Raw genomic sequence first — 72089 nt, 5'->3', positions numbered from 1 at the left:
TGCATTACTCCTATAAAGGTAAATCCTTCTAATAGTTGTAAACAAGACCCAGCCCCATTTCTGTAAAGTTAATAGCTTTTCTTTCAGCCTTTTTTGGAATATGGCAAAAACATAAATGTTCTAAACATACATTTTTGAAGATAGCTATATAACCTTTTCATGGTCATACATGTACTCTATATACAAGACTACAAATATAGGCCAATATCCTATGAAAATGGTAATACAGTAGAGTCTCGCTTATCCAACACTCGCTTATCCAACGTTCTGGATTATCCAACGCATTTTTGTAGTCAATGTTTTCAATACATCATGATATTTTGGTGCTAAATTCGTAAATACAGTAATTACTACATAGCGTTACTGCATATTGAACTACTTTTTCTGTCAAATTTGTTGTATAACATGATGTTTTGGTGCTTAATTTGTAAAATCATAACCTAATTTGATGTTTAATAGGCTTTTCCTTAATGCCTCCTTATTATCCAACATATTCGCTTATCCAACATTCTGCCGGCCCGTTTATGTTGAATAAGTGAGACTCTACTGTACATGCATCTTTCTCAGAGAGAGAAAAAACATAAATTGTATGATAATTTAGACAACAGGCTAAATTATCAGAAAAATATAGTAGGCAACGTTGGCCTAAATTTTAACATTTTCATAAAAAGTAATAACTGACCTTCATATTTATTTTAATTTTAATTTTGAACTATATGCTAGAAAGCATGTGGCAGGTAAAGAGTTTAATGTCTCTTCATGGGCTTTTTAAGGTGCTTCAATAGAAATGATACATCATATTCTACCATTACTTCCTGGGATAAATTGTATGGTGGGGGTAGCAGTGGGGAACCTTTTTTCCATACAGATTTCCTGAAAAGTATGACCTGAAGATTGCCAAAATGTACAACTACTAGGAAAAGCTTAGTGCATCATATTCTTCCATTCTTTTAAAGTGTTTTTGGCCCATACAACAGGCATCAGATTTTCCTGATGTTCTGTGTGCTTAGCATATCTAGAATAAGGTGTGTTGGTATGTATGTTAAGGTAGCCCTAGGGTATAATTCAGGAGGAGTGTGGATTCTCAAGATGATCATATCCACTGTTTGGGAGCTGTGAATGAGGTTGATTTGTTCTAGAATCAGACCTTTTTAACATTCCAAGCTAAGGCTAAAGAAATACAATATATAAGGGTAGAGTTAGAATAAAATAATACTGTGCACTTTATATAATGTGTTGAGAAGCTCCAGAAAAAAAAAATTGGTGAACCCAACAATCCCGTTGAAATTTTGAATTATAACATTAAAAATATTCTCAACATATATGGAGCACATTGCAGCCCATTGTCCTAGCATCCAAATATGCAACAATATAAAGTGGGAGATGAAAGATAAAAAAATGCAAGTTCCCTACTCCCATCTCAAACATATTCATTGTGACATCTGGACTATGCTTGCTTTGCATTCACATCTGTCTAGACACAAGTGGATTCCAATTAATATTCCTTAGCGCCCTCCCAATTTCTTTTAGCTAAAATTTCTGTTTTTATTGCCAAAAAAGAAAATATGCTCTATTTCTGTGTATGTATTTGAATGACAAGCTGTGAGCACTGGGATTGATATGTGGTTGGTGTTTTATGTCTGGCACATATCAGAAGGGGCCATCCTTTCATCCCCAAGTCTGAACAAAATGACCCAAAACTGGTAACTCTATTGTTATAGGATAAAATAGAAGCATCAAGACAATTTTATAGGGCCAAACATGCTTCTTTGAAGAAGTCATTTCAAAACTTTTCCAATAAACTAGCAAAATATCAAATGTAAACAAATGCAGAAGAAAAGGCTCGCAATCACTTTTTTATGATTGATTTTTATTAAGACAACTTCAAACAAAATCTACATACAAACATACAAGCAACAACAACAACAAAACATTAAAATACTTTTTCTAGAATAATAATACTATGTCATAAGCATGAAAAAACCCAATAACTACAAACTACAATCAATCTATATTCTCTAATCTAAGGACTTTACATTCTGTGACTGGTAGTTATATTCTCACAGTTTTCTACACCCATTTAGTGAAAAAGAATCATTGATACATCCTTTCCCCATATAATAACATACTTCTAGTCCAAAAGATTAGTGATGGAGATTTGGCCCCATCTTTGCTGGAGGAACACAATAAATAGGCCCCAATCTTTCTTAAAGTTAGATATTTCTTCTTAATCAACATAGCAAGTTTATCAATTTCTGCATATTCGCTTATTTTCATAAGCCAATCATCTTGGGACGGAATCATTGAGTCTTTCCATCTTTGAGTGTATGTAATTCTTGCTGCTGTTACCATGTATAGAAATAACCTTCCACATTTTCTATCAAGTTGTTCATCTAACATCCCAAGCAGGTAAGAGTTCAGGTTTCATTTCAAATTTGACTTTAACTATTTCTTTTGAAATCATATTTATTTATTTCCAGGCCTTTTTACATTACTACCACGTGTCGTAAAATGTGCCCACCTTTTCCTCGCAATTCCAATAGTTGCTAGAACTATTTTTATACATCTTAACAATCCTTTCTGGTGTCAGATACCATCTATACATCATTTTATAAAAATATTCTTTCAAGTCATTACCCAGTGTAAATTTCAAACTCTTTGTCCAGATTCTTTCCCATTGTTCCATTTGTATTTGTTTACCAAACTTTTGTGCCCATTTAACTATACAGTCATTCCCCTGTTCCTCCTCCATTTAATATTTTAACAACAATCTATACAACTTAGCAATTAAGTGATCCTCTCCAAACTCCAAAACTGTTTCAAGTTTGGGTTTATCAATAACAGATCCAAATAAGTTTTTATCCATTTAAATCGTTCTACTAACTGTCTGTAGGGAAACCACTGTATTGGGAAGCTTTTAGACAGTAGTTCCTCTCTCGTCTTTATTCTATACTGATCATTATCCAACACCAGCAAATCTTTATAAATCAACCATTTCTCTTCAAGGCAATTTCCCTAATATTTAATAACAATCTCCCTATGTAATGGTTTTAAAATTAGAGTAGGACTTTATTTTATCATACCACAGATAGGCATGAAACCCAAATTTCAGATCTTCAGATCTTCTCTTTCTAACTGTAGGCCTAGGCAATGTTTATTTCTCAAGAATTAGGAAAAATCCAGAGTTCTGCATGGCCCTATCTGTCAAATCAAATGTGAAAATGGAAGTGGCAAGCTATTGCTGTACTTATTCCAATTGTGATAAAACAAGTCCTTGAGTATTAATGGAAGGAAAAGTTTGATTCTAGTAAAGATCATAATACTTAAGTTGTGTACAACAAACAAGGAGAGGCCAGGAGACTCTGGTTATAACCATCAACTTAAAGTAAAACTCCACACACAACAAGGGTCTCATCTAGCCATACTCTCTCAAAGGCAAATGGACCCTTCCTATAGCCCTCCAGAGATAATGTCACTTAAATATTAAATTCAGCTCAAGACATCACAGTGACTTCAAGTTCCACTAGAGATTTTCCTTGGAACTTTTTTATAGTCATAGATAGAGAGGTTATTTTGGATCTCCTGTAACACAATATAAAACTTTTGACAAGATTGTTAGAGAAGCTATTGGCATGCTTTGTGTTAGACAAGGTATTAGATGAAATGTCATTCTACATCAAAGGCAAGGCCATAAATTTAGAAGGCAGAAAGCAGTCAGTCATGTAAAGATGTCACAATATATGATGTTTTGAAGATTATACCCTGCAACCTGGAATAACAGAATGCTTAATTTTAATCCAAGGCGCCACAGACAAACTAATAGTTTAAATTCAACTCACAGTATTATGTTTATCATGGATCCAAAGGAAAAACTGGTAGATTGCCTAATTTAGTACACTTTTTAGAATATAAGATTATCAAGAAAAGGTTTATGTTGTCTTGTGCCATCAGCACCTTCTTTAAAAAAAGTTACCAGCATCTCACTAGTGCCTAATTTATACATTCAAAATACCAGCAGGTGCATGACAACCTACTATAAATAAATTGAAGAAGGAACTTATTGCAAAGAAGGAATTTATTAGACATGTTCATGTTTCTGATGGATTAAATACACCTTTATTACAATGTTGTAGCCAGCAAGGGAAGATTCTAATACAGTGACAAAGTTAGCAAAAGTGCTTTCCTTATATTGAACATACTAGTCATACTCTATTGGGCCAAACTATTGGGTGTAGTCCAACAAAGTGGTTATTGCCAAAAATGACACAAAGCATTAACCAAATAGAATTCATCTGTGCTTTTTTCTGATGTCTGAGGTATACACCTCTGAGAAGAACCCAGAAGAACTATTGGTGTTTGATTTTGTGACTGTTGACACCATGATGTGCCAACAGCAGCATTGCAGCACACTGCAGGAAGAAAAATATAGAATTGTCAATTGGTTAGCCCTTCCAATATTTCAGCATTATACTTCAGTATTTCACTGAAAGTAAAAGTGCATGAATAATGGCTGCCTAGGCAGGGGGAAACTATTCTCTTGGTATTCTGACACTGTTCATTATGACCTGTCCCCTCCCCTCCCCAAACATTAATAAAAACAGGGTGCAACTTCATCACCTGCAACCAAGGCATCAGATGTAGAAGGCTAATTTTTTGGCTCACCCCTTGTTATTGGAACACATGGATTCTTTTCAAAAGCCTTCTGGAAGGTATAATAACTTCAACTTAAGCAATAGGAGTGGTATTTTAGTAACAGAACAGTAGCTTATATGGTTCTTATCTGTCATGTAAAATCCCAAACTGTCTTTGTTCTCTGCAGAGACATTGTAGAATGAGTCTCTTTCAGTATGCAGTCCACTTTAGGCATTAGTTCTCCATATGGTGGGTTAAAGTCAGAAGAATGACCCCATCTCCTGATCTACTCTCCTTGCACATGGCCAACTCTTCTTCCTCTCCTCATGTCAGAGGAAATGAAAGAGTGTATCTGGATGCAGAGTACTTTGATTTCAAAGGGTCCCCTTCACAAATGGGACCTTTACATTATGATGGGACTCTTCCTGGTTTTATGGAGGAGTCTACATGAGCACAGCTTATACCTTTGCCCAATGTGTTTAGGGTAGTAAACTCAGAAAAAATGCCATGCATGAGAGGCAGCAACATAGCCTTGTTATCCATTATTCATGCACTGATTTTTTAAATAGCTAAAATGTTAAAAGGTTTCGCTTTTTATCTGTTAACATAGGTCATTAACTCCAGATTCTTTACATTGAATATGGAAGAAAAAGATACTTGAATTGTGAATTAAAAGGTCAGCCAGCTTTGACACATATGTCTTTGGTTCAGATGCATATTCAGATGCACAGCCAATTTACACAGTCTGTTTCCTCCAGCTTCTTAGTTTGTCAAAAAAAAAAAAGAAGGAAAATGTAATGTATTTTGGATGCAGACATAATTCTCACTGCCTCAGCAAAACAAGTGTTTTAAAATGGGGCATGCTGAGATCAGCACCTGCTAGCATTGCAGGAAATATCTAAATATTGAATGATAGGATCCTATATTAATGTCAGACTCTAGTATGGGCAGCAGTTCACACACACAAGGCTACAAAAACCAACTAAGAGCACAGATGGCAGAATCAAGAGAAACAGATGCTACACAATATTTTGAGAAAAATGCCTATAGGTCTATGATTGTTCTGTGCAAAGTACATTTCAAAATTTGCCATTGTTGTTATGCACCTCCATGTTGACTCTGACTTATGCGAACCCTATTATAGGATTTTCTTGGTGAGACTTATTCAGAGTAACAACCTCATCAGATGGGCCACCAGAAACCCCACACATTGTGGCAAACACAGTGTTGCCCATCAGAGGCTGTGGGGAATCCATCACCCCACGCCCCACATCACCCATGGAATGACCCCCCATTCCAGGGGAGGAAGCGCCAGTACCCGGCTTCCCCCCATTAACTTCTATTCAACATAGGAAGTCTTTCCGTGTTGCTGTGATGGTTGCATGTGCTGGCCCGCCTATACTTTTATGCCAGAGCCCTGCCAGAAGTTACTCTACGTCATGGGATGCGAACCAACAGGCTCCGTCATAGTATAGGCGAAATGGCGCATGCTGCCAAAAAGGACCTCATGTGATGAAGTTATTAGTTTGCTATTGCCTTCCTCAGACTTACAGAGCATGGCTTGCCCAAGGTGACTTAATGTCTAGTCTAGCATTCAAGAACTTACATGAGATTGGTGCTCTCATTTTCAGAATAATTGTCCATAAGTTTCAATTAATCAATAATTCCTAACTTTTGTTCTATTCTTGTTCCTTGTTTCTTGAGTAGTCATTTGCCATTAATATATTCAATAAATATTATTCCTTCTCATTACAGCATTAAAGCAATGGGAAGGTGTCCCTCCATCTACAGTGCAGCTGCTGGTATTAAATATACAAGCAGCATACCTAAATCTGGTAATAGAGAAAATAATTGTGATAAACATACTGCACAGGGCAGCACTAGCTCATCTACTCTCTATGTAGTAGAATTGCTGCAAGACAAAACTATGGTGGTGATGATTTATAGCACTGTTTCCCAAATTTTAGATTTAATTCCTGTTAGCCAAGCTGGCTGGGACTTTTATGAATTGAATTCCAAAATAGTAGGAGGACCAAAATTTGAGAACTACTGGTTTAGGATATGAAAAGGGCATTTTCTTGAGATCAGAGGCCTGCATCTGTCTCCCCAAATCCTCACAAGCTCATATGGCCACCATAATGCCTGCTGCTGCTGCAATTCCCATTGCTGCTATATTTTTTATCAAAGAGCCAAGAACAACTGAGACAACTCTTCATGGTGCTGGAAAGTAGCAGACCACCTTCTACCCCATAGACACCTTCCAGTTTGAAGGTCCAGCAGCATGTCCTTCCTTCCCAGAAGAGAAGGATCAAAGCACTTTTTAATGGTACTACAGGCCAGTATTTTTTTAGCAGCACTGTAACTGCCAGCAGCTATATCAGTCCCACTGGACAAACTGTCTGACTTGGTATGAAGCAGCTTCCCATGAATGGTTGTGGCATATAATAAAGGAGACCAGAGTTAATATCATGGATCCTATTTCCTGTGTATACTTTTTAAGTATATGGCTTTAAATTATAGCAAATGCAAATTTTAACAGTCAGTGCAGAAGAACTTTGTGTCAATTTATCCTGTATTTTACTCATATTTCACTATTACAGCTTCCCTACATTCAAAGCACCTCACAGCTTGTCAGCTTGCTACACATTTAGCTGCAAGGCACAGCAGGCTTGCCTGGATTGTGCTTCCAAATCTAACAAAGTGTTCTTTGCTTTTCATTTCCTCATGAAGATTCTATGACTGAAAAGAAATACATGTTACATAAAAAGTACTCAAGTGGTGTAAGGAATGTATTTTGACAGCAGGTGTCACTTGTTTAAGTGATCTTGAAGTCATTACAAATGGCTTTTTTTCATCAATAGTGATTCCAGGCAATGCACATCTTCCTTCATGAAGTATTATGTGGGGTCCAGACATTATCTTCCGCTTCTGTCCTTCCTGCAATTCCCCGTTGCTTTTTATATCTTCCTTTCTCCCTACAAAAGAGTATAGAAGAAAAGATAGAATAATCCTATAGTCTTGATTGGCAGTACTAGAAGCAATCTGCCTGGAAGCACTTTAATCATATGTATTATTTATTGTTTTGTCTTTGATATAACATGATAAATTATATATTTGAGAGCAACAACTACAAATCTTTAGTGAAAATAATATTTTATCTGTAAAGTACCGGGGAGACTTCTATTTAAATGAAAGCTATAAATGTGCACTTTAAAGTTAAGGGGATACAAATGCTTCCACTGTATTTTTCTGATAAGTGGCTATGTAAATTAATATTCTTTTGGGTTTCACCAAGGAAAAATAATAATAATAATAATAATAATAATAATAATAATAATAATAATGTTAAACTTATCCTTTTCTGTAAAATTATAAATTGTATTTTTACTTCATAATATTTTTAAAAGCTAAAAGCAGTCAGTATTATAATTTATTCCAGTTTAATTTATGAATGCAAAAAATTGACAGTCAGATAGGATTCAAATATATTATTTTACAAAAAGAACTTACACCAGTGGTTCTCAGCCTGTGGGTTCCCAAATGTTTTGGCCTTCAACTCCCAGAAATCCTAACAGCTGGTAAACTGGCTGGAATTTCTGAGAGTTGTAGGCCAAAACACCTGGGGACTCACAGGTTGAGAACCACCTTCTTACACTCATGAATGACCGGGATAGAAGACCTATTGATGGTTGCTTAGCTCTCTAAGATTGCCTTCATATAAATTGTTCATTAATAGAATAAAGGTATAGAATTTTAATCTGCACTACAAAAGTGGATGTCAGTTAGATAAGTGAACTTGCTTTAAACAGGCATAAGGATGTTTTCATATGTTTCTTTTCAAAATAGTTTTGAAAATCTATTTTTTTTTTCAAATCAAATTGTTTAGAAAAGAGAAATGTTGGGAGATGTGTGTGATATTACATGTGGGCGCTTATTTCTTTGCAACAGAAGTGCCTCCAGGCAAAATATATGTCTTCTGGCAGTCTCTAACTTATTACCAATGTGGAAGATTTTTGGAAGTAAATGAGACTGATGTGTTAAAGGCCATGAAATGCTGGCTCATATTATATTCTTGATATGCTTCAATATTATTGCACTTTTTCACTTTCATCTTCATAAAATATGCAAAAGCCATTCCTTGAGTTTGCAATGTCAACATACAGTAGAGGGTATCAAATGGACGAAATGGAATTAATGTCAGCATTCTATGGATATTTAATTGTGAGCTACATAAAAAGAAACTGTGCCATAAGCTTTGAACATGAAGTTTAAACATTATATACAATAGCTTGTGTGATAGTGCGCCAAGCTTCCTTAAAAGGCAACAGCAAAAAAAATGATATAATAGTGTGTTAATTATTTGTCTGTGATTTTTAAACATTTCCTGTGAGTTTTGTCTAGACAACAGCAAATGCCAATTTATGTCTAGAAGTATTTCTTTCCAGTAAATCCAATGAAAAAATGTCATGCATGAGTTTTATTACATTTCTTTTTCTTTCTTGTATTATTTCTCTATTAAGCACTACAGCTAACATGCTCTGGTGACAGGGGTGCTAAGATGTGTGCAGCCTATGGTGTTCATGTAACTAGATATTTTGTTCTAAAAGAAGAATAAATGCGGCCATTTTTCAAGATGTTGCTCAGACGTTGCCACAATTTAGGTGTTAACTATTGACAGTCACACGAATAAAGGCTGATCAACAAACTGGGACCAGTCAAAAGGATGCAACTGACGGTTTTGGGGGGTGGAGGAGATATCTAATAAAGACTCCAGGAATTGATGTTGGTGAACATGTGTCTAGGATATTTGTAGCATGATGCCTTCAGTAACCCAGACCTCACAAATTGAAAGGGATATATAACTGCCATACACTGTCAGTAAAAGACTCAGGACTTCATCACATGAAGGAGACAAACTGGCAGCAATAAAACAGGACCGTCACTATCTGCAGATCCCATTGTCAGTCTGCCTCTTCCCCATAGTAAACCTCACTATTGATGGAAAAACCAGCCTTCCATCCTCTTGCTATTCCTGAGGCTATAATTTATGGAATTAAAGTTTAATTTGACTTTTTTTATTAAACATAATTGGATTTCTAAAATTGCTTCTGAAAAGTACTTAAAATTACAGGGCAGTAGACATGTGGGAGGATGGGGTTATGAATAGGTGCATGAAACCACAGATCAACAAATCAGAACAGTTATGTGACTGCAGAGATACGTGATAACGAGATTGCTCATGATCACACAACTCCTGTTGGATAGTGACTTTGTGTGATAAGGTCCTCAGACTATATTCTTTCCATGGGTATTGGTAAAAACTCATTGCTACACCAATCCACGTCTTCATATAAAGATCAATCTGTGGTGGCAAGAAGCTCCAGGTGACTCACATCTGTTTCTGCAAATGTCCTTGCTATCTTGATATTTCTCATTAATAACACAACACAAACACTTTGGTTCTAAGAACAGTGTGTGCTAAATGAGTATGTTTCCTTTTCTTTCATCTGCAACTACTACACCTTTGGGGAATATTCTAAGCAAAACAAGATTATTCTAGTCCCATCCCCACAAAATCTTTCTCCCATCCTTTTTCAATTTTGGGAGCCCTTCATTCCAAACATTCAAGGCCACATTAAAAGGTACCGCCCAGAGGGACCGATTGTTAAAATTCTGTATATGACAAATTTTGGTACACAGAGTTCTTTGAGCTTCAGGTAATATATTTTTGTTATCATTAGAATGTCAGGGACAACAACTTCTTCAGCAAATCCCCAAACTGCATTTAAACTCTCTGGTTTTAAAGAGCAGTATGACATTTTGTTCTAAGACAAGTGGCCCATATAAAGCCTCAATGAAATTTCCCTGATAGGTAATGCACCAAATTCTCCAAATTCCCCACATGTTCGGGAGCCATGACGCAAAGTAGGAAGTGCTGTTAGGGAAAATACTAAAAATAATATAAGCATGTATTGTGAGGTGAATAATTTGCCCAAAACTGCAAGAGTACATACACATACACTTGTTTAAGCTATTGCCCTTTTGGATGTTATCTAAGTCATCATTCCTAAAATACATTTTGAGCTGCAGGTAAGTTAAAATCAGGAGTCAGAGTTCCTTTTCTTTAGCTGCTGACAAATAAGAATGATTCATCAGCCTTTAGATGTTTGAGTTTTAATCTTCCAAATCCATAGACAACATAATCCATGGTAAGTGATTATGTTAATTATAGTAACATATATTCAAGTTTGCAGCACTATGGCACATTTGGTAGAATAAATGGTCATATGATAGATTAAAAGGAAGTATTTTTATTCTTGATTTATTTAAAAGAATAACTGAATTGACCACATTTCATTTTCTAGACAGAAGAAAAGTGGGATTCCAATGCAAATGTAATCATGTATGGTATATTCCTATCAACTGTGATTACTTGATATGTGTATCCTGAAAGTAAATCATCCTTAGTAGAATTTACTTTATTATATTTATATTACATACCAAGCAAATAATTGATGGATTAATTGAATTTAAGAGAATACAAGAGGACAAGTCAACCCCAGTAGACCTGTAGTCAAAAGCTCAACATGAGATGTAATTTGTGGTCATTTCAATAAGATGTGAAATGACCACAAGAGTATCTGTGCCCTTGAACTATATGGAGGCATGCCAAAAAAAGACAACAGAAAAAGAAAGATAAATTAATATAACAATAAATAATAATAACAACAACAACAACAACAACAACAACAACAACAACAACAACAACTTTATCTTAACCTGCCCTTCCTCCCCTAGGGGAGTCAGGGTGTCTTCCAAAGTAAAGCAATAATGGCAAACATTCATTGCCAACATGAAACATAGTAAACAATTTACAGACAGTTAAATTAATAAAAATCCTATCAATATATACGATAAAATATATCATATCATATAAAACAACATTGCACAGATTAAAATGCTTATTAAAAGATAAAGATATATAACTTCACTGGGATGTAGAATGGGTTTCTAAACTGGAAGGGGAAAAAAGAACAACCTTCAAGCAAATTCCCATCCCCTAATTGAAGATATTCACAGATCAAGCAAACTGAAATGTGCAATTGTTTTCTGATTGTTTCGGATCATCAGCAACTCAGAAAAATAGGTTTTCAGGTAATACATTTATGTGAAGATACTGGACTCATTGCAATCAAAACATGGAAAGAGCAATGCTACTTACCAGATGGATGAGAGCCATTCTGGACTATTGACTAAAAGCAAAGCACCTGATATTTTGTAGGACAGGGGACAAGGAGTTGTGGTTTTCTTCCTGTTTATTGAGCCATCCTTGAGAAAAACATACTTTCCAGTTCAGTTTAAATAAATGGGAGATAATTAGCTACTCCAGTTCCAAGCCCTCAATATGTTTAAGGCATATTATGGCATGCAATTTTATGCATTTGCTACAACCCACCACTTCTGTCCCTATCACTTGCTGATCTCCAAGAATGGGCCTGCTATGACTGTAGAATTTGCTGCCACTGCATCAAGATGGTTTCTACCCAAAGATTCATCTCTTTCTCTAGAGATGTAGCACATCCTACTACTAGGGTTGTGTGCAGTCTGTAGAACCTGTTTCCTTTGCTACCTGTGGCATTTCCAGCACCTCCGGAATCTTTGGGAGCATGAAATGGGAAGCCTACTCCCAGTACAAAAATCAGCTGGACATGAAGGCAAATGGGAGCCAATCCTGGCTCCTCACCTGCTTTTCATGAGCAGCCTCCTTGCCTTGGAAAGAGTGTCTGTGTGGCGTGTAGGCCCAGAAAGCCTATGCCTGCCTGCAACTGAGTACCTCTTCTGGAGTGAATCTGCCTTGGAAAGTGTGTGTGGCATTCAGGCCCAGAAAGCATGTGTGCCTGCCTGCAGCCAAGCACCTCCTCTAGAGTAAGAATGAGAGTGTGTGCATGTGTGGCATGCAGGTCCAGAAAGTGAATATGTCTGCCTGCAACTGAGTCCCTCTCCTCTAGAGTAGAAACAGGTAAGAAGCCTCCTTAAAGCTCCTGCCTACCTGCAGCTGAGCACCTCTCCTCTAGAGTAAAACAGCTTTAATGCCTAAAATGATGGGAAGGGGAGCCTGGGAAGCCCCCCTCCCCCCCATAATGGGCTGATAGAAAACAGACCTTTCGGCACCCCAGCGCGAAAACAGATATCTGCCCTCCCAATTTCTGGAGACTCCCAAAAATGGATGGGGGGCCCCACCAAAAGCTGGGACATAAAAAGGGTCAAGGTTTACCCCAAAAGCACAACCCTATTTACTACTTTCCATCATCTAAAATCTGAAGATGAGCAGGATTGTCCCTCAAGTTACTTTTAGTGTATGTTATAAGAAGACATCAAGGAATTCTGTAGAACTTTAGAGACAATCTGGGGATAAGAAATTTCTGGGATACGCTTACATGGACAGCAAATCACTTCAATGATGCATGGAACACATTAACTAAATCATCTGCTAGAAGTTTCTTCTTCCCAGTTTTTGATGTGTAATTTCATTGATGTTGGTCTTTCCCAACATGTACATACATTATTGAAGTATCTACCAGTTAAGATGTAGACTTTGGGTACATCTACACCAGGCATGGTCAAAATTTGGACCTCCAGGTGTTTTGGATTTCAACTCCCACAATTCCTAACAGCTGTTAAGCTGGGATTTCTGGGAATTGAAGTCCAAAACATCTGGAGAGCCGAAATTTGTCCATGCCTGATCTACACTGTACAAGTAACTTAATTTCACACCACTTGGCTGCCATGGCTCAATGCTATGAATTCCTGGGATCTGTTATTTGGTGAGGTACCAGCATTCTTTGGCAGAAAAAGCTAAAGACCTTGTACAAGTACAACTGTCATGATTATGTACCATTGAGCCATGGCAGTTAAGGTGGTGTCAAACTGCATTGACACCCTACATAATAATTTTGAACATGAATTTGACCTCCACTTGAAGTGATGTTATAATAAACTGCCTTGTCTATTATAAGTGTCTTGATTGTTCTCTAAAATGAATTCCCAGAATATGTCAAAATGAACCTTCACATTATTCCCGCTATGGAACTTTTTTTAAAAAAAATCAGGTGCTGTCCAGATGTTCTCTACTTCAACTCCCAGCAGGTTCCAAAGCTAGAACAAAAGTTGTGGGTGGTGCGGAGGTGGGGTGAAACATTTTTTTTTAGCGAATCATGAAGAGTAGTTCCATAATTCAAAATAATTTAGAAATCAGGCTCCGTCAATAAACTTCAGTAGACACTCAAAACAGATAAACTTCAGTGGACACTCATGGGGATTTGGTTAACCAGTTAAAAATCATGAGTAAACTAGGTTTTTTAAAAAACCTGAAAATTTTTAAAGGGGGGGGGGGTTGAACCCCTGACCCCCCCCCCCCCCCCAACTTGGTTACAGCCCTGACTCCCAGGATCCCTCACCATGTTACCTTAAGCCGATAGAGAGAGGACACAAGTCTGGGGAGGGTGTGCATTTTTGTGGATTGCAGGTTTTCAAGTATTTTTGGACGCTTGGCTTACCTATTAAAGGCTAAATTTCTCAGTACTGTGCCATGTTTTTCTGAGCAGGGCGAAGCATTACCTGCAACTGTCTGTTTTGTAGAGAGTCCACAAGACAGAGGTAAGAGAAAGAAATAGAAAGAGAAATAACTAGTCTGACTTGGTATTAGACAGTTTCTTACATTCCTGCTGTGGGAAGAGGGGAGAATACTTCTGTTATGTCTGCCTCAGGGTATTTGCTCTTTCGCACATTTCTGGCATTGACAAAGGGAAAAAATCTATATGTAATGCTGAACAGTGCTATCTCAGATGAAAGAACATACCACAGTGTTAGATAACTGCTCACATATACTTGTCTCCCACTAGACAGGTAGGAAGGAGGGTGAAGAAGATGTGAGTAGTGAGCTATTGTAGTTTTGCACCATGTTTCCTTAGATGATGAACACAATTTTACTGAGTAATAGCAGTCTTGGCTCTTCCCCATTCTCTTTGTTCTACCAAAACTTAGTAGAGATTGAACACACACTGAGAAGCAAGCACTGTTTCCAAAAATGAAAGCAGCCGCTGTACTAGTGATAAACGTTGGTAAAATGAGAAAGGAAGAAAAAACACAGCAGGTACTGCTCAATAACCCCTAACATCTTGTTTAAAAGCAACATTGGGGGGAAAAATTGTCCAAGTGCACCATTTTGTTTTTATACAACACATTTCCGATTGATATGATCCTAACATTTGAGAAAAAAATCTTTCTTAGTTTCCTAAAATTAGTATGAATAGTAAATTAGTTCTAGTTAAGGTAAAGGTAAAGGTATTCCCCTGACATTACGTCTAGTCTTGTCCGATTCTGGGGATTGGTGCTCATCTCTATTTCAAAGCCAAAGAACCGTCATTGCCCATAGACACCTCCAAGGTCATGTGGCCGGCATGACTTCATGGAGCGCCATTACCTTCCTACGAAAGAAGTATATTTATTTATTTATTTATTTACTACATTTTTATCCTGCTCTTCTCAACCCGAAGGGGACTAAGAGCGGCTTACAAATCAAATGAACATACAATATATTATTAGCATAGCACAATATAGGCATTAAATTACTATATTGTACTATATCATTATATGGTAATATTATTAGTAATATTACATTTATGTAATATATAATTAATATTATTATATTGTATTAGTAGTATAATATTGTATTCCATTATAATATTATTATCAATATTATATGTATATACAATATATTATATATTTATAAATTATTATAAGATATATATATATATATATATATATATATATATATATATATATAAAAATTTGCATAGCATGTTGCAATGGCACAGGAGACAAGATGGAACTATCTTCCTGGCTCTCAGGTTGGTATGATGTCTTCCTGCCCCCCCCCCCGGTTCTTCATTCTGGCCTCAGAGTGGCAGTTATTCCTTGATGGGAGGGGCTCCCAACCGATGACACAGGAGACAGGTTGGTATGATGTCTTCCTGGCCCCCTCCTTCTTCACTCAGAAGTACCTATTGATCTACTCACATTGTCATGTTTTTGAACTGCTAGGTTGGCAGAAGCTGGGGCTAACAGCGGGAGCTTACCCCATTCCCCGGATTTGAACCTCCAACCTTTTAGTCAGCAAGTTCAGCAGCTCAATGGTTTAACTCGCTGCACCACCGCGGGCTCCTAAATTCATTCTAACATATCATTAATAACAAAAAGGATATTAATCGACAATTTAGCAAAGAATCCATCTTTCAAAAGAAAAATGATTTGGGGCCAAGAATTTACTGAGTTTTGGAAGAGTCTATTCCATTTGTGTTGAAGATCTGAGATGTCTGTAAATGTTGTTTTCCCATCACAACTACAGAACAGCAGTCAGATATTGCTTAGCTCAATCCTACAACCAATCAGTAACCAGCAGATAGAGTTGCATCCCAGCACCATCTGGATATTTATTTATCTATTTAATTATTTATTTCTTGGAATGCTTAGATCCTAACCTATCTGAAGATCTATGGGCAGCTTACAATAAAATCAATCTAAAACAATAAATAATTACAGAAGTTTAAAAGATTTAAACAATACTAAACAGTTTCTCACTCAGTTAAACTGCTTATAGACTATTTAAACCAATTAAAATGATCTTGGATGAAAATACTATAACGCATGCACAGCTTGGATAAAAATCAACTGAGGACTTTAATAAAAAGCCAAGTTTTAACTTGGTTTTAAATTATTCTAACGTTCATTCCAGTCAGGCCTCCAGAAAGAAGGAATTTCACAACCAGGATGCCTATGCAGAAATGACCCTCTTTCATGCCCTCCCATAATGTATTTCCCTGACTGATGAGACATGGAGAAAGCCGCTTCAATACATCCCAATTCTGAGACAGGCAGCTCCCTAAAGTCCTGAGATCACAAGACATTTAAGGTCTTAAATGTTATTGCCAGCATCATGAATTCTGAATGGAAACATATGGCAGCCAATTTGAACATACAGCCATATGGATCACATGATTTCTATCTCTGTTTTAGACACATTATGAAAAATTATGCAAGGCATCCTAAAGTTACACATACATATATACTGTATATGGGAATATGCATACATATCTGTGGGTTATGTTTTGTTTTGAACAATACACAACAGTCCTGTTAAGGTACTAATGGCATAAGTGGAATTGTGTACTGGACTGTATCATACTAAAGTACATACCGGTAGGAATAGACGTTACTTTTCTGCATTACCTTTGGATACTGCTTGTTACAATGGTACAATGGGTTTTCAGGCATTGACCACTGATCCACAAAAGTTCAACTTTGTTGGTATTCATTATTGAGGTTATGTAACTCTGTCAGAATATTCTTACCTTATACTGCAGTAAGATATTAGCCAATATTTGGAGATCTAATCAGAAGGCACTCCCAGAACATATATTTTGGAACTGTGTCAATAATCTACTTCAACCGTCAAACATGTACAATTTGCAAACCTGGCACATCTATTAATTTATTACCGTGTTTTCTAGGGCATTTAAACATGCCTTTGTTTTATTTACACCAATGAAAAAAACATGAACGGCTCAACGTGCATCAATATAGCTAGGTAAAAAAATATATCAGAAGCTACAAGAAATTTTCCCCTAGTGTAACAATTTAAAAGGTACACAAAGTCTACGTTTCTACAATATTTTACTAGGATATATTAAGTGTTTCATGCTTTCTGTTGGGTTAGCTAACAGCCAACATGATGCAGCGCTTTCAGTGTTGGATTTAGGATTATGGATAACTAGGTTCAAACCCCAATTCAGTCATGAAAATCCACTGAGTGAGCTTTAACAAGTCACACTCTGCCAGCCTCAGAAGAAGGCAACAACAAACACTCACTGAACAAGTCTGACTAAGAAAACTTTGGGAGCCATTTCCCACTTGGTGACCCTAAGATAAACTGCCATTATGGTGTGAAGGCTCACAACAAATCAGCAAACTGCTATAAAATTAAATTTACACCAAAAAGGGAAAACAGCAATAACAGTAGAATATTCGCTTTGTTCTGTGTGCATTTTGTTTGCAAATATTTCATGTGTACAAATTGCATTACATAGTGTCTGTCCAATGAAGGTCCGCATAGTCAAAGCAAGAGTATTCCCTGTAGTAACCTATGGATGCAAGAGCTGGACCATAAGGAAGGCTGAGTGAAGAAAGACACTTTTGAACTGTGGTGTTGGAGAAAAATTCTGAGAGTGCCTTGGACCACAAGAATATCCAACCAGTCCATACTCCAGCAAATAATACCCGACTGCTCACTGGAGGGAAGGATATTAGATGCAAAGATGAAGTACCTTGGCCACATCATGAGAAAACAAGAAAGCTTGGAGAAGAGAATAATGCTAGGGAAAATGGAAGGAAAAAGGAAGAGGGGCCGACCAAGGGCAAGATTGATGGATGGTATCCTTGAAGTGACTGGCTTGTCCTTGAAGGAGCTGGAGGTGGTGACAGCTGACATGGAGCTGTGGCGTGGGCTAGTCCATGAGGTCATGACTGGTCAGAAGCAACTGAATGTATGAACAGCAACACAAATTGTTGTATGTTTTTCGGGCTGTATGGCCATACAGCCCAAAAATCATACAACAACCCTGTGATCCCAGCCATGAAAGCCTTCGACAACACAGCAACACAAATGTCTGTCCCTTCCAAGATATTGTTAGACTATAACTTTCATTAACCTCAGCCAGGAGAGCCAATGGTGAAGGGTACTGTTGTCTGACGAAGGGCCACTTGTTTTCCACCTCCAGAATTACTTGAAGCATTGTGACATTTCCTTTCCAGTTAATGATTTCCTTGAAATATTGCCTCATGCTTTTATTTATCCATAGCTTTACTCGTCAGTATCACTGCAAACATGCCACAAGATGGCTCTCTTTCATTACCTGCTAAAGCATTGAATGGTTACACTCTGCAGAGCTTCATTCCTAAATGCAAATTAACAATACATGAGAGGTATTACATTAGTAATGGTGAATCGTAGTCATGATCCAAAGGAGGACCTGTATGTCAGAAAGAACTTCATGCCTAATCAGTTTTCTGCATTCACAAATTAGCTCCACAGCCAGAGAGAGATAAGCCACTCATGTTTTTCTAATAGGAATATCTTGGTCTTCTTCTCAGTGAAGTTATTGGCCATGACTAATTGCTTAATAGTACAATCAAGCAGCTTAACAGCATGTGCCATTTTAATTGTGACCAATACTGCCATTAAGGGACACTCTGTTCAATCACTTTTAAAATGGATTGAATGAAAAGCACTTTTTGAAAATAGATTGGAAATCAGCAATAAGGAAAACAAGGCTGTGGCGCAGGCTGGTGAGCAGTCTGCTGCAATAAATCACTCTGACCATGAGGTCATGAGTTCGAGGCCAGCCCGTGGTGGGGTGAGCACCCGTCAATTAAAAAAAATAGCCCCTGCTCATTGCTCACCTAGCAACCTGAAAGATAGTTGCATCTATCAAGTTGGGAATAAGGTACCACTTATAAAGTGGGGAGGCAAATGTAACTAATTTACGATGTTGGAATGAGGAAGTGCCGTCACAGTGGATGATGAAGCAGCTGCTCCCCCCGTGGCCAGAATCGAACATCCCCTCAGGAGAAGGTTAAATTGCCTCTGCATCTGTCTGTCTCTGTCTCTGTTCTATGTGTATATGGGCATTGAATGTTTGCCCTATATGTATATAACATGATCCGCCCTGAGTCCCCTTCGGGGTGAGAAGGGCGGGATATAAATACTGTAAATAAATAAATAAATAAATCATTAGCAGGGCAGCCCTGGGAACTTTATCTTTGAGTTCAAAGAGCTCTCAGTGTAATTTATGCCCACTATATTCAAACAGGATTGTAACCTTAGGCTGCAATCATTTACAAACAAGCCATTGAACTTGAAACCATTTACCCTCAGACAGACACAGGTTTTAAAAGCTGGATCTAGATTTAGAATAGATTCAAAGAAAGCAATGGGACTTATTCACTTATTTCATTGAACCTATTCTAAGATAGTATCTACTCTGTAAAATTATTGCAGTTCGATACTAACTGTCATGACTCAATGCGTGGAGTCATGGAAGTTGTAGTTCAGTGAGGCCCTGGCATTCTTTGGCAGAGAAAGCTAAAAATCTTGTAAAACTATAACTCCAATGATTCCACAGCATCAAGACATGACAGTTAATGTGGTTTAAAAGTGCATTAATTCAACAGTGTAGATGCATACCAAGTATGTCTAAATTTGTACCCAACACATAGAATAATATACATATATTTATTTACGTCATTTCTATCCTATCTTTCTCACCCGAAGGGACTCAAGGCGAATTACAGATCTGGCAAAAATACAATGCCGATAAAAACAACAATACAGTAAAAACCCAACAGTTAAAAACCATTTACATTAAGCACGAATACACATGGAACAGTATACAAAACTTAAAACATATAAAGAGCATAGTTCCATTCATACATGGTGAATGTCCCTTAACTGGAAATATAAAATCTGAAATACTAAAAAACTGAAAGGTTTCACTGCCAGTAGCTGGCTTTTAGCTATGGGGAAAATCCATAATCCAAAATCAGACAAAAATCCAAAATCCCCAAAACTTCCGGTCTCAAGCAGATTTGATAAGGGAGACACAACCTGTATTTGTCAAGATAAATTGAATCATCAAATAACTATCATATAACAAACTGTGTTTTTCTTTTATGGTAATTTGGAACACTAATGCAGTATGTAAAATGTTTATTCTACAAACTGGCAACAAACTTATTACAGAACCTCTTATGAAAGACAAACATGACAGCAAACATAAATTGTGGTGGCGATGCCATGCATCTCATTACAATTCAGTTTCGAAGGAGTGTTTCTCCAATAGCTACATTCTACATCTACATGCAGTGCTCAGCAGGTAGGTGATAGGAAGGTCATTGTTCTTTGGCAAAATGCAGGGAAGGCATATATAGAGATCCATAGTCACTTTTGCTTTTGAACAGCTTTGAATAAATCCACTTGTCCAACAAGGCCCCAAATGGGCTTAAACTATCTTCTGATCATCCTAGGAAAGATGGAAAGAGAAGATAGAAGATCATGACATTTTACCTTTTATATGTCCTATCTTTTCCCCAAAATTAGGATGCAAGATACCTTACAGATTAAAATAAGTATACTAAAAGTACACAAAGGTCAGTATTAAAATAGAATTAAACTATTAGCAATAATAAAACAAATGAAAGCACCCATTAAAATTAAGTTTTAAAGTTAGTTAAATAGCACAAAGTACATAAATTTTAAACATTGACAAGAATTCACCCAAAAATCCTGGCTCGGATAATATATGGGCCAATGTGGTACCTCTGTCAGATGGGGCACCACTTCTGGCCTTTTGTAATACCTGCTTGAAAAAAAATGGCAATACTAACAGTGGCCCTTTGGCACTTTCCTGACATGTTGCTGGAAGCAGAAACCATAGTTGCTTGTTTAAAAGGTTATCTGGAAGGAGTATGCTCCTTCTCTTCTGGGCTGATTAGAGTAAGGAGAGTCTGATTTACTCATGAGTAAGCAAGGAAGATCACTCTTCTGCTTCCCCTTGCCCAACCATCTTCTAATCAAACCCATTGCTGCTGCTGCAGTTGCAAACATGCCCTGCTTGACCGATGAAGCCTTGCACATGCACTCCTGTTCTAAATCCTTCTCCAGCCATGGCAATGGTACACTCCTCTCTTCCACATCTTAAGCTCCCAATGATGCTGTAGAGCTGATCCAGAGCCACTACCACCAGCCTTCAGGCTCACCATGGCCATCCTGTCACCTGGGAGCCAGAAGAGTTTTAGGGGAAAAAAAGTGACTTGGCTTTGTGAGGAAGCGTTTGAGTGAATTCTGTTGGCTTCGACTCGGTCCGGATTATGGTTCATGTACAAGGTTTTGTGGACAAATTGCACAAGTCTTTTATATTCTATTGTTTTAAATGTATTTATTGGATTTTGTTAAATTATCCAATTGTTTTAATTGCTTATGTTTTATCTTTTTGTATTGTATATTGGCATTGAATTTTTGCCAGACTGTGAGCCGCCCTGAGTCCCTTCAGGTGAGAAGGGCGGGATAGAAATGAGGGAAATAAATAAATAAATAAATAAGAGGTATCTCAAAATCAAAATAATTATTAGGGTTGTCCAAAATTTCGTAATGATTCTTAATTCGGATTGATTTCGGATTGTTCTCACTTTTTGAACCGAGTATTGAGACATTGTCCCTGGGCGCAACTGGCAATGTAATTTGAACCATCGTTGGCCCATTCTCTAATTGTGTCTTAATGTTTTGTTAAATTTTTCCCCCCAAAATATTTTTTAAATATTTTTTTAATATTTTTTTTTAATTTTTTTGTTTCTGCAACCTAACTTGAATGGGAGCCTAGCGCAGCCTAAAACGGCTGCCACTCCCTGGCCAATCAGAGACTTCCACGATGGCTGGAAAAGGTGGGGGCTAGCGTCCTCCGCATCCACGTGGAAGATCTCTATAAAAAAACCTTCCCTAACCCAGGCAAGCCATTCTGGGCTGGGTTACGAGTGGAGAGGGTGGTTCGCGCTGCGCTAGATCAAGCCGCCTGCATTGAGGGGAGAGAGGGTGAAGTGTTCTGGCTGTTGGGTCTGGGTTAGGGCTGGCTTTTGTTGCTGGTTCAATATTGTGTGTATTTTTTGGGAAATTGGCTTGTGGCTTGTGGGATCTTGCAGAGTCCTTGGTGAGGCTTTAGGCAATTTTTATTTTTAAAAGGACATGGGCGCCAAGGCATTGCTTTCCTGACACTCCGTTTCTAAAGACCTCTGCCTTTTATTTTATTTCAGAAATCAGCCGTTCTTTTTAAACCTTAAAGGGTACACTCACTGGAAGTAGTAGTTTCCAAAGGACGTGTGCATTCCTGCCAAGGCATTGCTTGGCATCCGCTCCGTTTCTAATCCCAAGCCTTGGGCTGAGTTTTATTTCTGCAATCACAAAGTCAGACATTGATTTGATTCAGTAGAGGGTCCACAGCAATTTATAGTTTCCAAAGGACATTGCCAATCCTGTCAAGGCATTGCTTGGCGTGTGCTGCGTTTCTAATCCAAAGTCCTCAGCCAGAGTTTCATTTTTGCAATCACAATGTCAGCCAGTGGCACCATTGATCAAAAGGTTCAAAGGCAATTTATAGTTTCCAAAGGACAGTGGCACTCCTGCCAAGGCATTGCTTGGCGTGTGCTGCGTTTCTAATCCAAAGTCTATACAAGTAGAAGAGGGACTTTTACAGTGATAAGAACCCAATTGAACAGGAAATAAGACTTCCAAACCAGGAACAGGTTTCTTCAAATATTGAAAAATAGTGTATTATAAAAAGTTATGAAAATTCACCAAAAATCATAGGAGACAGGAAACATTCTGCAATTTGTTGAGCAGAGTGTTGAATGTGATCTCCCACTGTACCAAATTTGATGAGGATAGCTCAAGAAATGAGGGTGGGAGAGCCCTGTAAAAGTCCCCCCCGGTTTCCTTTTTTTTTGCGATTGCGCATGCGCGTCCACCATTTTAGAAACATTAAGAATCATTACGAATTTTTGGAAATATCCGAAATTTTTGGGTGAAAAATTTGGAAATACTTTCTATATCGAAGCGCCGGCAACCCCTACTTTAGAAACGAGAATTGAAACATTTTTTCCATCGATCAGACAAGCCTAATAATTATATCTCCAAACTTGTACTTTATTTACTACTAGCTTGGGGTCCCGGCGGTGCCCGGGTTATTAGTAGACGGCATTGAGTTGTTTGGGGATGTGAGGAAATATCACTTAAGTTTGGTCCAGATCCGTCATCAGCTGGGTTCAGTGCTGTCCGTATAAGGGTGAACTACAACTCCCAGAGCCAAAGGAGAATCACCCCGAAACCCTGCCTGTATGCTCAGTTGGACATGATGAGGCAGTGTGACAAGTTTGGTCCAGATCCGAAGTGGGCTGGGTTCAGTGCTAACTATATAAGGGTGAACTACAACTCCCAGAGCCAAAGGAGAATCACCCCGAAACCCTGCCTATATGCTCAGTTGGACATGATGAGGCAGTGTGCCAAGTTTGGTCCAGATCCGAAGTTGGCTGGGTTCAGTGCTAACTATATAAGGGTGAACTACAACTCCCAGAGCCAAAGGAGAATCACCCCAAAACCCTGCCTGTATGCTCAGTTGGACATGATGAGGCAGTGTGCCAAGTTTGGTCCAGATCCGAAGTTGGCTGGGTTCAGTGCTAACTATATAAGGGCGAACTACAACTCCCAGAGCCAAAGGAGAATCACCCCGAAACCCTGCCTGTATGCTCAGTTGGGCATGATGAGGCAGTGTGCCAACTTTGGTCCAGATCCGAAGTTGGCTGGGTTCAGTGCAGTCTATATAAGGGTGAACTATAACTCCCAGAGCCAAAGGACCTAGCAACCCGAAAGATAGTTGCATCTATCAAGTAGGAAATAAGGTACCACTTATAAAGTGGGGAGGCAAATTTAACTAATTTATGACGTTGGAATGAGGAAGTGCCGTCACAGTGGATCAACCTATTTACGTACTGCCGCCTGACCTTGTTGAAGGAGAGTGCTGTATCCAAAAGACACAGGCAAAAGCTGCTCTGTTTGGAACAGGGAAAATGGCCACCTCTTTTGCGGCCTAGCACAATGGAGCCAGGCTGCAAGGCCTGAAACGTGTTAGCAAAATGATCAAAGGCGGCTTGGATTGGGGCTTTGGGGGCTAGAAGTGTTCATAAGCATATCATTAAAAAGATAATAACAATGTTCTCTGCTGTCTTTTGAGGAAAGTAGGGCCTTACAAAGAAGTTGAAAGCTGAGGGTTGGAAAGCTGAGGAAAGCGGCGTGGGGCCAGCCTGGAAGGCCTTAAACATGTCAGCAGAGGGGCCAAAGGGGGCCACCTGTTGTCAGTGGGTTCATGGATCGTAGGGGTGATGTGTGTCAAGTTTGGTCCAGGTCCGGCCTTCCTGGTGGTGGCAGTGGTGTTTTTTATTACCAAAGTGTAGGCCGAAAGCTGTTAACTGTCCCAAAGCTAGCATCGTTCTGAGGAGATAAGTAGGCCGAACGAAGCCAGTTGGTAGTAGTTTTTCCCTCAGCAATCCCAGTGGCCTGTGAAAGTGGCGGCCAATCAGAGCTGGCCCATATTCCGGCCAGCCAATCAGAAAGCTGATCCATATTCCGCCAGGCCAATCAAAACGCGAGCACATATTCCGCCAGGCCAATCAAAACGCTGATACATACTCCGATACAAACATTCACTTTTATTATATATATAGATGTGAGGTTGACTTATGCAGAAGTATATACAATAGGTGAGTTATCTAGGTTATTTGCATATCTTTGATCAGTCTGATTACATTTTTGTCCTTCCTGTGCATATGTTTGCTTAACTACAAAAAAGAGGAAAGATGGTAATCTATATAGAGACATCTTGTACAAAATGTAGAAAATCTTCCTGGTCTCGAACCAGTTCCAGGCATGGCACTCTAATCACTTGTACAGCAAAACTGTACTATAATGCACTATAGGGCCTGCATTATAGACTTGAAAACTTGGCCGTTCCAACGTGCCTTTGAATAACGGCTTAGTTCGCAATCATGGCTGCCCAGCCCTAATTTAATGCTTTCTCCAGTATTTTATTCCCAACCCTGACTCCATTGCTCTGTGTTTTTTCTTCCTCTCATATCTAAATATGCCCATTTTTCCCAGCAGTGGTTGTGATGTTGATGTTTTATTTTTCTGGTTTTAGCTGTTTTAATTATATTAGTTATATGTTTTTTTATTATGTAATTTGAATTTCTTGTATATGCTGGGCTTGGTCCCCATGTAAGTTGCCCTGAGACCTTTTCGGGAGATGGTGGTGGGTTATAAGAATGAAGTTCTTATAACCCACCTCACAACCTCTGAGGATGCCTGCCATAGATATGGGTGAAACGTCAGGAGATAATACTTCTGGAACATGGCCATACAGCCAGGAAAACACACAGCAATCCCAAGAATGAAGTTGTTGTTGTTGTTGTTGTTGTTGTTGTTGTTGTTGTTGTTGACATGTCCATTGACTCTCCTTTTCTACAGCTGTGACTATCAGCACCAGCCAGCTCTCTTCATTATGCCCTTAACTCCAAGACACTGTCCAAGCACTCTTTCACCATCTCTCTGTCAGGATCTATTACTGAAAAGGTCTGTCATAGTTCTCCTCCTGAGATCCACAAGTCCTTGACTGCTTTCTGACTGCATTTGGGGCTGACTTTGGCCCAAACCTGGAATTAGAAGCAAACTGGTAATGGAATGCACATGGCACCGTGTGATACCTCAGCAAAGGTGATGGTCCAACTGCAATGCCAGTTTTCCTACTGCGATGATGTGAGGTAAGGGAGAATTCTTTATTGATCCCACCGCTGCCACCAATTTGCGAAGAACTGAGGCAGGGAGGAATCTTTTTATCCCACCATACAGTTGCCACCAATTTGTAAAGATGTCTGGATGATGATTTTAATTAACTAATTATTTATATATATATATATATATATATATATATATATATATATATATATATATATGCTGCCACCAATTGTGGAGATGTCAGGCAGAGGATAATTTATTCTTTTTAATCTTTCTTTACTTATTTCACTTTTGATGGTAACGTTGCTTAGTTTAGAATATGAGTGTGACAGAGACTTAGATGGTTTAAAGAACAAAACGAGTTTATTTCATGCACAGAGCTTAGTGGTTACAATAACTTCTTTAAGACACTTAAATAACTGTTACAAATAGATGTTGAGGTGTTCCAACTTCCACAATACTTTGTCCTCTTCAATCAAAACTATTAACTGATCTCTTGGATCTACTGGGATTACTTCCCCTTACTTCTCAGCCTCTACAAATAACCCTAAAGAAGTCACCCAACTTGCTTAGTCTGGCACTATTAAGAGGTCTGCTTCCCTGGTTTCCCTAATCTGGAACCAGTGTCTTTCCCCTGTGACTAAAAATCACAGACTACCTAAAATAAGTCACCTTATTTTAGAATTGACTCAAATTCCCTCATTTGAGTCACCCTGATCCTCCAACTGAGAATCAGTCTTCACTGTAATTCCACCATTACAGACTGACCTGTTTTTAAAACATTCCCTCCTTTTTTCCTTCAAACGACGGTTAGCTCCGTCTTCGTTGCTATGGCAACCTGCCTCAGAATGCTGAGCTGGTTACCTTCCCCCACGTATTGTTAACTCTAATACTTACCCATTTTAAACATAGCCAAACATGACTTTTAAAACACAATTAAACATGACATCTATAAACTAAAACATCACACTTCTTTACACCTACCTTGTATGAAAAAGTCAACAGAAGGCAGATAGGCTGCCTTCTTTGCTTCCACATCCAACATCTTGCCTGTTTATCATACTTTCTGTAGTTTCCAGAAGTTGAACTACAAAACATATGGAGGGTAAAATGATCCATTTGTTATATGATAGGTAGATTCCTTCAATGAAGCTTCCAGGAAGCTAGTTATGAAATATTGCATGTTGGGGGGGGGGGGGGGAGGGGAATAAATGGAGATTGGGCAGGCCAAGCTGATAAACCTTTGTACAAAACTTAACTAGCTTCGTTATCTTTATTGCCTTTGTCTATTTTAGTCAACATACTCACATATAAAATGTGCAAAAGGTACAACATAATACTTTACTCTCAGTACTCATTGTACCTAATAGTACCTGCATGTGCTTTTTTATTTGCCTAAGCATTTTGGACAGGTATTAATTGTGAGTGTTTATTTTATTTCCTGCCTTTTAGAACTGAAATTAATGAAGAGAAAGAAAGAACTCTAGTTTTGCCTTTAAGCCCTTAACAGCATATAATTAAGAACCTTAACATGACACAAACAAAGTCCTATGATTCCACTTTACCTGCCTATGGAATTCCAGAGTTTATAGTTTGCTTAGGTAGTTGTGCACTCTGGCTGCAAGACTAAATACTCTTTCCTAAACTGAAAATCATAAGATTTCATAGGATGGAACAATGGGATTTAAAGCAGATCATGTGAAATAACTATGGTTCTATGAGGCTTCCCTTCTACTTTATATAGAACTCTAAACAAATAAATCAATATCAACATTCTAGTTCTAATATTTTGGCTCATTTTATTTGGCATTATTACTATTAGTATTAGTATTACAAATTTATTGGCTATTCTTAATGTCAAAAGAGTAGCTGGAATGTTTTCATTTATTATTAAATGCACATGTTAAGTAACAATATTCATCATGACAGGAAATACTAGCTTGTGACACGATTCTGTTGTTCATTTTTATTTAAATTGACTGTAATTAATTATCTTGGCCAGCCTCACAGTGTTCTTGTCATGATGAATGATATAAGAATACATTATATGCGCAGTAACCTTTAAAAGTTGAAGTACTTTTGTGCCAACTTTAAAAAACTGTTGGATTTGCAAATCCCTTTAGCACTTGCCAGTGCATCAGTAGTGGGAGATGATAACAGGTACAGTCAAGCAAATATTGTAGGACCATGTATTCCTTATCCCTGCCTTACAAATAGGTTCATTTTTCCACTTGGTTGGTAGGATCACAGGGAGGGGTTAGAAATATATACTATGCGTTATGAAGATTACATTTGTTCAGAATCTAGGCCCTTGTTTATCAAATGCAAAAGCTTAACAAGAAGTGTAAGCTTAAGAAGTAAAATGGCTTTCATTCATAATGGGAGCTCAGTACCACTTTTCATTTGAACTTTGTGAGGATAGTACTGGTTTAAGTACATTTAGTCCAAGATATACACTGTTATCTCTAGGTTTTATTCAGTAAATATTATCTGTACTACAACAATCTGGAAGGGCCATTTGAGGTCAAACATTCTGCCTGTCTTAAAAAAAATAATGTGGAATTGTGGCTTTTCTCCTCTAAACCCATGACATAAATGGAAACAAAGGCACATGCCATTTTTTATTTTTAAAGCATATTAGACAGCAGTTTTCCTCCTAATCTTTTCTTTAAACAAAACATATTAAATAAACATCTGAAAAATATCGACTGGAAATGCCGATCCATTGCCTAATATCTCTCAGAAATGCTGAACAAAGTTCAGGAGTTAGCATTTTGAATGGTCAATGAAATATCTTTAGCAAAGCCTCTGATTTAGCACTAAGAATAATGAAGGGACCACTGGGCCCAGTTCCCAACATAAAACTGGTTTCATAGTAAAGCCAACATTTTTTCCCTATTTGTCAGGGACTTTGGAGCTGGAAAGTCAAGAGGAAAGACGAGGACTTCCTAGGATTGGTGAGAAAGGAGCATCCCAGAACTTGAGATAACATGCTGCCATTGATTGATTGATTGATTGATTGTGTCAGAAGTGAATTGAGGATACAGTTTTAGCCTGCACTTTTGGACTCTTGCTTGCTGAATATCTCTGTGTATCTTAGGAAGCTATTTCTTGATTTAAGACATTGGCTTACTGGCTGATATCCGAACAGAGGATGTGCCGGAGATGTCTCTGCTGCTGAATACGCATGTTGATAAAAAATGGACAAAAAGAAGTTATGGAGTCCTTTGCAATGGGAACCTTACTGCCTGCACAGGAACTATTCCACTGGTACCAGGAAGCATTCTTTATGTTTTTCCACCAACACAGCCCCTTTTTATTCTGAAAATGAATCCTCATTTTGGTGCAATAGTAAGGCTGTAGACACGAGGTAGGCAAACAATACTTGCAAGCTACAGCAATAAGAATATTTTTCAAAAAGTCTACTTCAGTATAAAAATGAGAATTTTTTAAAAATTTTATTAACGTTCGCAATTACATCTGTGTTTTTTAAAGGTACATTTCGGTTTACACTAGGTCCCAAATGAGTAACTGGTAAAAAAAGTTAAAAAAAAATGTAGAAATCTCTGAGCCTAGCTACCCACAGTCCCAAAGAAATATAGGTGTCATACATCTCCTGTTGTTTTCCTCTTGGGTTTCATACAAGCCATTCTTAACAGGGGTGTACTGGAAGCTTTTCTCCCAAACTGTTCTCCCTTAGAGTGTTCTCTCCTCACACTTTGGCAATACCTCTGCTCCTGATTTACTTCGATTCTTTATTGTTGGCCTTCTTCTCTTTCTGCTCTACCTTCTCTCTTTACTTGTTGTTGTACTTATAACTGTCTAGAGAGAACACTTCTCTAGGCATTGTTGAAGGCTTCCATGGCCAAAATCACTGGGTTGTTATGCATTTTCCGGGCTGTATGACCATGTTCCAGAAGCATTCTCTCCTGACATTTTACCCACATCTATGGCAGGCATCTTTAGCGGTTGTGAGTTATATTGTGGGAGGTTCAGGGTGGAAGGTTCAGGGTGGGAGAAAGGACTCTTGTCTATTGAAGGCCAGTGTGAATGTTGTAATTAATCACCTTGATTAGCATTAATGGCCTTGCAAGCTTCATTCCTGCCTGGGGGAATCTTTTGTTCAGAGGTGTTAGCTGTCCCTGATTGATTCATGTCTGTAATTCTTCTGTTTTCAGAGTGTTGTTCTTTATTTACTGTTCTGATTTTAGAGTAGCCAGATTTTGTTCATTTTCATAGTTTCCTCCTTTCTGTTGAAATTGTCCATATGTTTGTGGACTTCTCTAGGCATTTGTAGGTCCTTCAGCATAATTGTATGGTCAACTTCTAGCCAACGTAGGGATGGTTCCTAGTGCTGTTTCAATGGTGAAAGATGGCCCAGGTGAACCTTTAGGAAAGTCTACAACAATCATTCCCAAACAATCTACAGCAGAAATATTATATAAACATGTGCTTTTCAAGGTAGTGCTTTTGCCCTGAGATTCCTTTATAACTTTAATATTGTTTTCTCTAAATTAATAAAAAGAAACAAGAATTTTTAAAAAAATGTTTTCTGTAACTGCAGTGAAAGGACAGTAGGAAGACTACATGCAACTTTTGGACCAGCCCAATCTAGAATTAAGTAGTACCTGTATGACCTTTCCTATTTGTCTAAACAATAATAATAATAACTTTATTCTTATACCCCGCCCCATCTCCCTGGAGGGACTCGGAGCGGCTTACATGGGGCTATGCCTGGACACAACAGCACAAAATCAAAACAAAAACAATAAACAAATCACCCAACAATAAAACATCAACATGGATAAAAACAGTCATAAAAGATCAATATACAAAATAATGTTAAAATCATGAGTTGGATCAAAAGATCCAACACAACAGGAATACCGCCTGCATACTGGATTTCAAGTTCCAGCCCAAGGCCTTGCTGTAAGTCCAACTTTAGTGTATGCCTTAGCCAAACTATGACTCACCCTCAAACCTCCTAGGAGTGTGGGCTAAGAAACCACACATTCCATTTCTGGATATGTGCATGACCTCTCTCACAGCCCTGGCTTGGAGTTTTATTGTGTCTTCTTACAGACAGTCATGGGATAAAAGGGTTTCTTGCTGAGCTGTCTCATTTGTCTGATTTCTTTCCATCTATCCCTCTTTCTTGCTACTAAAGAAAAACTCAAAAACACAGTGAATAGAAAAGATTTAAAGATTTAGAGTGACTTCAATCCCAAAAGCTGGAATAAAAAAGTCACGTCTTGACTTGACACCAGAATGAAAACAACATTGGTGCTAGTCTGATCTTCACTGGAAGGGCATTCCACAGCTGGAGTGCAAAATCTGAGAAGCTCCTCTCCCACATTGGTTTTAGTGCCCTTCAAGTACCGTTATATGCTTGAGTATAAGCTGACCCGAATATAAACTAAAACACCTAATTTTAACACAAAAACTGGGAAAACTTATTGACTCAAGTATAAGATGAGGGTGGGAAATGCAGCAGCTACTGGTAAATCTCAAAAATAATAATATAAAATTATACCAATAACATTATATTAATTGAGGCATCAGTAGGTTAAATGTTTTTGAATGTTTAATATTTTGAATATTAAAACTGAAATTTAAGATTTCAGTCCAACTCTGTCCAACTCTGATTACCTATATACTCAAGTATAAGCCGACCCAAATATATGCCAATTAGGACCTTCATTCGAGTATAAGCCTAAAAGAGGGCTGAAAAAGTCAGCTTATACTCGAGTGTATACGGTAATTTCTGATCTAATAAGACCTTAAAGCAAACCTATCACAGGATTTGCTTGGCAAGGTTTATTCAGAAGAGATTTGCCAATGCCTGCCTTTGAGGTGATGAGTGCGACTTGCCCAAGGACATCCAGAAGATTTCATGTCTGAGCTGGGATTTGAACCCTGATCTCCAGAGTCCAATGCTCAAACCACTATACCATGTTGGTTTCCAGTTCCAGTGGTACGAAATCAAGGAAGTCTACTTCTGTAGAGCTCATTCCCAGCTATATATAAGGAACCACTGTTTCATAGAAGTAAATCTGTTGTTCACATTTCATCCCAAAATAGTCATGCTTCTATTCTATTGCATTTTGTTACTGAATATTCCCTATTCTTCAACATTTATAATGATAAATATTTGCTAAGATAGTAAATAAATGTTTTAATTTTGCTTTAAATTGTGAGACCATCATTATTTGTATTTTAATTGTTTTTGGCATTTGTCCCTTCTGTCAATGTTGATTTTTCATTTGGGAAGAGCTATTGGACTGGTTTTGCTATCATAGCAAAATTCCAAAATAACATTACTTTCATTGAAAGCTAATTAAAATAACACATCCCCATTCATCAGCCAACAATTTTAATTGTAGAACCGAACTATCAGTTCCTGGAAAAACATAAGACAAATGACTTTCCAGCTAGTACATTTGTAATCTTGCCTGTTCCTAACTTGAGTTTACTTTGGAGATCTTGAAAATGGGTCTGCTGATAACACTGGTTAAAGCTGGGAGCTCTACTCATATCACTTTCTCATGGTATTTGGGTTATGACCTCTTATTACAGTGCTGACACAATCTTTTTTCTTCTTCTGAAAGCACAACACATGCAGGATATGAGATTGGATTTTGAATATTTTAATCTATCTCTATTGTTTCATTCTTAAACAGTGCTATGATCTTAGAAAAACTAAGGGTGCATTTACACTGTAGAATTAATGCAGTTTGACACCACTTTAATAGTCATGTTCACTGCTATGGGATGATAGGAAATGTCGTTTTACAAGGTCATTAGCCAAAGAGTCCTGGTGCCTCACCAAACTACACATTCCAGGAATCCATAGCATTGAGCCATGACAATTAAAGTGATGTGAACTGCATTAATTCTACAATGTAGACATACTCTGAGACTGATCCAAAGACCTAAGCCTATAGGGAAGAGCTTTCCAAACATCTCATGTGTGTGACACACTTTTTAGACATGCATCATTTCACAACATAGTAATTCAGTTTTACTAGCAAACTGAAAGTTAAACCAACTTCTTATAAGAGATACAAAAATGCACACACACACATACACACACATATAAATAAATATAAATTAAAAAATGTAATAATGTAATGTATGGGAACACAACATATCTCATGAAAACCTTTCATTTGTATATTTAAATATATATGATTCATTGCTTATTTTACATAAACTGAGAGGTTTCTTATTACATTCTTGTGACCCACACACTGCAGCCAACACACCAATGTGTTGTGCCACCCAATTTGGAAAGCTCTGCTATAAGGTCTTCCTATTTACCTGAATGAGGAGAAGTATTTAACATATATAGAGATTCTCCAACATGGACATAAATTGTTCCCCAGCTATCTATGAATATAAATACATTGGGAGTGCTGGACAACCATGATATAATAAAACCTCTTCTTTTGTGCAGAAAAGTGCCTTTTTTTCTGCTAACAACATTTTCTGTGCAGAAAATATTTCTACACAAAAATATAATTTTCTACACCGAAAATGCTGTTGCCTGCACAGGAAATGCTGTTTTCTATGCAAATGAACTGTGTGCAAAGTTTTCAACATTAAATCCTGAATTTTTGTTAATTTAAACAGGGTTTGCTATTATCCATGATTTCTTGTTTCCATAGTAAATTCAGGAATATATCTCCTGAAGATGTTATTGTAAATTTCATGTCAAGTGAGCATTTGCCCCAGGAGCGCCAATACTGTGGGATGAAATAGAGACCTAAATTTCTGGAGTTCCAATTAATAACAACATGTGCATTAATGTTGACATTCTTCCAAAAAGGGTGTAGTTATGGGAGAGAAGACATTGCTTCCTCCAAAATAGGAATACTGACCTTCAAAAAAATTTTTAGCAATGCAAAGAGTGAGCCATTTAATATCATTCACACTTAGAAATCTTAGATTTCTTGTGCTTGCATTTCTTTGATTGTTTTGCTTGCTCCTTATCTTTGACTGTCTAAACTTTCATCATATATGATCAACTGAAGTTTTAAGAAGTGGTAATGCTAGAAATATGGGGACTGAAGGAAAATTTCATGAGGGAGGGGAAGATTCATACTTGAAAGCAATGTCCTCATTTTGTTTTCTCCATAGCTACTCATATGTTTTTGTTACAATATGAAACTCTTGTTATATAGTCACTGTCATTTTTATACTGCTAGTTAAATTTTGCAAACCACTTTGTCATCTATTATAACAAAAAGGATTCTATATATAATTTTAATAACCAAATAATAAGTTCGTTGTCAAACAGATTTATGTTATTCTTTTTATAGAAAGAACAGCATCACTATGTCTTTAAAAACAGAAATTCTTTATAGTGACATTTAGTGAGTAATAATTTTGGCAGCTGTTGTTAACCAAAGTAATCATTTGTCATTATTTATCCCTGTTTGAAGCTGGAACATAATGGATAGAGTTCACAGCTAATACTAAGAGAAACTCTTTAAGGCAGAACTAAAGTTCATTGGGTGAAATACATATTTTACAATCTTTTACAACCAAAGAAACCCCTAAGAGTTTAATAAATAGATTCCATTTTTGCTGCCTTCTGGGTTCCTCATACTGTAAATTAAATCTGCAATGAGTATTATAATTCTATGCTAATTGAATGCTTTATTTCTAAAACAATGTAAGCTAGGGACTGAAAAATGGCAACTGTTAGCTTCCATGGCTCCATCTACATTGCCATATACTGCAGTTTGAAACTGCATTATATGGTCAGTGTAGACCAGGCATGGGCAAATTTTGGTCTTCCAGCTGTTTTGTAATTCAACTCCCACAATACCGGTTGTTAGGAATTGTGGGGATTGAAGCCCAAAACACCTGGAGGGCCAAAGTTTGCCCATGCCTGATGTAGACTCATACAATGCAGTTCAATGCCATTAAACTGCATTATATGACAATGTAGATGGGACCCATGTGTGGGTGGCAATGCATCTGTTCCAAGTTTTGATCAAAATTTTAAGGAGCTATATAAAATGCTCAATCTCAGGAATAGGGTTCTGCAGCCCAAATACTGGGGCTAAATGGTGTCACTTCACCAGTGGCCTCCAAAAAAGTATGCAGACATGACGTATTATTTTCTCTGACTGGTAAATAGGGTGTTGTAGATCAGCCAGAGGCTGATAGTTTAACTGAGGATTTAGATAAGATTGTGGGCTTCCCTGTGGCACAAAGTGATGGGCTCTCAAGTCTGGGAAATTCAGGTAGAGGAAATGATGTTTCTCTCTGTGAGAAAACTAGCTCAGCAAGTGCTGGGCGTCAAGGCCAGTACGAGGAGGCAATAGTAGATAAGGATTCGAGTGAAGAGCTGAGTGATAAGGAGGGTTCCCAGGAGAAATCGCCTGTAGCTACAGAGATCAACAAAAGTCTCTCTTTGGTGTTTACAAATCAGAGCAAAAATAGAGTGCGCTGGGCTGAGACGAACGTTGGGAAGAAAATTCATGGGAGACATAATGCTTTCATGAGTGGCTATTAAACAAGTTTTTTAACTTTAAGGGCAGTTCAGACAATGCTGTGTTAAGAGTGAGAATCTGAGCTTGAGTTCTCTTGTTCATGGTTGAAGTCAAGTCTTGATTTTGAATTTAAATATCCTGGAAGTTTTCTATGTTACAGTTCATGTACTCCTGTTCAAGTCTTACTATATCTTCCTGATCTCTGTTTTCTGGCTGTTGCTGGACTTTGTCACCTTTGGAACTTTATGAGACATTTGGATTATTGTTTGGTTCTCACCTTTTGGATTATATATCTTCCTTCCTTATTCCCGATTTTTATATGGTTTTTTCTGTTGTTACAATAAACTGTTTGCTTATATTCCTGGACTCTTGCGTGGTGCAGTGGTCATAGGTGTTTCCAGGTCTGGAGTGCAACATAGGGATGTAAACCTGCACAAATTTTCTTCTAGCTGTAAAAGCCTTTGAAAACTATGATGTTTTTGAAACCTATCTTCAATTCAGAAGTTATTCTGTGCAAAATCCACCCATGGGGATGTTTTGTGTACAAAACTGTCTTTCCTCTGTTAGCAGTCTTTTTAGCTAGAAAATATTTATAACTAGTAATATTATTTTCTAGACAAAAATGTTGTTGCTTTCACAGATTAACTGTATAAAGTTTCCATGATTAAATCCTGAATTATAGCATTTACTTGAGAGAAAATAGCTAATTTTATGAATCCTTTTTTTCTGCACATGTAATGCTGTTTCATTAATAAAATCAATCACATGCACATATTTTCCACAGTAATCATGAACTGCAAAAAAGTATCACAATTCCAGAATCTTCTCAACAAGATTTTCCAACAAGCAAAATCGTATTTTCAACCATTTTTCAATTTTTTTTAGTATCCTTTCCATCCCTACAGATAATGCTGAGCACAGTTTATTTTACTACTTGTAGTATAGAATACTGGCGCTTTTCATAGAGGCAAATAACAACAGAAAAAGTATCAACAAATTCAAATGAAATGTTTACAAATGTCATGTGATGTGTTTCACCAATCCTTTCTAAAAGATTATTGTAAGAATAATGACAAGTCTGTATTAGTAAAGTCTTTTTATTTAACTAATACAATGTAAATATTTGCACACTGAAATTTCTAGTTTATGTTTCATTTGCTGGGTCACTTTGTTGTGATCTCTGTGACTACATCTTAGGAAAAAAAATAAAGTATGTTGTAATTGTATATCCCCAATGAAGCTGCCAACTATAAGTAAACCACTATTTTTAAAAAGGGAAATCTCACAGAAAATGTCCAACAATCAGAAGTGACATGCATGTCTCAGCAGGTTTTACCACAATGATTTTTTTTCTTTTCCTGTTTTTGAAGCAGAATAGCTTCAACAGCAAACCACCCTATCAGATTGAAAGGAAAGGAAAGTTCCACAAATAGCTGACAGCAGCAAAAGAGTCCTAGTGAAACTTGGCTTTTATTTAGTCAAAGCTGAATGAATTCTTTTTCTGCTAGCTGTAGTAGCAGTAATATATTTCCTCCTACTTTGAGGTACAGAAAATACAAATACAAAAATACAAAATACAGAAGATGCCAAAATCAGATACAAAAATAAATCCTACAAATTGCAAGTGGCAGGGTGATCTAGCAGAGTGTAGGACTGGGACTCAGAAGATCTAGCTTCAGATCTCCAATGACTCATAAAAATTCACCAAGTGATTTGAAAACCTATTCTGTCTCAGTTTGGCCTACCTTGCTATTCTTATAAGGATTCAACATGGGGAGACATCCCATTGGATGAAAAGTGTATTATGAATAGAACCAATAAATCCAAATAATTATTATGATGTTTATTTATACACCTCCCCTTCTCTCTTCACAAAGGAGACTCAAAGTGGCTAATATGCAGTGGTAAACAACATCATTCACTAGTGAGCGCACCTAAAGTCTATTTTCTGTTTCTCTCAGGGCAATTCAGGATTATTCAGAGATCTATTAATAAATTCCACACAATACAATTTTGGACTGGAAATACGTTATATAAGCTCATTAAAGCATTCATCTGTTTCAGAGCCCATCCAGACAGGCCTTAAAGTGAGACCTGTTTCGGTTTTACCTGAGGTGTCCAAATGACACCTCCAGTAAAACCAAATTAATTAAACACCCCCCCCCCCACCGAGTCTCCTGGTGCATAATTTCCTCAACCATAATGGCATCCATGTAAGTTTAAAAAAACTTTTGGGTTTTTTTTGGGGGGGGGGGCTTCGGGGATGCTTCATGCCATCCTGATTGTTAATGGGATTGCATGTAGACACCCCTCTCTGGAAAAGCCATTTTTTAAAAAAACAAAAACAAAAACAAAACCTGCTTTGGCATGGGTTAACTCATGTGTGGAAGTGCCAGTAAGTTCTCCAGAATTTCATAATAAATAAATAAATAATTTTCTATCACACTTTTCTTCCTAAATGGGACCCAAAGCAACTCACAACATTATAAAAACAATACAAATCACCATACATGTATATGACAATCTATAAAACCAAATTTACACTGAAAAATAAACATATTTAAAACATTTATTAATTACATTTCTGAAAACCAGTGTAGTCATTTGACTGTATAGGAATAGGACCTCTGGGAGACCTCTTGACTGTGGAAGCCCGCTGGATGACATTGGGCAAGTTGTATTCTCTCAACCTCAGAGGAAAGCAATGGCAACAAATCTTGGTAATACAGCTCCATTATAGATTTACTTTAGGGTTCCCAAAAGTCTGAAATGGTATGAAGACATTTCAAAATAGATTACAGTGTGATACATTGCTGTTTTAAATGGTATCTTAGGAGGAAGTTTACTTGCTAGTTTCAGCAGACTAATTTAAGCTTAACCTAGCTGTCAGTTTGTTGGGAGTATAATATTTTATATTTGACAGTGGAGCTCCTTTCACCCACTGCTCTCTGCTGTATTTAGCAACCTTTACATATTGAAAACTCACATTAGTTAAGATGAGGTAAACAGTACTCTATTGTTTACAGTTAACAGACTGCAGGTTATATGACATGCTGAAAATCAAAAGGGTAAGGAATCATAAATCCTCTGGAAAATTGTTGTTTTGCTTAATGCAAATTTAGGATAAAGACAGACTGTTGTTTTGTCATAACCAGGTTAATGATGGCAATTCAAAAGAGAAAGATTCAAAGCAAATAAAAAGCCATGGCTCCTTTTTTAAAAAAGAAAGAAAAGAAAACTGAATTAAAAACCATTTTGGGACAAGGTCCTGTATGGTTAGAATTAAAAGGATGGTACACAACATATTTGTGTTCCTCCTTTTTATTTCATTTATTTCCACTTGATGAAGGAAACTGTTTTAAAGCATTTTGTTCTTGTAGGTTGAGTGTTTTGAAATGAGTTTCATGGTTATACATAATATGCCAATGAAACATTGTATATTACCTTTATTTACTAGAGTCAAATGCGCCATCAAATCTAATGTGTACCTCAATTTTCAAAACCCTGAAACCAAAAAAGTATTTATTGGCGAATGTAATGTGCAGCGACAAAAAGTGCACTCATCGTAATTTGGACAAAAAAGATGCAAATTACAGTGGCTGCCTGCTTATAATTCCTTCTTTAAAAACAAAAATATTAGAACACCAAAGCTTTCAGCAATTGAAAATAAAACCTTGAGGTGCATCCATGCTATAAATGAATCCCCTTTAATTTTAATAGAAGCTCCAGGCACTCCTAAAATAGCTTTCCCTTTCGCTTTGGCTCCACACTAAGATTCCTCACGGTGAAGAACATGCAGGTCATGAATAGGCCTCCACAGTTACCTACATACCCACCGCCAAGACCCTATGCTTGGAAGGCCATCCTATTTAGGCATGAGTGATCACCGATGATGAATATGCAGCGTAATTTTGAGAATGTAATTTAATAATTATTATTTTTGTACCCTGCCTCCATCTCCCCAAAGGGACTCGGGCAGCTTGCATATGGCACAAGTGCCTAAAACAATGCATACAATAAACACACAGTACAATACAAATTAAAACCCCTAGTATATAAAACAACAATTTTAAATTTAGCCAAAAAAGGTGAGCATTAGTTTTGAGTAAATGTGGTAGTTCTTATAAGTAAATTCTACTGGGTGCATTATGTCTTTTTGTTCCTAGGTACATCATTACCTTCTTTCTGTGCTTCATATATATCATTTCTACACATTTACTTAAAAATATGGAAGTGAAACATAGCTCACTCTAAAGTTTTTTTTTTAATGTAGTTTTGACATAGTAGTGAAACACATTAAGTTTAGGCCTTTTTCAATTATAATACTTATCATATAATTGTTAAGTTTTCAAAAGGTGGTTAGTCAAATGGAAAGGAAATAGTCTTTTTCCAAATTAGTAGTACTTCTTTTTTATCGCTGAATAATTAGATAAACCCCAAAGAGGACATAGTGGCACTAGCTGTTCTGTTTGGAATTTCTTACCTTCATTAACCCATCGTTAAAATGAGTGGTTGCTAGTTGACATCATTATTGCCTCATAATAGATTGGTGTTTCTGCTAGCATTTCTTAAAGGTATAATAAATACTTCATTTTTGAGAATTTTGTGAATGCGTTGAGAATTATTTGGCTGCTTTTTGGCAGGAAGTGAAGTTCTGATGAATTTGGCAGGGGGCAACTTACTCTGCTTGTGTTTGATCTGACTAAGCCAAGTCTTTTTCTCCTCTGAATTGCTTGCATCTGCCACAAGGCAAGGTGTGGACTATCCAGAGATGACGGAGGACCCTTCTACACGGTCCTCATATCCCAGGATCTGATCCTAGATTATCTTCTGATCCCAGATTATATAGCAGTGGAGACTCATATAATCCAGTTTAAAGCAGATAATCTGGGATCAGGTCCCTGGATATAGGGACAGTATAGAATGAGGCTGAAGCAGAACATCTTAACAGAATGTCTTACATTAAATACATTACTTTCTTCTACCACAGGAGTGTTGTGCCTCAGTTCACAAGGGCCCTTCTACATATAACCCAGAATATCAAGGCAGAAAATCCCACAATATCTGCTTTGAACCGGGTTATCTGAGTTGACATTGCCATATATTCCAGTTCAAAGCAGAAAATGTGGGATTTTATTCAGCTGTGTGGAAGGGGCCATGGAAATCTGAATTCCCACTTTGACTCCCTCCAAAATACGAGTTGCCTATATTTCCAGGCAATATGCTTCCCTCCTAGCTAGTGGAAGAACTAGCAACAGTAATGTTGTCTCCAATTATCATCAGAAAAGGTTTACAGGCATACCAAGGTTGGAACATGTTTTGATTTATACAAACATAAACGAGAAACAAAGAAGTCTTTTAAAATCACGTGATCACTCATTGCACAGTAGCATTAAAATTACATCTTTTATAATGCTTCCTGAATATAATCAAATTAATCAACATGTCAAAATTTTTATTAGCAGCCTTCCTAGTTTACTAAATAGGACTGGCAGTCTTTATTGCATTCTTTCCAAAACACCTGGATATGAGAAACTAGATATTTATCTTAAGGTGTGTTTGCACCATCCAGTTCATTTCAGAGAGGAACAGCAACAACAGCAAGGTATTCTTTTGTGTCAGTCTTCTTCCTGGAATGCTCTACAGGTACTTTGTATGTGATTCATGCCTACAAAGAACATAAAGAATTACTTGTGTGTCAGTTCTGCAAATTGGATTGCCGTTCCAGTCTATAACTGAGAATGAAGTTCGTTATCAACCACAGCAAGTACAATTAATCCGGAGGCACAGCGGGTTAAACCGCTGAACTGCTAAACTTGCTGAATCCAGAGAGTGGGGTGAGTTCCTGCTCTTAGCCCCAGCTTCTGCCAACCTAGCAGTTCAAAAACATGCAAATGTGAGTAAATCAATAGGTACCACTCCAGCAGGAAGGTAATGGCACTTCATGCAATCATGCCAGCCACATGACCTTGGAAGTGTCTATGGACAACGGCGGCTCTTCAGCTTAGAAATGAAGATGAGCACCAACCCCCAGAGTTGGGCATGACTAGACTTAATGTCAGGGGAAAACCTTTACCTTTACCTTTTTTTACAATTGTGGGATCAGAAACTGTCAAATTGGTACAATTACATGATTGAAGACAGGTGTGATTTCAAAATCATGTACAGCAATGTTGTTTCTAATTACTATTTCCAACTCCTGAAATTAGTGGTGTGAGGTTGCATGAGTGCTTCCTCCTTATCCAAGTTTATGCCCAGATTTTGGAGTTTTGAATAATCTGTGTTTTCCTCCTGCTATTCTATTTTTAATGGGGTAACCATGTTAGCCTGCTGCTACAAAATCAAGAAAGAATTCTGTGACACTATAAAGATAAACATTCCATAGAGTACAATATATCGAGTAGGCTTGTGCAATTTGGCTGGAGGGCAATCCATTTTTGATATCCTAATTTCATTGGGTACCCAGACCCATTTTCAGGAGCCTCCCAAAATCAGCTAACAGGGAAAGATCCAGGAAGATCCGGCCAATTGGCAGTAATGAGGAACTTACAAGGCTCCCCTTTCTGTTCCTGAGATCCTTTCCTTTCTTCCCTTCAAAGAAGTCTGGGTTTGAGAAACAGGGTTAAGGAAGCATTCTTCCTAGGCTCCTTTTCTTTCTTCCTTTCAGGAAAGCCTGGGTTTGAGCAACGGGGTTAAGGAAGCATATGATACATACTCCCAAATAGACGGGAAGAAGCACCCAGCAGCCATATGGGCTGTTTCGAGCAACAAAAAACATGGCGGCTGAGCCTTTGCCATTATGGCCACCCGGAGAATGGAAGAAGTCAAAGAAGGCAAAAGAAAACAGTTAAAACAGATCTGTGCATAAGTCTAATATCTATATCTTTATATATGAAAACATGCTACATGGTAGATTGTTGTTAGTGTTCATTATAACTGGTCCCTGGAGAGAGTCCAGGAAGTAAAGAAACAATAGGAACCAAAGAACAGAGATATGGCACATTTGGGAGGAGGAATGCTAGTCCTCATAGAGCACATAAAATTCACATACACTATAGCTAATCCTCTTGCGTAGATTCTTAGCCCTGCAGAGGAAATCTGGAACTTCAGCCATTATTACAGCTATTGGACTAAATCCAATGTTTTGTTTTTTTCTAGCTAACAAGCCAACTTATTTTTTAAAGGTAAGATGAAAATATTCTCAATTCCTTCCTGACTCCTTAAAGTAATTGAATAGCTTACCCCATTTTGTAGGTTATGAATGGTCCCAAAGGAGGATGTGTAAACATGGGTATCATTGTTGGGAGCAACAATGATACCCAAAATAAAATACAAGAGGCATTGAACAAATGTGCATGCTTCCCTGTCTATGCACATTAAGTTCTTAATGAATTAGCACAAATTAATAACTATAGCAGCATTGATTGTGGCAATTGAGCTGTTTTCTCTCTCATTTGGTTATCTCCATGTCCAGAAGAGCCACAAGACTGGAAAGATGTCTAGGTGACACCCTTTGAGAATGGCAAGATATTTAAAAGCAAGGTTCCCAGTTGGCAATGGGCTGATAAAGAGTAACTGGTAACGTGTTCATATTACATCTTTATACTATGATTCCACTTTAACTGCCATGTCTGTTCTCAGTGGAATGATGGGTTTTCTAATCTGATGAGAAACTGGATCTCCCTGGCTTAACATTCTAAATGCCTTTCCCTAAACTGCAAATATCAATATTCCATAAAAGTATCAATGTTAAAGAGCCAGCATAGTGTAGTAGTTTGACTGTTGAATTAAAATTCTGGAGACCAGGGTTCAAATACCCACTCAGCCATGAAAACTCATTGGAAGGCAAAAGCATCCCCCTCTGAAGAACTCTTGCCAATAAACCCCATGACAGATATATTTTGTGTCTCCATGAGTCGAAAATGACTTGAAAGTAAATAATAATAATAATAATAATAATAATAATAATAATAATAATAATAATTTTATTTTTATATCCCGCCACCATCTCCCCGGAGGGACTTGGGGCAGTTTACATGGGGATTGTCCAGCATAAATAAAGATTACAAACTAAAAACCCAATTAGGGGGTAAAGTGCTGAGAAAACCTCATAATGAATTAGGCCTGGGCAGACTTGATCAGGGAATAAAACCGTCATTCAAAGGCACGCTGAAACATCCAAGTTTTCAAGTCCTTGCGGAAGGTGGACAGAGTGGGGGCTAATCTAATCTCCCTGGAGAGGGAGTTCCAGAGCTGGGAGGTCACCACCAAGAAGGCCCTCTCACTCATTCCCAACAACTGTGCTCGTTACAGTGGCGGGAGCGAGAGAAGGGCCTCCCCAGCAGATCTTAGAGCCCACATTTGTTCATAGGGAAACTGTCCAGTTCTATGCCAGAAACAGCCTTAGACACAAATAAAAAAGGGTTTACTTCAACCGAAATAAAGATAATGCAATTAGAAAACAGAAAGTACAACGTCGATGATAATGCACAGTCTTCAAACAAATGTAAAACAGAAGTCTTCACAGCAGACAGCAAATAAAGTCCTTATGAATTGCAAACGATGCTGGACATTGTGCTGGTAATAGACACTCCCCCAAAAGTAAGTCAGTTGTAGCCAGCACTGATCCCTGACTTTGCTGCTAATTTATAGTGCTGAGCTTCCCAATACAGCTGACCCTAGAGTGTGGTCTGATTGCTCAACATTTTCTCTGCTAGCCTAGATTATCTCCTTTTAACTTCTTTTTCCCTTCGCCATTCCAGAAAGGTAGAGATTTCTGATATTTCTGCCACCTTTCCTCCTCCTCCTTCTTCCTCACTACTTAACCCCAAATCTCCAAATTCTGATATGTCTGATATTTCTGCCACCTTTCCTCCTCCTCCTTCTTCCTCACTACTTAACCCCAAATCCCCAAGTGCTGCTTCTTCAACCACCTGTCCTCCTTCTCCCTCAGAATCAGAATCAGAATGGTCGCAAAGATAGGAAGGGCCCAAACCGTTTAGGGCTTTGTAGGTAATAATACAACAACTGTTAAAGTGGAATTATATTGCAATAATTGCATTGTGTGAAATGGCCCTAGATTGGGGTACAAAGGGAAATTATGGCTGAAGAAGCAGGAAATTGGGGAAATAATTGATTACAAGCTGGAGCATAGAACAGGGGATAAGAGGAAAAGTCAGGAAGAAAGTTTGGTTGATGCTATCCAATAGTTGTTATGGGCCAGAGAATCAAAATCATTTGCTGAATCTAACATCTAATATTCTTGAAGTTACTTCTACTGTCACTTCAACTTTGTTATTTAGCAATGTAAATGGAGTTATAAAGACCTAAACCAGTTGTCAACAGCTGTGGTAGATTCATGGGGCAATTTTTCTCTCCTGCAGACTTCTATTTTGACATTCTGGTACTTTAATATTAGTTAAAATTTAATATGAAAGAGAGCCATGCTCCCTGAAACTTATTCAAAAAATAGCTGTTCTTCTTCAAAGCTTTTAGTAATCCTTTTTTGGCAAAAAAATAAAATAAAATAAATTAAAGGTGGTCTGGACAAATCAAGAGCTGCAAAGGTGGAGGACCTGCATTCTTATATTCTAACTCTGATATAAAGGCTATGAGCTAAATGTCACATGCTGCATTTATATATTAAAGCAAATCCATGACTTCAGATTCTAATTTGAATGGATTTTTTATAATACATGATCTGCCAAACAATGGAACTTGTGGTGGTAGTTAAAAATAGCCTAAAATCAATGTACAAAGGCAATATAAACATCAACAAAAACATCAATTCATATAAACAATTGTTGTAACCTATGGCATGATTTCAACAAAGGGAGGCAATAATAAATTACCTAGTCTGAGAAAGAAATACACTATTATGTGCTTCATTGTGTCAGCTGCCAGCCAATACATGAATGTGCTGTGAGTAATATTCTACAGTGTATAAGGCGAGTGTAACTGTAGATGCCAGATGGCAAGAAAGACTGGAATAAAATTGCTATCTTCTGCTACCACACCTGCATTTGCAAAGCCCTTTACTGCTTCACATCAGTCATGTCTTGCATAACCTTTCCTTGGAAATATTCGATGATTTCTGCACTTGGGGAGTGCTGTCCGATTAAGAAACATGTACACCAGTGGGGTTTAATAGATTTTTCTCCTCTTGCGTGTATCCACAAATGAGAAATCATCAGTCATCATTCAAATTACTAAGCACACAAAATACGTCAGTTTAATTTTTCTGTGTAAAACATAGGGTCATTCAAGGCTTTATTTTCTAGGGAAATGAATACACATTGTTTTGTACATTCCAGGAAGAGATATTGATGAGCATGTACTTTATGTCTGTAATATAATTTTAACTTATGACTTATATGAAATATACTTAAGAGTCATTCAAGTTAAGAGTCATTGGTGTTTTGTGAAAATATCAGAGATTTCTAATTCATACTGTTGTCTATACTCAATTCTATAATTGAAAACACTGTGAAAAGGAATGAAAAAGCAATTATAGAGGTAGTTGAGACGTAAAATATTATAAGTTTTTATTTTTAAAAGGTTGATGCCAGCTCCCTTCTGCCTATTTCAGTTTCACAACTATTTAACACTCTTTCGCTATATATGATTAACTGCAGACTCACATTCTTTCTCACTCATAATGCAGAAGTGTGCCAAGTGTTTATGAATCTGAAATAATGCAAAAGAAGTAAGTGATTAAGCTCTTCTTCAAACTCGAAAATGTATAGGACTTCATTAAAAGTGTTTTAATACTATGTTATAAGAAGACTCGAACACTGACTTTTGGTTTTAACAGCAACAACTAAGAAAAGCAGGGTATAAAAATTCCTATTAAAAGAAACAATAGCAACAGTGAAGATGATGGGTTTGATATTTGACCAGGATATTAAAAAACAACCATAATGATAGCTTTCTAAATGTCAGTATGATGTGCCTTTTATACTGTCCTGAAAGATCTTACATTCAAAAGCGTTCAGGAGTAAGAATCATCAGTAAATGTTTCAATACCATTTGGGTTTCTCTGGCATAGCTTTTTAGATCTGGATAGTTTTCAGTTTGGCCAGAATATGCATAGCTATGAACACATAACCAAGAGTTACATACTTGTGATCACTATATGTTCATGATTCTTACATAGTCCCAGGTTTAGGAGCTATATGTAAGAACTGTGAAGGTCACCCAATACTCATGTACCAGGCAGCAGCCACTGAGATCAATGGGGATCTGTTCCCCAATCAATCAGGAAGCAGCTGACTTACATTCTTGCCCTTCATCACATGAGCAATCTCTAGCACAAATGGGAATTGTGATAGGGACCTTTATTCTTCCTGTTGTTCCAGAGGTTACTCATAAAAGGGAGTAGAAATAACAGTAAGCGGCTTCCCAAGCAATAGAGGAGAACCTCGTTAATCATGGTGTCTTGGGATTGGGCTGTGATTCATTGAACAGATGGTTAGAATACAAATGCTTATACATCCATAAATCTCATATAAGATTCCAGTCATTGCCTTAAAATGGTTTCAATGCAGTTTTTCTTTACATTTTGCAAAAGAAAATGAAGCCAAGGTTATGTGTACTCTAGTAATATTATAGTAATCTTACCATTTCCCCATATTCATGTCTATTAGCTTATTCTTATGACCTCATCAGATGGGGCAATTTGCTCGTCGTACACCTTTCACCATAGAGTCCATTACACCACCCTGTGTCCCCCAGGGGAGATAGGGCAGGCTATAAGTAAAGCATTATTATTATTATTATTATTATTATTATTATTATTATTATTATTACACAACACACATCTACCTCTGGCCAGGCTCCATAGCGAAAGAGGAGAGCAAGTGGCATACACTGCCAATGTGACAACACAAGAGACTTCCTGTGTTGTCTTTGAAACAATGGGGGGAAGCCAGGTGGCAGGTGCTTCCCCTGTGGGATAGGGTCTGCAGTGAGTCAGGTGACACAGGTTGTGGGGTGACAGGTTCTCCACGCCCTTCGCTGAGACCCCACAGATTCACCACGATCCATGGTAAATCCAATAGCCAATGTGATAAGGTCCTTAGATGCTTGACCTCCCTAACTTCCAAGGATGCTAGTTGCCAAGCCAAATACACACACACACCATACATATATATAATACTAGCTGTGCCCGGCCACGCATTGCTGTGGCAAAGTGGTGGTGGTATTGGTTAAAAATTGTTGTGTAATTTTTATTTGACGTTATTTGCAATTTTTTATTAATTTTACTGTAAGTTATATTTTTATTTATTATATTTTATTATTTTCTTGTATTATTTTTAGTTATTTTCTGTTATTATAGTATTTTATTGTATTAATTTTTAGTGTTTTTTATTATTTTTATTGGGTTGTTAGGAGACCAAGTTGGAGGAGCTTAGCCTTCTAACTGGCAGCAATTGGATAAAAGCAATTATTCCTCTCTCTCAAATTAGGACTTTATTTTTCTTTTCTTTTTGTTGTATCAACCTAGAGGCGTGGATGATGGGTTGTGTTGTCAAATTTCGAGGTTGTTGTTTTGTGGGTCGCGTGATGCCATCACTCTTTTATATATATAGATTTACCAAGATAGTTCAACATATTTTAATGGTTTTTTAAATGTATACCCTGTATTATCATGAAATGTAATTAATGGATAGATGGATGGATAGCTGGATAGGTAAAATAAGCCTACTCTCCAGATGAACCTGTTCAGATCTAAATGGGAAAACTACTGTGATTTGGATCCAGACTAAATCATACTCAGACCATTTAGACTCATTGAAATAAAAAAGTCTTAAATCTCATACATTTCAAATAGTTTTCTTCAAGTTTGACTGTGATACTTAGTCAAAGCAATGTATATAAGAAATTAAATGTCTTCAGCAATAAAAATACTGCCACTCAACATACCAGTTGGTATATATTTAATAAAAACAGAAAGATGCAGCATCACCCTGAGATTTTTATTTAATACCATATAATCCTTATAACGGCGCTCCATGCAGTCATGCTGGCCACATGACCTTAGAGCTGTCTACGGACAATGCTGGCTCTTCGGCTTAGAAATGGAGATGAGCACCAACCCCCAGAGTCGGTCACAAGTGGACTTAACGTCAGGGGAAAACCTTTACCTTTACCTAATCCTTATAAACCCAGCTGCATTTTATCACAGGAAAATGATATGCCATATTTTTCAGGATTTTCCTAAAATTAAAGAAAGTTTGTAAAAAAAAATACTTCAATTTACAAGAGCTCAGCTTTATATTTTGTTTACCATGCTTGCTGTCAACTGTATATGTTTTACTTATAAGTTCTCATTTATTTCAGAATTAAATGAGAATAAAAATAATTATTATCTTGTCCTAAAATTGTCCTATAACTTTCCATACCATTTCTGTCATTCCTAGAAACCTATTTCTTCTCTTACCTGAAGTGTTTTCCTTTTAAGTGCCTTTGTTGATTCAACATCCAAAACAATATTGGTTGCATTTTTCTTCAGGCAGTCTTCTAACTTGTCTAACAGGATTTTTTTTTAAAATAATTACTGTCCTAGTTGCCTTTAATAGCTCATCAGTTTTAGCAGAATGAAAGCTGAACTTTCATCTCAGCAAATATGTATAAGGTTTCACTGTAAATAAGATAAAAAGATTCCAAGTGATAAGCAACTGAGAGCAACATTTTATGACAAAGACATTGTTTACTACAAATGTCAGCGTAACCCCTGTCTGCAATTAATTAAATTTCAGAAGGAAGAGTACACTGAACTACACATGCTCAAGCATGTTTTTTGCTTAGTAAACTTCCTGATCTACTCAATTCACTCTAATCCTGTGAGGTCCTGACCTACATCAGAAGAATTATCTACATATGAATTCTAAACCCTAAACAGCTTGGCTTGGTTAAATAATATATTTGGACCCTGAAAAGAATAAAAGAAGGCTAATCAATATTTCACGATGGCCTGAATACTTTTAAAAATTGCTCCCCCCCCTCAATTTGAAGATGGAAGAGCATTTTGCTCCCTTACAGTGAAGGCAAATCTGTTTAAAAAGTCCACGCCAGGAACAGTATGGGCTGTTCCCTGCCCTCCCCTTCATTGTGGATTCTTCAACTCACCCACCCACCCTTTAACAGTGTACTTGAAGGATTGCCAATGAGGCCACGTAGGAATTCCCCCTCCCATGTTCATAGAATCATAGAATCATAGAATAGTAGAGTTGGAAGAGACCCCATGGGCCATCCAGTCCAACCCCCTGCTAAGAAGCAGGAAATCGCATTCAAAGCACCCCCGACAGATGGCCATCCAGCCTCTGCTTAAAAGCCTCCAAAGAAGGAGCCTCCACCACGGCCCAGGGGAGAGAGTTCCACTGTCGAACAGCCCTCACAGTGAGGAAGTTCTTCCTGATGTTCAGGTGGAATCTCCTTTCCTGTAGTTTGAAGCCATTGTTCCGTGTCCTAGTCTGCAGGGCAGCAGAAAACAAGCTTGCTCCCTCCTCCCTATGACTTCCCTTCACGTATTTGTACATGGCTATCATGTCTCCTCTTAGCCTTCTCTTCTGCAGGCTAAACATGCCCAGCTCTTTAAGCTGCTCCTCATAGGGCTTGTTCTCCAGACACTTAATCATTCGGTCGCCCTCCTCTGGACGCTTTCCAGCTTGTCAACATCTCCCTTCAACTGCGGTGCCCAAAATTGGACACAGTATTCCAGGTGTGGTCTGACCAAGGCAGAATAGAGGGGGAGCATGACTTCCCTGGATCTAGATGCTATACCCCTATTGATGCAGGCCAGAATCCCGTTGGCTTTTTTAGCTGCCGCATCACATTGCTGGCTCATGTTTAACTTGTTGTCCACGAGGACTCCAAGGTCTTTTTCGCACACACTGCTGTCAAGCCAGGCATCCCCCATTCTGTATCTTTGCATTCCATTTTTTCTGCCGAAGTGAAGTATCTTGCATTTGTCCCTGTTGAACTTCATTTTGTTAGTTTCGGCCAATCTCTCTAGTCTGTTAAGATCATTTTGAATTCTGCTCCTGTCTTCTGGAGTGTTAGCTATCCCTCCCAGTTTTGTGTCGTCTGCAAACTTGATGATCGTGCCTTCTAACCCTTCGTCTAAGTTGTTAATAAAGATGTTGAACAGAACCGGGCCCAGGACGGAGCCCTGCGGCACTCCACTTGTCACTTCTTTCCAAGATGAAGACGATGCATTGGTGAGCACCCTTTGGGTTCGTTCGCTTAGCCAATTACAGATCCACCTAACTGTAGTTTTGTCTAGCCCACATTTTACTAGTTTGTTTGCCAGAAGGTCATGGGGGACTTTGTCGAAGGCCTTACTGAAATCCAGGTACGCTACATCCACGGCATTCCCTTTATCGACCCAACTCGTAACTCTATCGAAAAAAGAGATCAGATTAGTCTGGCATGACTTGTTTTTGGTAAATCCGTGTTGACTATTAGCAATGACCGCATTTGTTTCTAAGTGTTCGCAGACCACTTCCTTAATGATCTTTTCTAGAATCTTGCCTGGTATCGATGTGAGGCTGACCGGACGGTAATTGTTTGGGTCGTTCTTTTTTCCCTTCTTGAAGATAGGGACCACATTCGCCCTCCTCCAATCTGCTGGGACCTCTCCCGTTCTCCAAGAACTCTCGAAGATAATTGCCAGTGGTTCTGAAATAACTTCCGCTAGTTCCTTCAGTACTCTTGGATGTAGTTGATCTGGCCCTGGGGACTTGAATTCGTTTAGAGCGGCCAGGTGTTCCTGGACAACTTGTTTGCCTATTTGGGGTTGGATTTCCCTCAATCCTTCGTCCATTCCATGTTGCTGAGGTTGAAGATGGCTTTCTTTTTCTGAGAAGACCGAGGCAAAAAAGGTGTTAAACAGTTCTGCCTTTTCCCTGTCCCCTGTCGCAATCACCCCATCTTCTCCTTGCAGTGGCCCTATCACCTCCTTGTTCTTCCTTTTTCTACCAACGTAAGCAAAAAAGCCTTTTTTGTTGTTTTTTATGTCCCTGGCAAGCCTGAGCTCATTTTGCGCTTTAGCCTTGCGAACCTTTTCCCTACAGGAGTTGGCTATACGTTTGAATTCTTCTTTGGTGATTTCTCCCCTTTTCCACTTCTTGTGCATGTCACTTTTGAGTTTTAGCTCAGTTAGAAGTTCTTTGGACATCCATTCTGGCTTCTTTGCACTTGTCTTATTTTTCTTCTTTGTTGGCAATGTTTGCATTTGCGCCTTGAGTATTTCACTTTTGAAAAACTCCCATCCATCCTTAACTCCCTTGTTTTTTAATATTGGCGTCCATGGAATGCTGCTCAGTAATTCCTTCATTTTTTGGAAGTCAGCTCTCTTAAAGTCCAGAATGCATGTTTGACTTGTCTTAGTTTCAGCATTACTTTGTATTGCAAACTGCAGGAGCACATGGTCACTTGCCCCTAAGGATCCAACCACTTCAACTGTATTGGTCAGGTCTTCCACATTTGTTAAGATTAGATCAAGAGTTGCTGATCCCCTTGTTGCCTCTTCTACCTTCTGGACCATAAAATTGTCTGCAAGGCAAGTGAGGAATTTGTTGGACTTTGTACTCTTGGCTGAGTTTGTTTTCCAGCAGATATCGGGATAATTGAAATCGCCCATGACTACTATATCTCTTCTTTGTGCCTGTTTGGTCAGCTGTTGACAGAAGGCTTCATCAAGTCCTTCATCCTGACTCGGAGGTCTGTAGTAGACACCCACAACAAGATCTTTTTGAGTCCCGGTTCCCTTGATTCTTATCCAGATGCTTTCAAGCTGGTTTCCCGGATTACAGTCTTGCATTTCTTCTGCAACGTAACTGTTTTTGACATATAAAGCTACTCCCCCTCCTCTCCCCTTTGTTCTATTTCTGTGAAAGAGGTTATAGCCCTCAATGGTTAAATTCCAGTGATGGGAGTCATCCCACCAGGTTTCAGTGATGCCTATGACATCATATGTGTGGTGCTCTGCTAAGAGTTGGAGTTCGTCTTGCTTATTTCCCATGCTCTGAGCATTAGTGTAAAGACATGTAAGCCCCTGTGACCTCCCCTCGAGCTGTTTAGTTGGGATTATTGTGCTCTCTGTACTTGGTCCTTGCTGTGTTTGTGCAGCCCTCCGTTTAGCCTTTTGGCGGTTCCCTGTGGTCGTGGGTAATATAGTGTCCGCCAGGCTGTTGTTCCCCTCCCCCAGTGGATCTAGTTTAAAGTGCGCCTGATGAGGTTTGTGAGTCTGTGTGCAAAAAGATGTTTTCCTACTTGTGTGAGATGCACCCCATCACTTGCCAGTAGTCCATCCTCTTGGAAGAGTAGACTATGGTCAAGGAAGCCAAAATGCTCCTCCTGACACCATTTTCTGAGCCAGTTATTGACCTGTACTATTTTTCCGGCCCTTGTAGAGCCGTGTCCTACAACGGGGAGGAGGGATGAAAAGATCACATGTACATTATACAGTTTTAGCTTTGTTCCCAGAGCTCGAAAATCATTTGTGATCTTTTGAAAAGTATGCCTAGCAGTGTCATTGGTACCTACATGAATCAACATAAGGTGGGGAGGGTGATGGGGCTTTAGGAGCCTGCTGAGCCTCTGAGTGATATGGTGTATTTTTGCCCCCGGGAGGCAGCATGTTTCTCGAGCCATCCCGTCCGGTCTGGAAATGATGGCTTCCGTTCCTCTAAGGAGGGAGTCCCCTACTACCAAGACCTGTTTCCTTTGAGGATTGACAGGGTCCCTTTTGTGCAAGACAGTGTGTATGTCCCCTGAAGAGTGTTCCTGTTGAAGTGAATCCTGTAGGTGTAAAGTGTTGTCCTCCTCCTCCTCAACATCCCCAGTGCATTCATCAATGACAATCCATTGAGATACATCCGAGAGCCCATTACTCTCCCAAGGATGTTCCTGTTGCTCCTGGTGTACGATTGGGGATGGAGCATTTGCATGATTACATAAGTGTGAATGTGGTGATGCACTGTCCCTGTCAGGGCTATCCGCTGCGCATTGATCAAGGGTGGTCCACTGAGTGGTATCTAAGAGACTGTGGTCCTCCACAAGATGTGTTTCCTGATTGTATGTTAATGATGTAAGAATTTCAAATCTGTTGTGTAAATGCAGCTGAGCAGAGGAGTTCTGCGGAGGCTGCCTGGTCCTGTGTCTCCTTCTATGGGTGACCTCCTTCCAAACCTGAGGGTTGTCTACCTTTGAGTTGATCTCCCCATAAGGTTCCTGATCATGGTCATGGTGGTGTTGGTGTGATGCAGGCTGCAGATCTACAGCAGCGTGTTGTGCAGTGTCCAAGAAGAGCTCGAGTACCTGAATGTCCTTAAGGGTCTTAATACGGTGCTTGAGCTGTTGGATCCTCTGCTCCATCAGAGTAATCTGTTTGCATTTGGAGCAGATGTAGTTGATTAGTTTTTGTGTGAAAAAGCGGAACATGCCACAGCTGGTGCATGTGATGGGAATGTTTTGCTTTTGTTGCATCTCTTGGTGAGTGTGGTGGCCAAGTGGGATCTTTGTACAGTTAAGTAATATGCACGTACTTTATGTGCAAACTGCCCCCAACCACCTCTTTGTGTATTTGTTTATGTTGTTTTGTTTCCTGTATGTACTGCAAAGGAGAGTTAGTAAAGGTGTCTTTTGGCACCTTTGACACTGGCAAATAAACCTTTCCCAGAAACTCAATTAACAGGGGACAATGCCTGCTGTCAATCAACTTAAGTACCTGCCTCTCTTTCAACACAACAGTCCCACAACAGTCAGACTTTGACCACAGGAGCCAAGCCCACACTCAGTTTAAAATCTTAGCCAAATCTTAGCCAAGTCCTACCTGAAGCCAGGGAGCAAAAATGTCCTCCTGCTGCCTCTGCTTCTGCGAGAACCAACTGCCCTTCTGAGATCAGCCTCTGGCAAATAAACCTTTCCCAGAAACTCAATTAACAGGGGACAATGCCTGCTGTCAATCAACTTAAGTACCTGCCTCTCTTTCAACACAACAGTCCCACAACAGTTAGACTTTGACCACAGGAGCCAAGCCCACACTCAGTTTAAAATCTTAGCCAAATCTTAGCCAAGTCCTACCTGAAGCCAGGGAGCAAAAATGTCCTCCTGCTGCCTCTGCTTCTGCGAGAACCAACTGCCCTTCTGAGATCAGCCTCTGGCAAATAAACCTTTCCCAGAAACTCAGTTAACAGGGGACAATGCCTGCTGTCAATCAACTTAAGTACCTGCCTCTCTTTCAACACAACAGTCCCACAACAGTTAGACTTTGACCACAGGAGCCAAGCCCACACTCAGTTTAAAATCTTAGCCAAATCTTAGCCAAGTCCTACCTGAAGCCAGGGAGCAAAAATGTCCTCCTGCTGCCTCTGCTTCTGCGAGAACCAACTGCCCTTCTGAGATCAGCCTCTGGCAAATAAACCTTTCCCAGAAACTCAGTTAACAGGGGACAATGCCTGCTGTCAATCAACTTAAGTACCTGGCTCTCTTTCAACACAACAGTCCCACAACAGTTAGACTTTGACCACAGGAGCCAAGCCCACACTCAGTTTAAAATCTTAGCCAAATCTTAGCCAAGTCCTACCTGAAGCCAGGGAGCAAAAATGTCCTCCTGCTGCCTCTGCTTCTGCGAGAACCAACTGCCCTTCTGAGATCAGCCTCTGGCAAATAAACCTTTCCCAGAAACTCAATTAACAGGGGACAATGCCTGCTGTCAATCAACTTAAGTACCTGGCTCTCTTTCAACACAACAGTCCCACAACAGTTAGACTTTGACCACAGGAGCCAAGCCCACACTCAGTTTAAAATCTTAGCCAAATCTTAGCCAAGTCCTACCTGAAGCCAGGGAGCAAAAATGTCCTCCTGCTGCCTCTGCTTCTGCGAGAACCAACTGCCCTTCTGAGATCAGCCTCTGGCAAATAAACCTTTCCCAGAAACTCAGTTAACAGGGGACAATGCCTGCTGTCAATCAACTTAAGTACCTGGCTCTCTTTCAACACAACAGTCCCACAACAGTTAGACTTTGACCACAGGAGCCAAGCCCACACTCAGTTTAAAATCTTAGCCAAATCTTAGCCAAGTCCTACCTGAAGCCAGGGAGCAAAAATGTCCTCCTGCTGCCTCTGCTTCTGCGAGAACCAACTGCCCTTCTGAGATCAGCCTCTGGCAAATAAACCTTTCCCAGAAACTCAGTTAACAGGGGACAATGCCTGCTGTCAATCAACTTAAGTACCTGCCTCTCTTTCAACACAACAGTCCCACAACAGTTAGACTTTGACCACAGGAGCCAAGCCCACACTCAGTTTAAAATCTTAGCCAAATCTTAGCCAAGTCCTACCTGAAGCCAGGGAGCAAAAATGTCCTCCTGCTGCCTCTGCTTCTGCGAGAACCAACTGCCCTTCTGAGATCAGCCTCTGGCAAATAAACCTTTCCCAGAAACTTAGTTAACAGGGGACAATGCCTGCTGTCAATCAACTTAAGTACCTGGCTCTCTTTCAACACAACAGTCCCACAACAGTTAGACTTTGACCACAGGAGCCAAGCCCACACTCAGTTTAAAATCTTAGCCAAATCTTAGCCAAGTCCTACCTGAAGCCAGGGAGCAAAAATGTCCTCCTGCTGCCTCTGCTTCTGCGAGAACCAACTGCCCTTCTGAGATCAGCCTCTGGCAAATAAACCTTTCCCAGAAACTCAATTAACAGGGGACAATGCCTGCTGTCAATCAACTTAAGTACCTGGCTCTCTTTCAACACAACAGTCCCACAACAGTTAGACTTTGACCACAGGAGCCAATCCCACACTCAGTTTAAAATCTTAGCCAAATCTTAGCCAAGTCCTACCTGAAGCCAGGGAGCAAAAATGTCCTCCTGCTGCCTCTGCTTCTGCGAGAACCAACTGCCCTTCTGAGATCAGCCTCTGGCAAATAAACCTTTCCCAGAAACTCAGTTAACAGGGGACAATGCCTGCTGTTAATCAACTTAAGTACCTGGCTCTCTTTCAACACAACAGTCCCACAACAGTTAGACTTTGACCACAGGAGCCAAGCCCACACTCAGTTTCAAATCTTAGCCAAATCATAGCCAAGTCCTACCTGAAGCCAGGGAGCAAAAATGTCCTCCTGCTGCCTCTGCTTCTGCGAGAACCAACTGCCCTTCTGAGATCAGCCTCTGGCAAATAAACCTTTCCCAGAAACTCAATTAACAGGGGACAATGCCTGCTGTCAATCAACTTAAGTACCTGCCTCTCTTTCAACACAACAGTCCCACAACAGTTAGACTTTGACCACAGGAGCCAAGCCCACACTCAGTTTAAAATCTTAGCCAAATCTTAGCCAAGTCCTACCTGAAGCCAGGGAGCAAAAATGTCCTCCTGCTGCCTCTGCTTCTGTTCTAGGGTTTTGTTTGTTTTTTGCCTACCCTACACTGTTCAGTGCCAGGCAAATTGGGTAAGTGGGCTTTAAATAGGTCATCATGTGGGGAAAAGACATCCCTTTGTGGTGTAGGCCATGAATGAAACCAGCATCGGTGGTTAAATGAACTGAGGTGAGGGTGAACACTAGTAGCCTTGAGTGGGGAGAGTTCTCGTCTTAATATCCTCTGGAATTGGGATGGAATTCTCTATTCATTTCCCTGAATGGTCACCCTAGAACCAATAGTTGGTTGCAGCTGGGGACCATGGTGTCTCGCCCTTGATTGATGAGTAGATCTTGGATGATCACTGCCTCAGTTTCATTACACACCAAGTTCAGGCACTTAAATTGGTTGGCAGTTCACACAGAAATTGATTGGTAACATTTAATAAAAGTTGCCCATAGTTTAATTCACACTGTTGTGTCGAATCGTTATTTCACTGGTTTGGGAGCAACAAAGTGTTGCAGCATCTTTCCTCCCTTTTTACATCCAATCTGATGGTAGCGGTGGTGGGGACAATGATGATAACAATGATGATGATCAGTGCAGGTCAAATATCACATATCCAAAATGCCACCAACCAGAAGCTGCTTGGATTTTGGAATACTGTTTCCATATACAGTAGAGTCTCACTTATCCAACATAAATGGGCCGGCAGAACGTTGGATAAGCGAATATGTTGGATAATAAGGAGGGATTAAGGAAAAGCTTATTAAACATCAAATTAGGTTATGATTTTACAAAATAAACACCAAAACATCATGTTATACAACAAATTTGACAGAAAAAGTAGTTCAATACGCAGTAATGCTATGTAGTAATTGCCGTATTTATGAATTTAGCACCAAAATATCATGATGTATTGAAAACATTGACTACAAAAATGTGTTGGATAATCCAGAATGTTGGATAAGCGAGTGTTGGATAAGTGAGACTCTACTGTATGTTCATAATGAGATAGCTTGGAGATGAGAGCTAAGTCTAACCATAAAATTCATTTAAGCTTCATATGCTCCTTATACACATATCCTGAGAGCAATTTTGTACAATATGAGTAATATTTTGTGCATGAAACACTTTTTTTGTACATTGAATAATCAGAAAGGAAGGGCCATCCATGTGGGGAATTTTGGATTTTGGAGCTTTCCTTAAAAGTTCTAAACTAAAAGAACTGCTGAAACAACATCTCTATATATTGAACTGTTTTTTTAATTTTTGTGACTGTTTTAGTAGAATTGTTTGTTTTTTGTTTTATGATTATGTTTACTATGTTTATTATGTTTAACCTTGTTGTATGGTGTCTTTTTGACAATTGAATATTTTTGCTTATGTTGGAAACCACCCTGAGTCCTCTTGAGAAGATGGAGTGGTATATAAATAAAGTTATATTATTCTTATTCTTACATCAGCTCTGTGTACAACGTACATTGCCCTTGTATATTTAATTCTTCTCTGGGCAGACCTCCATTAAGTAGCTTTGGACTGCCTGAATCTTGTCTGTGAAGCCTCTCCTTTACTGAAATGTATTTCACTTGAATTTTATTGTAAAAATATAGGAAGCTGTATTTATACCCAGTCAGATCTTGACACATCTAGTTGCTTTTTGCACTCTATCAGCATTTCTGTTGGATTTCAGGCAGAAGTTTTTCTTAAGCTACCTTGAGATCCCTGGTATTTCCTGGTAACTTCATAGTCAAGTGTTAAACATATCTAATACTGCTTAACTCCCCAAATCAGTGTGTGTTCCAAAGGGTATATGTGACCGAAGACTTTTCTTGGCCGTGTCCTGTTCCAAAACTGGACTCTGAGACTTCTGTTGGCCTGGTCACTAAGTAGTTATTTCCCCATTCCCAAAACTCTTTGGCCCTAGTTGCAATGCAAAAAGTCATTCATACTATTTCAGGGCAGGGAGGCGGGGACTTTTTCATTTAACGATACAATGTTTTTTTTTTACACTAAGGAAATTTGTTCTACTTCACTTCTCATTTTAAAAAAGCAAATCAGCAGTAACCTACCTACACAAACAAAAGTTATAATATAGACCACTCAGCAAAGCTGGATATTTTAATTAGTTTGTTTATGAGGCATGTTTCTCAAGCCAGGCAGATGTAGTGTCTTGGTCCAGTGGAGAATAGGCAGTATGAATCTATCTTCTGTGGGAAAACCTAGATAAGCTTGTCTCTGTGATAAGCACTGTCAACTAAGGGGTGTCAACTAAGCAGCACAAAACAAAACAAAATCTGTCTGCCTGCTGATCCAGCTACTTTCTAAAATTGGAGCTAACCACATCAGAAAAAAAACAAATGTCATGTTACACTTTTGAAATAAGGATAGTGAGTAGCCCAACCGAACATACCATAAAAAACTGAGAATCAATAAAACATCTCCCTTTCCCTGCCCTCAAATCAAAACAACTTCAACATATGTTATTTGTTATCAGCCTTCTGATAAATTTGGTTTTATTCATAATGTTTGTAATGGTGACTCACTAACATTATTTTTAAAATATTTTTTAAACTAATGTGAAAATTCTGCAAATTTACAATTTACAAATAAATCACAAGATTTAGGGTTTATTCTGCTTCTTGTCTCTTGAAAAACTATGGCACTTCAGACTCACAAGTAGAAAAAATATCTGGAATGATACCAAATTCAGCTGTTCCAACTTCTTAACACAGACACATTTAACATAAAATTAGCAAGTTCGGTCTTGTTCCCTAAAGAATTCATTGTATGCTACTATATACAAGATGAGTACTGAGGTATTTTGAATGGTTACAGAAGCTAGACCATAATATTAAATCCTCATTTTAAGGGCATTTACCTCCATATTATTCCCATCTATTTCAACTGGACTTAATTCTTTACAGACTATTTCTCAACCGACATGTAAAATTAGTTTCAAAGATACTTAAGGGCAGAAAGCTCTCTTTTTGATAAATGCTAAGTCACTCTACAGTTACTTGTTTGTTTGTTTTTTAAATATCCATATTGAAATTACAATCTTTCAGGGCAAGCAACAATTAAATGCATATGGATTGAAGTATCATTTCTTAAGGACATCATATCATCACATACAAGATACAGAATGTACAGTGCTGCACTTCCCAAATGTTAAGCAGTAATAATAAGATCATATGCATTTATTCCTTTATGTGTTTCATAATCAGTGGGCCTTTGAAACAAGAAAGATATATAAAACAGAAATATCAATTAACTAGCTACCCATGTACCCAAGCTGTAAGAATCCAAAAGGGAGCCATCCTAAAAGAGATGAGTCTTTAAATTAATACCAGCATCAGTGGGGAGAATAGTTTGTTTTTAGCTAGAACAGCAAGATGAAAGCATGAGAGGGATGATATTTGCATACCTTTCCTTCCTTTCATTCCCAAAGCACAGCTGGCCTACATGCCCTAAACAAAAAGACCTGCAACTGAAATAACACTACTGTGCTGGAAGGAAGTTCATTTGGTTCTCTTTCTCTGAATTTTTCCTGATTCCTGACCAACTACCTTGCTGAAAGAATTTAGCAAAAGAAAAATGAATGCAGAACTACATTGGTCATACCTCTGATATCATCAATAATCTATACACATAATAAAAGTGAAAACGTGTATGTGGCAGGGGTGTTCGTTTGCATAGACAGAGTCCCGCCTCCACAAACAGACTATAGTTCCCACTAAGTAGGAGACACCCACGGCCTTTCCTCCACTGACATTGCAGGTTACAGTGAGTGCCTTGAACATGTAGCCCAAAACCTGCCAGTCTGCCCCAAACACTACAGCCCACCACCCAAGGAATGCTTTCATTCAGGGACAATTTCGTCCTAGATTTTATGTGTTTCCTCCACCACAGGCAGGCATCCCATTGTTCCTTTCTCTCTCCACATGATGTAAGTTGTAGTTCACTCTGCATCAAGGCAGATCCACTAACAATGGATCTGGACCCCATTTGGCACACAGAATCCTCTGACCAACGAAAAATACTGGAAAGGTTTTTTGAGTATTTCATCTTGATTTATAGCCATTGTAGGTACTGGGATTTATAGTTATCCTGGAATCAAAGAGTACTCCAAATCCCACCAATGATGGATGGGACCTAACTTGGCACAAAGAAGTCCCATGATGAACAACTGAACATACTGCATGGATTTGTGGAAATTGACCTTAATATTGGGAGTCATGGTTCATCTGCATTCAGAGAGCCCTGAACACAGCTGTCAAATGCCCTTTTCAAATAACCCGGGCACTGTGAGATCTCCAAGCTAGTAAATAAATAAAATAGCTTCTGGTGATTTTTTGGGAATTTTCCTGTGTGCAATAGTGTCCTTATCCGATAGCTACTAAACAGCTTTCTTTGATGTGTTGTCGGAGGCTTTCATGGCCAGAATCTCAGGGTTGCTGTGTGTTTTCTGGGCTGTAAGGCTATGTTCCTCACAACCTCTGAGGATGCCTGCCATAGATGTGGGCAAAACATCAGAAGAGAATGCTTCTGAAACATGGCCATACAGCCTGGAAAACACACAACAACCTCAGCTTTCTTTGAGTTTCTCCCTAATATTATTGCAAGGTCGTATTTGCATTCAATACATGGATAAAATAGAAAGCAAAAAAGACAGGATCAAGCAATAACTATGCTTTCAACTGGTAAAATAAGATTTGCCAAATCCTATTACATAAGCAATTTGGTCATTGGGAAGAAAACGGTGTAGTGAGAAGAGAGGAAGAGATAGTGAGAGCTGAAACACCAGCAAGTATCCACAAACAGTGTATTTGCAGTTCTCCATTTTTTGCCTTATTTATTTTTTATGTGTCAGATGTTTTTAAATTTTAAATGTACATTATAAGAATCTTTTAACAGAGGCCAGTTATATGTCGCATCTTCGAAACGTGGAAGAATAGTTTAAATACTTTGTAATAAGTATCAGTGCCCACTCTGCTTCTCCTCTGAGAGTTTGCATAAAGGCTTCTTCATGTGACACAATCCTAGAATTCTACTTTCTCCAATTGTCAGATTTACATTATATGTAAATCTAGAATATCCACCAACAATCATAAAGACAGGCTGTTAATATTTCATGCACAAATGTGCAAATACTTAAGTCTCACTGCAGGCAGCATGATAGTTCAATGTCCTATATTTAAATCATGGCAACTATTATAGCTGCAATGCTACATACTTCTAAATGACCATATTATGCTTTGTTAAAATTGACACCAATTTAAATTACCCTGTTTCCCCGAAAATAAGACATCCCCAAAAAATAAGACCTAGCAGAGGTTTTGCTGAATTGCTAAATATAAGGCCTCCCCCAAAAGTAAGACCTAGCAAAGTTTTTGTTTGGAAGCATGCTCGGCGCCCGCCAAACAAAACACCAGAGCATGCAGGATTGGTAAATGTACATACGAGTTGTATATGGAAATAATGGTAGTAACAAGAAATTCTTGACAGGAGTCACAGTTTGTCTGGTTTGGTTATGTTGGTTTGTGATGAAAACTACTGTACAGTATATAATAAATGTTCATTTTTTTGTTCAACTATAAATGTGAATTCTTTTTCATGGAAAAATAAGACATCCCCTGAAAATAAGACCTAGTGCATCTTTGGGAGCAAAAAATAATATAAGACACTGTCCTATTTTCGGGGAAACACGGTATTTGTTTCATTCCTACTGACATGATTTCAAAAAGAGATGCCTGAACTGAACAGTGATATATTCAACACAAACCCTGTGAATGATTACATACTAAACATCCCTGCTCAGTTTTTCAGTTGTCAAATTAGTCACCCATTCAAACACTTTTTTGCTGTCTAGTTTCTCTTTAAACTATCATCCGTGTCTTACAGACAAATTTTGATGGCATGCTCATTCCAGGGGTTTCTGAGAAGTTACTTTTTTTACCTGGCTTTGTCTATAAAATGCTTCAGAAATACAATCCTCAATTTCTCAAGCAAATTCCTTACCTTCTATGTTCTCTATATATTTTCAAGTTTGATTTGAAACTAAGCAGTCAAGATGTGAAGTAATAACATTTTTTTCCAATAATATTTAGTAGAGATTACTTTCTTTGAAATACAAATCAGGGCAGCTGAACAATGAACATGAATCTTTCTTCCAAAATCAAGCTAATGATTTGTGGGTCATGGTTCTGCTTAAATTTTATTTATTTTACCTCATTTATACCCCACCGTTCTCATGCTGAAGGGAACTCAGGACAGCCTTACAACAGGAAGCAATTTGATGCCAAACACATATACTCAAATACAAATACAATTTAAACAAATACAATTTAAATCCTACAATTAAACAACAATTATTAAAACATGAATTAAAATCCTGCAATCCAAATCATAATCTAGGGCCGTTCCATTTGCCAATCACATTAATTTGTGGTCACTTATTCATAAAGATGTTTCATTTGAAACTGAATAAAGCTTCTTCTGTAATAGTACCAACTGATGAGTTCATTCACAATTTTTTTTTCGTGTCAGGAGCAACCGAAGTTGCTTCTGGACTGAGAGAATTGGCCGTCTGCAAGGACGTTGCCCAGGGGACGCCCAGATGTTTTGATGTTTTACCATCCTTGTGGGAGGCTTCTCTCATGTCCCCACATGGAGCTGGAGCTGAAAGAGGGAGCTCATCCATGCTCTCCCCGGAGGGGATTCGAACCTGGCAGCTTTCAGGTCAGCAACCCAACCTTCAAGTCACAAGGCTTTTATCCCCTAGGCCACCGGAGGCTCCGATTCACAAATAATCTCCACCCTCTATATTGTATTACTAGTATTTAGCACTGCATCTGACAGTAAAATATTTTCATAAAAAAATATTCAATTCGTAATATGCTAGTCAACAAATTCAATGATAGTCCTCAGTTAACAAGTCCAATGATAAAGAAGTTGGCTTTTTTTTTTTTTTGCAAAGACATTTTATACCAAACAGGCTACCTTTCCTCACCATCTTCTGTTTTTTGTTTGTTTGTTTGTTTGTTTGTTTGTTTGTTTTTCGTGGAAGCATTGGCACTGAAGAGAATGGGGAAGGGAATCTGCAGGAACACAGATTTTGTATGTAAGGTTGAACCAGCATGTCTGCAGCAAACAATTCAATAAAAGCTTAAACTGAAAAGGAATAGGAGTCTAGTCAAATTGATCCCACTTGTGCTGTGCGTGCCTACTTACAATAGGTAAGGTAAACAGAAGCTGCCTACAGTATCACTTATTCAGCATGTCTAAAGAGCTAAACAGAGTGAAAGAGGGGTAGCAGATATTACCAGCTACTCCTAGTATGTTAAAGAATCACATATCTGTAAGGACCTTATAACATTCAAAGTGGGAAATGGCTTTCCCATAGCCAACCCATGGCTTTTGAAGGCTTACTATGGATGAACCAGATCACACTTCCTGTAGCAAATAAAATAATGCACCTTGATTCATCATGTGGCAGACAAATGACTCCTCCCATCCATAGGATGTGACCCTAGGTCACTGTGTTTCCTGTGAGGGGACAAATCTTGCAGAACTCCAGAATGTCTGAGCCAGATTTAAACATGATCTGGTTTTATTGCAAGCCACTTTGGGTGAAGACACTTGCCAATCCGTCTTTCAAAAGCTAATGAATACATACTCTTTGCATATGAGTTCTTAAGGGTTGCAGACAAAATGGACAGTGCATCGTGTGATCATACCCGTACAGACTCGTATGCAAAAAGAGTGTCAGAAACAGGTTATTTCTCTTTGTGGTAAAGCCCTATATTTTGCCACCAAAATGCAAATCATATGAAAAGTGGAAATAAAAACAGTCATCCCTGGATGTATTTTGGGAAAGGATTTCAGATGGATTCTAGGAGGTTCAAAATATTTTGCTTACTTATACAAGATTTACCTGATCTAGTCGTTTCATTTCACATGTTTTGAATAAACCTTTGCTGAAACTACCCTTTTTTGTAGTGTAGGGACTAAGACATTTCTCTCCATGTTATTTATCCCTCTTATACTAAATCTGCTGTTAAAGAAGTCATCAGCAACGCGTTAGTTTCATTACCTGTGGTATATCTGTATTTTCTAGGAGAGCTAAATTTGCTGTTTGAATGGTTTAGTGTTAAAAGAATGAGGTTCAGTATGCTTCAGACTTGTGTGCTCATTACTTCTCTGTCCTAGCTGCAAAGAGATCATTATTTTTTTGTTACATTTTTAGATCCACCACATGATGCCTAAGGCTAGGCAAATATAATAATCAGACAAATACAGCTGCTGTATCAATATTTTAAAAATCTATTTTCTATACTCAAGATCCAGTTACTATAGTAAGAGGTCACTACACCATGGGGAAGGAAAGCAAACTTACCACATAAATTCTACCCCTGAAGAGTATCCCTTTTATTTGACTAGCTTGTTCTAATTGACTTAGTCCGATTTTGAAAATTTGCCCAATTCTTGTCAAAACACTTTGCTTTTTTCTCATACACATTATTCTAGAAACATTTACTTCATGAATATACAATAAAGCAAGCCAAGACACTAGAAATTCAAGAATTGAGAAGAGAATCTGTAAAGTTTCATGTTGTTTTGACATACAGTTTTGAGGTATTCAATATTTTAATGTTTTTTATTAATGAAACAATATTAATAGCACTCAGTGTAGAAATGTTCCCAACAGGACTCTTATGTGAATTTTTAAGTTGGAATTTTGATTAAAAAAAATTACTGTACATTAAATAATGTCCTAAACCAGTGTTTCTCAAGTTGGGGGTCAGGACCCCTGGGGGGGGTCAAAAGGGGGGTGTTAGAGGGGTCGCCAAAGACCATCAGAAAACACACATTTCTGATGGTCTTAAGAACCCCTTTGGCAGAGAAGGCTGAAGATCTCTCCACCTATCCTTCTCTTCAAGGTCTATTTTCCTCAAACTCCAACAGTGTTTACATTTGGGCATATTAAGTATTCGTGTTAAGTTTAGTCCAGATCCATCATTGTCTGAGTCCACAGTGCTCTCTGAATATAAGTGAACTATAACTCCAAAATTCAAGGTCAATGCCCACCAAACCCTTCCAATATTTTCTGTTGGTCATGGGAGTTCTGTTTGCCAAGATTGGTTCAATTCCATCATTAGTGGAGTTCAGAATGCACTTTGATTGTAGGTGAACTATAAATCCCAGCAACTACAACTCCAAACTGACAAAATCAACACCCCACCCCCCAACCCACTCTGTATTCAAATTTGGATGTATTGGGTATTTGTGCCAAATTTGGTCCAGTGAATGAAAATACATCTTGCATATCAGATATTTACATTACAATTCATAACAGTAGCAAAATTATAGTTATGAAGTAGCAACAAAAATAATTTTATGGTTGGGGATCACCACAACATAAGGAACTGTATTAAGGGGCCACAGAATTAGGAAGGTTGAGAACCACTGTCCATACTCTTGGAACAGGTCATTTACTTACTTACTTACTTAGGCGATCCCTCGTCGTTCGAGGACGATGGTCTTCCAACCTTGGTATCTTGGGCGTGTGTTCTTAGGTGACTGAAGAGACCGATTCTTGACCCGCATATTCTCCCGCAGTGAGGACATCGGTTTCCAGGTGGAAGGCGGTCCCGGTCGGGGTTAGCTTGACGCTCCTTCCTCTTGGCACGTTTCTCCCTTAAGCCCTCCGTTCGTGCCTCTTCAAACTCCGCAGCACTGCTGGTCACAGCTGACCTCCAATTAGAGCGCTCAAGGGCCAGGGCTTCCCAGTTCTCAGTGTCTATGCCACAGTTTTTAAGGTTGGCTTTGAGCCCATCTTTAAATCTCTTTTCCTGCCCTCCAAAATTCCGTTTCCCATTCTTGAGTTCAGAGTAGAGGAGCTGCTTTGGGAGACGGTGATCGGGCATTCGGACAACGTGGCCAGTCCAACGGAGTTGATGGCGTAAGAGCATCGCTTCAATGCTGGTGGTCTTTGCTTCCTCAAGCACGCTGACATTTGTCCGCCTGTCTTCCCAAGAGATTTGCAGGATTTTCCTGAGACAACGCTGATGGAAACGCTCCAGGAGTTTGGTGTGACGTCTGTACACAGTCCACGTTTCGCAGGCATAGAGCAGGGTTGGGAGGACAATGGCTTTATAAACAAGCACCTTGGTCTCTCTACGGATGTCCCGGTCATCGAACACTCTCTGCTTCATACGGAAAAATGCTGCACTCGCAGAGCTCAGGCGGTGTTGTATTTCAGTGTCGATGTTGACTTTTGTGGAGAGGTGGCTACCAAGGTAGCGGAAATGGTCAACATTTTCTAATGTTGCACCGTTAAGCTGTATTCCTGGCTTTGCAGAGGGATTAGCTGGTGCCTGTTGGAAGAGCACTTTGGTTTTCTCGATGTTCAGTGAGAGGCCGAGCTTCTCGTATGCTTCTGCGAAGGTGTTTAGAGTGGCTTGTAGGTCTTCTTCTGAACGCGCACAGACTACGTTGTCATCAGCATATTGGAGTTCTATAACAGATGTTGTGGTGACCTTGGTTTTGGCTCTCAGTCTGCTGAGGTTAAATAGCTTGCCATCTGTCCGATAGATGATTTCCACTCCGGTGGGAAGCTTCCCATCAACAAGGTGAAGTATCATAGCGATGAAGATGGAAAATAAGGTGGGGGCAATAACACATCCCTGCTTGACACCTGATTCAACCTTAAATGGGTCACTTTGGGAGCCGTTGCTGTCCAAGACTGTTGCCATCATGTCATCATGGAGGAGCCGCAGGATGTTCACAAATTTGTCAGGGCACCCGATTTTTTGGAGGATGGTCCAGAGAGCGCTGCGATTCACTGTGTCGAATGCCTTTGCAAGGTCAATGAATGCCATGTACAGAGGTTGGTTTTGTTCCCTGCATTTTTCTTGGAGCTGTCGAGCAGTGAAGATCATGTCCACTGTTCCTCTGGAGGGGCGGAAGCCATTCTGGGATTCTGGGAGGGTGTCTTCTGAGACAGGGAGAAGGCGGTTTGCAAGGATTCTTGCGAGGATTTTCCCGGCGGAGGTTAGAAGGGAGATACCACGATAGTTCCCGCAGTCTGTTCTGTCCCCTTTCTTGAAAAGGGTGATGATGGTGGCATCCTTGAAGTCTGCTGGGATTTTCTCGGTCATCCACACCTTTTCAATGAGCTGGTGGAGTTGTTGCATCAGCTCAGGTCCACCTTCTTTGAAGATTTCAGCGGGAATCCCATCAGGTCCGCTAGCTTTGTTGTTTTTTTGTTGGCTGATGGCATTGCTGACTTCTTCCAAACTAGGCAGTGCTGCAAGCTCATCCCTGGTTTGTTGTTGCGGGATTTGTGAGAGGGTCTCTTCGGCCACATTGGAGCTGCGATTCAGCAGGTTCTGGTAGTGCTCTTTCCAACGTAGTGCAATTGATGTTTTGTCCTTCAGAATTTTGGTTCCATCTGATGAGCGTAGGGGCTGTATGCCATGGTTTCTTGGTCCATAAATGATCTTTGTGGCTTTGAAAAATCCCTGGGCGTCATGGGTATCTGCAAGGTGTTGGATTTCTTCAGCCTTCTTTGTCCACCAGATGTTCTTGAGTTCTCTGGTCCTTCTTTGGACCTCAGCTTTTGCACTGGCATAGATCTTTTTCTTGGCAGCACAGTTGGTGTCTCTCTGCCATGTTTGGAAGGCTTTCCTTTTGTTATCAATCAGCTGTTGGATCTCTTTGTCGTTATCATCAAACCAGTCTTGATGTTTCTTAGTTAGGTATCCAATGCTTTCTTCGCAGGCTGTGATGATGGAGGTCTTCAGTTTGTTCCAATGTTCCTCAACATTTTCGGGGTGTTCTGTGGGTAGATGATCTTTGAGTGTTGTTTGGAGAAGGGCTCGTTTGGAGGGCTCCTGAAGGGCTTGGGTGTTCATTTTTCGCCTTGTTTTTCTTCCTTGGAGTCTGCGTTTGGGGACGATCTTGATAGCCATCGTGGATCGGAATAGCCTGTGGTCTGTCCAGCAGTCATCAGTACCTGTCATGGCTCTTGTGAGAAGCACATCGCGGCGGTCTCTGGCACGTGTGATAACATAGTCCAGGAGGTGCCAATGCTTTGACCGAGGGTGCTTCCATGATGTCTTGAGCTTGTTTTTCTGGCGGAAGAGCGTGTTGGTGATGACAAGGTTGTGCTCTCCGCATTTGGTGAGAAGCAAGATGCCATTCGAGTTGCTGTTTCCGACCCCGTCTTTTCCTATGATCCCTGGCCACAGGTCAGAGTCCCTTCCGACTCTTGCGTTAAAGTCCCCCAGGAGGATGATTTTGTCCTCCTTAGGTATCTCCGATAGGATGGTATCCAGCTGACAGTAAAATTTTTCCTTGATGTCTTCGTCAGCATCTAGAGTTGGTGCATAGGCGCATATGATGGTTGCCTGTTGGTTTTTGGCAAGGTTAATTCGGAGGGTTGAAAGTCGTTTGTTGATGCCAGTGGGTGCTTCAGTCAGGTGCTTCACCAGGTCGTTTCTGATAGCAAAGCCAACTCCGTGTATTCTTCTTCGCTCTTCTTCAGGTAGTCCCTTCCAGAAGAAGGTGTAGCCTCCCTTTTCTTCCTTCAGCTGCCCCTCTCCTGCTCTCCGGGTCTCCTGAAGGGCTGCTATGTCGATCTTGAAGCGTCCCAGCTCTCTTGCAATGAGAGCAGTCCTGCGTTCGGGGCGCTCGCTGTCAGTGTTATCTAACAATGTCCGTACGTTCCATGTTCCAAAGTTCATTTTTCTTTTTTGGCCGCAGAGTGGTGACCCCTCTGGACGCGGCAGTCCAGTCAGGGTAGGAGAGGCAGACTATGTTTAGGGCACCTTTTCTAGCCCCTTCCCCGTGTGGGGTGAGCAGAGCGGATCCTAAAAAGGGCTGCTCAGTCATGGATACAGCTGCCGGACTACTCAACTGCCTCGGTCCTTGAGGTAGAACGACTGAGTCCATATCCACCGCCCATGTGCCAGTCTGTGACTAGGGGCTTCCAGATTTCACAGTCCTGCCCCCGTCGCCACTCGCTGATCGCCATGGGACTTTTGTAGGTTTGTTTTTATTTTTGTTGGAAGACGCCTGTGCGCGATTTTTTTTAATGTGTGGAGGTCGGTGCACGGCCGGTCAACACACAGTCTTCACAGAGTGAGGTTCCAGCAGTGGTGTGGTTAACACAACGACAGTGGCTTCTCAGTCTGTTGCAGCCTTCTTCCGCCTTCACAGCCGTTGTAACATGTACCATGTTATCCTCCGCCTGCTCCGCCGTTGAGGTCTTTGGGTCTTCGGATTGTGCTTGGTCTGGAACCTCCCCTGCGGCCACTCCTGGGAGTGCATCACTCCAGTGCCCACAGGTTCATCGGAACACGCAAGCCCCCTCACCACGGCAAGGTGACAATCCATCGAGGGGGACAGGTCATTTAAACCCTGCTGACTAACAATGGTTCCCAATTCAGCTCAGTATAAAAACTCATTGTGTGTGTTCAGATATTTGCATACACTACTGATCCCATTAACACTTTTTATCTTGGTGACTGATAGCTCAGCTTGATTGATCTTATATTTATTTGATTTAATTTGCTATTTGCAGAGCTGGCCCTAGGTATTTTTCAAGTGTAGGCGAACAGAATTTTGGCGCCCCCCCCCCCCCAAAAAAAAACCAATCACTGAAAAATAAAAGCGTTGGATAAGCGAAAATGTTTGATAATAAGGAGCGATTAAGGAAAAGCCTATTAAACATCAAATTACATTAAGATTTTACAAATTAAGCACTAAAACATCATGTTTTACAACAAATCAACAGAAAAAGCAGTTCAATACCTTGCGGAGGCAGGCTGCAGGAGACAGGAGTTGCCTCAATGGCGCCCCCAACAAGATGGCACCCCCAACAAGATGGCGCCACAGGCAACTGCCTAGTTGGCCTGGTGGTTGAACCGCCTCTGGCTATTTGTTTATCTTCTACATCAACACAGTACATGTATCCTGCACATTCTTATTAGCCTTCCTTCAAAACTCTGCAAACCTCCACTCTCTTCTCCCCTCTTCTCCATTGTTACCTCCCACAACTATATCTCTAATGTAAACTTTGGTCATCTAAAGGTGCTTTGTCCCAAAATAGTTTGATAACCCATTACACCCAGGCCTTCCTGAATCACACAAATTCTGCATCAATTCTGCATTCTTACTTATCCCAATACCTGGTTCAAAGTTCTGGTTTTAACAATATGGTTCAGTTTTATTGAAAGACGATTTGCACCTGCATGAGTTTGTCCAGGCCATACAATGAGTCCCAAAGGAATCACTGGGATGTATGAAGGAGCCAGGCCTTCTCAGAAGACCATAGTTCCTTTAGTATCTGACAGTTACACTTTTGATACCACTTTGCATGGCATGGCTACATCCTGTGGAAGCCTGGTGTTTGTGATTTGGTGAAGTACATGCAACTCTCTTTCAGATAACTATACTGTGTGCCTTCAAGTCATTCCAGATGGTCAATTGTCTCACACCAGAAGCTACTTGCAGTTTCTCAAGTCACTCCTGACATGAAAAAAAGTTCTGCCAGGATGTCCCTTCCTCAGGTTGAATTGGTAAAACCACTTGACTGTGACAGATCTCAGGGGAAGAAACTCGACAGAAATAACAATATAGAAATGTATTGGATAGACAAGATCATAGCTGCAGTCTGTAAATTCATGCAATTGCATGTCTAAAGTAGAACATAGATCGCAATATGTTTTGTATTAATCACAGAAAGAAAGTCAGACATTGAAAAATACAGGACAAATCAAGTTAATCTAGTGCAGAATTCTGCAATCTTTACATGACTTCAATCATTATAACATATAGATGTTTTTATAAAGATATATTAGTAGCACTGAGAAGATGGAAACTCCCTGTATGTCAACATAAATCATGAAGAACATGAAAACTCCCTGTAGGTCAATATATGAGTTATTTGGTAATTGTCAGGAACACTTTTATGTTTCCTTGATGTGACCCATTATATTTTTAATGGGGAAGAGTGTTTGGTATGTTACTATTTTCTGAGCTGGATATTTGCTATTTATTGCTGGTGGCTACTGATTTCATTAATTTATATTTCTATAACGTGGGTATTTGTTTGTTATGCAAACTGCTGTGCTAAGGCTT

General features: G+C 39.0%; 1 protein-coding gene and 1 long non-coding RNA gene across 3 annotated transcripts in view; one reads left to right on the top strand and one right to left on the bottom strand.

Moving 5' to 3' along the window:
* glra3 (glycine receptor alpha 3) overlaps positions 1-9264 on the top strand; it is a 132873-nt gene extending 123609 nt beyond the window's left edge. For both annotated transcript variants that reach the window (XM_062981378.1, XM_008107571.3), the window contains one exon: positions 1-9264. This exon is cut by the window's left edge and continues 2154 nt beyond it. The gene's annotated coding sequence lies outside the window, so the exon portion shown is untranslated.
* A 31757-nt stretch (positions 9265-41021) lies between these two features.
* On the bottom strand, positions 41022-49336 carry LOC134299227 (uncharacterized). The gene is made up of 2 exons (XR_010006405.1): positions 49025-49336; positions 41022-41251 (listed from the first exon to the last, which is right to left on the bottom strand). It is a non-coding gene; the product is annotated as an uncharacterized LOC134299227 (long non-coding RNA).
* Between the last annotated feature and the right edge of the window lie 22753 nt (positions 49337-72089).

This window comes from Anolis carolinensis, chromosome 5 (assembly GCF_035594765.1).
Source record: "Anolis carolinensis isolate JA03-04 chromosome 5, rAnoCar3.1.pri, whole genome shotgun sequence".
NCBI lineage: Eukaryota > Metazoa > Chordata > Lepidosauria > Squamata > Dactyloidae > Anolis > Anolis carolinensis.
The sequence above is the reverse complement of the archived record's forward strand: the minus strand, read 5'-3'. Positions and strand labels throughout refer to the sequence as shown.